The sequence below is a fragment of the Lygodium microphyllum genome, chromosome 28, assembly GCF_053477565.2.
Source record: "Lygodium microphyllum isolate KBCC chromosome 28, Lygodium_microphyllum_v1.1.10, whole genome shotgun sequence".
Taxonomy (NCBI): domain Eukaryota; kingdom Viridiplantae; phylum Streptophyta; class Polypodiopsida; order Schizaeales; family Lygodiaceae; genus Lygodium; species Lygodium microphyllum.
The window spans coordinates 97,451,064-97,523,152 of NC_141162.1; the positions used below are offsets into that span (position 1 = coordinate 97,451,064).

Genomic DNA, 72,089 nt, shown 5'->3' on the forward strand with positions numbered 1-72,089 from the left:
AATAGATATTCGATCCCTAGGGTGGTAGACGATCTCATGGATAAACTACAAGGGTCTGCAATATTTAGCAAGATAGATCTTAAATCTGGATACCATCAAGTACGATTGGACACCTCTAATATTTTCAAAATTGCAATTTAGAACACAATTTGGACACTATGAATTCCTTGTTATGCCTTTTGGTTTAACTAATGCACCAGCCACATTCAGTCGTATGATGAATCACATATTTTTGAAGCATCAGCATTGTGTCATTGTTTTCGTTGATGACATATTGGTTTTCAGTAAGAATGAGAACGAGCATTATGTATATTTATCTTTGGTTTTCAAATTATTGAAAGAGAATCAATTATATACTAATCTTGAAAAGAGTGATTTTTTCCAAACACAAATTGAATACTTAGGACATATTATTTCATCTGAAGGTATTAAAGTAGACCCTAAAAAGATAGAAGCAATTTTGAATTGGCTGATACCTAAAAATGTGCACGAGTTCTTTCTTAGGTCTTGCTAGCTTTTACAGAAAATTTGTGAGACATTTTTCATTGCTTGCATTACCTTTGACAAAATTATTAAAGAAAGGCATTATGTATCATTGGTCCGACAATCAACAAAAGTCATTTGATTTACTGAAACATGCTTTAACTCATGCTCCTGTATTGCAATTGCCTGACTTCAATAGACCATTTTCCGGAGCAGTCCTTATGCAAGATTTCCATCCCATAGCCTACTCTAGCTGCAAACTTAAACCCTCTGAACTTGAGTATTCTACCTATGATAAGGAATTGCTAGTTGTAGTACAAGCTTTACATCAATGGAAACACTATTTAATGGGATCTGAATTCATGATCAAAACTGACCAACAAAGTATTAAACATCTCCTTAGTCAACCACAAATATCTGACCGACACATTAAATAGAATATTTTTATTCAAAATTTTCATCCGCTTATACAATATCAACCCGAAAAAGAGAATATTGTTGCGGATGCCTTGAGTAGAAGCCCAACTATCCATAATATCTCTGTGATATCTTTTGATTCTCTTCTCCCTATGAAAGATACCTATGACCAAGACCCTAGTTTTCAAGATAATTGGACTAAATTAGTTGCAAATAATTGGATTCCAATCGATTCATTGACTTACGTTGATGGATTTACATTTTATGAAAAAAGATTATGTGTAATTGTTCCATTTCGATCATTTGTCTTGCATGAAATTCATTGTCCCCCGTATCAAGGCCATAGAGGAATTATTTCTACTTTGCGTACACTGATTGAAGATTTTTATTGCCCACACATGGAATCTAATGTTTCTAACTTTGTATCTAAATGTTTAATTTGTCAAAGAGTTAAATGACACCATGGTAAACAATATGGTTTATTAATGCCTTTACCAATTCCAAAACGACCATGGAAACAGATTTCAATGGATTTTATTACTGGTTTACCCAACACTAAAGCTAATCATGATATGATTTGGACTATTGTCGATAGGTTTAGCAAACAAGCATATTTCATTCCATGCAAGAAAACGTTAACTGCATCTCAAGCTGCTCAATTGTTTTTGAAAACTGTTTTCACTAACCATGGTTTGCCAAAAGTTATTATTTTTTACCGTGATTCTAGATTCTGCAATAATTTTTGGACTACTTTGTTTGCTAATTTAGAAACAAAGATTGATTTTTCATGTGTATTTCATCCTGAAACAAATGGGCAAACATAAACTACTAACATTACAATTTTAGATCATTTGCATGCATACACAATTTCAAAACTACAAACATGGGATACACATTTACATTTACTTCAGTTTACATACAATAACACACCACATACAGCTACACAGAAAGCACCATTTGAAATCATTTATGGATATAGATCGCCTACACCTGTTACATCATTGTCAAACAAAGTTCAAGCTGCTAATGATATTGCTAACATACATGCTACTATTTTTTATGAAGTTAAAGATATGATTACAAAAGCCCAGCAATCATAACAAAACAAGCTAACAAGAAAAGAGAAGCTATGAGTTTCAAAGTTGATGATTATGTTTGGTTACGCATTGAAAAGAAAAGATTACAAAGTGTTGACAAACACCCTGTTGTAAAGTTAGCTCCTAGATTTTATGAACCTTTCAAGATCATTCACAAAATCAATGATACTGCATTTAAACTAGAATTACCCCAACACTGGAAAATCCACAATACTTTTCATATCAGTTTGTTACGACCTTTTAGAGGCCAATTACATGTACACCCTGCCTATGAAAATCCTCCTTTGTTAGAAGAAGAAACTGAAATCCTTGAACCTAACACTATTTTAGATACTAACTTCATGACCACTAGAACTGGCCGTAGATATTCTAGATATTTGGTTAAGTTCAAAAATCATCCTGTTGAAGAGACCCAATGGATACACGCTCAAGACCTAAGTGCTTACCCCTCACTGTTGGCTCCACATTGAGCTAATAGCAATTGAGGACAATTGCTATCCAACCCCAGGGGTATGATGCCAGGAGGCATATTCCATGGTGGATTCCTCCGTGAGGTTTTGCAGTGGATTCCGTAAGATTATATTTATTGACGGGGCTCATACACAAGGTGGATTCCTTGTGCAAAAAGTCGATGGGGACGCATGTCCTTTTCGGGGGTCTCATTAATTTAATGTGCAAGTGGGTGATTCTGCAAAATACATATTTAAATTAATGGATGTTTATGAGTTTAGAGTGCGCACTCGTAATAAATTAAGGTTAGGATTGAGTTCTAACCAATTTATTTATTTTGTAGCTGAAGATTGCTAGGTATTCACTTTTGGTAGTTTAATTTCATTATTTTTCTAACAATTGTGAATGCTTCAGTTGATGTGTAGAGCAGGCAATGGTGGCGTTGGGAAGCACTGGGCGATAGCGTGTATTCAAGTTATTTAGAAGAAATTATCATTTTTTATGATGCGCATCTTAGGCGTGGCACCAATATTTATTTTGACATGCTTATTTATTAAAGTGCTTGACATATATTGTGGCATTAGAGCCACGTACACACTAACAACCCAGCAGTCTGGAGCGTTCTAACAGCTAGAATCAGTTGTAGCCTTTGGTAAGCCATTCTTGGCGTGATGTATGAAACCTTATATAAAGAATAGAAGAGGGTCCACCAGGGAGAGGATTTTGGGAGTCTTTGATCAGATCTCGGAGTACTTCACATTGGTGGAGATGCGGGGTATTTGAGCCATGTACACACTAACAACCCAGCAGTCTGGAGCGTTCTAACAGCTAGAATCAGTTATAGCCTTTGGTAAGCCATTCTTGGCGTGATGTATGAAATCTTATATAAAGAATAGAAGAGGGTCCACCAAGGAGAGGATTTTGGGAGTCTTTGATCAGATCTTAGAGTACTTCACAATATTTATTATTTTGTATGTGCATGGGTGCATGATTTAAATATTTATTATTAGATGGTATTTGGGTACAGCCTGACTATTTGGGTGCCCAACCACTTTATTCTTTATTTGAACAAAAGCAAACACAAAAGCTAAATCATGCTAATTGTAAATTTGGGCTATTTTTAAGCTTGGAGATGAATAATATATTAAATACATGCTTTGTGGAGTGCTCACACAAGGCATGGGGAGAGATTGTACCCAATTAGTCTTTTGCTTCATGTCGTGCAAGTCTTCTCTCTTATTTTTGGTGCAAAACTAGAGTTCTTTTGTTCTTGGGGACCTTCCGACACTCGCTACGTATGCATATGACATCCAATCTGTGCACCAGGCCTCTACTACTCACCTAAAACCAGCCCATATGGCCTTGCAACTAGGAGCATCTAAGATTGTGTTTGTAGTGTTTTTCATAGTCCAACAAATAACTCTTTCCCTACTCCTCAGAGGGAGTCCCTAAACATATTGGTGTAATACACCATGTAGCACACACAAAAGGTGCACCCCTTGGTTGATCACCATGGCTCCACTGCAGCTCTCCTACACCTCAGGGATTGACCCCAAGATGTGTTGTGAACATAAAACACTTTTGAAACAAATTTCACTCATTTGATAAATTGATCTAGGAGATAAATGACTAATCCTCACAAAATAAATCCCAAAGAATCGAATATCTAGCCCTATGGCTTGGGATACCTCACACTCTCAGCGTCGCGTCATCACTCATACAAACAGGTGCTATATGCATCCAGGATACGATACCATGAGGTGCATCCATGCAAGCGTAAATATGACCATCGTGCTCAAACAAATATTCATTGAAAATCAGCAACATGAGAGTGGAAAGACATGTCTTTTCATGATTTTCCTTTCTACGCGAGTGCTTCGTTGTGGTAAGGGCTACCACCGAGTTTCCTCGTGCTACTAGTCTCTTTAATTTCAAACAATCGCAAACTCTATATGATATGCAATATCAAACATCATAATTTAATGCACTTGAACCGCTCAACAACCCCCCTACTCCCTACCGTTTAGGATTTTGCTTGCGTTGATAGGTGTAGGCACGGTTTTTAATGTATTTTTCTTTATTGGAAGCCATAAAAACTCACTTTGAGAAAGAAATGATCTAAGACTAAGCATCATGCTTCAGCTCCATTATACATCCACACATTAATCTTATTTTTCCTTATTTTTATGATACGAAAAACCTAAATTTTTTCCTTTTTTTCTTAATTTTTTGTATTTATTTATAGAAAATTACAGCAAATTATTGATTTTCAGATGTAGATTGATTATTCTTGTATATAATGATTTTGTGAGCATATTTTATTCCATAGGAATGGCAAATGCACACCAGAAATCCAAGAACTACATATTTTTCCTTAAACCATCTAGTCTCGGGTTTTGCATATTTTGCATACAATTATTATATGACTAATTTTTTATGATTCTTTCAACATGACTGGTCAAAATAGAGGATTGGCAATTAAATACAAGCATTACTAACCATTTCAAACAAGAATCCGTCATAAAACAATGAAATCTATCTTTTTCTCATAAAACTACTCATTATGACACGTGTTTCTCGATGTTGGAGGCCCGCTAATGCTCTTTCATGGCCGTTGACGATCCACCCAATTCCAATTCACATGTCCCTCCACTCCCACTTCATCGTTTGCCCAAAAATGTCCATCTTAGCCCATTCCCCCTCTTTTACATTGATCCATAAGAACAATCCACAAGAGGAGAGAGAAGGGAGGAGAGAGAAAGACTAGAATGAGATCTTGCTGAATAGTGCATCAAATTCAATCATTTCTAGAGCAATGACGGGCGAAAATATGAAGCATCTCACAACCAAGAGCATACCTCTGATGGTTGCAAGCCTGAAAAATGGATTTTTAATGATTGGAGAGGGCACCGAAAAAATGGCACCCCCCCCAAAAAAAACGTTTTTTTCTTCATGCCCCTTTAATCCACAAGCTTAAAGCTTATTTTAAACCAAGCTGGTTCAAGATTTTGGTTTCACACTTCCCGCCAAGTGGATTTTTTTATTTTAAGGGGGCAAACGTGCTCGAAATTGAGATCCTAGCACATTCTTGACGGTTGGCTTCATGACATCGAAATCTGTAAACCTAGGACCCGCCACACACTTTTCAACTCCCGGATCATGTAGCCGCTTTTCATAACGCGAAACCTTATGGGGATTAAATGGGGAGTCAAATGGACTCCAATCGATGAACCGAGACTTGTGTTGGCTTCATGGCATCAAACTCCATGTAGGAAAACTCCAACTCATTGATTTGCAACCATTTCATTTTCTATGAAAATTTGGTCTTTTATGGCCTCCCGGGCTCTTGTTCGCTTCAAAAATTGTCTTTAAAATCCGCTCTCACTTGCCTTTTATACTCTAGTCTCAATTAAGCTAATTCCCCTAATCTAAGGGGTACAAAATTTATTTTATTACAATCCATCCCTACCCAAAAGTTTTGTCCTCAAAAATTGAAGATGGAAAAGGTAAATGAATGGTAGAAATGAATAGGGAAAAATCCAATGTTGAAGTAGTCTTGTAGAAGCATCATCAAGATGACAACTAATAAATTTTGAAATTCTATCATGAACAAGGTAGCTATGGAAAATAGCCCATAACTTTGGGTAGACATGTCGGATTGGCAAGTATGATGTATAGAAATGAGATATACTTTAATAGGTAACCATCCATGTCTTCAAAATGCTAACTTGACATCAATAGGTCAATTATTTTGAATGTAGAAATTTGATACAACAAGATGTCTCTTTTCAATGAGCTAGTATCCTCTTAAAGAAGCCATGGAAATTGCTTCAAATACAAAACATGCTACCATGGATATTCTTTCATAGGCAACCCTTCCAATGTAATAAGATATTCCATGATAATACAACTCCTTAGAACCTTCTCCCGCTTACCAACAATCCTCTCAAATTCATAGATGATTAACCCATCTTCGTTAGGGAAGGTAGTTCTTTAAGAATTTGAATATCAATGCCAATATACTTTTTGAGTTGAGAGACATGAAAAACATTGTGAATACATGTGGCTAAAGGCAGTGACTAAAGGCAAATCAAGTCGGTAGGCAAGATCTCTACCTTTTCTTGAGATTTGATATGGAGCATAATAGTGATGAGAAAGCTTATTATGTCCACCTATAAGAGAAGCATAGAATTACTTAGGTACCTTCAAGAATACCCATTCTCCCTCTTCAAAATCCACATCCCTTCGTTTGTCTCATTAGCATAAGATTTCATAGTCTCTTGTGCCTTTCTAATATTTGCCTTACATTGCTTCATTAAGGCCTCCATATTTTCAAGTTATTTCTTAGCAAGGGGATTTTTACTTCATCATGAAATAATGCTGAAGGTACTTGGACCTTGTAGCCATATAAAGCCTCAAATGGGGACTTGCCTATACTCATGTAGTATGTGTTGTTGTAATAAAACTCCACAAGATGAATCCCATGCATTTTGCGTGTCATGGAAAAAGTGTCTCAAATAGACTTTTAACCACTTATTCACTCTTTTAGTTTGACCATCTGTTTGTGGGTGATAGGCTATACTTGGAGTTAATTTTGTTCCCATGGAAGTAAAAAGGCTTTTCAAAAAATTTCCCATGAATTTTGTATCTCTATTAAAAACAATCTTCATAAGTAAAGCATGAGGTCTAACTCCTTCCATGAACTCATCTTGCACTTATTTGGTTGAATACTAGACTTTAGTGGGTATAAAATGGGTTGATTTAGTAAGACGATCAACCACAACAAAAATACTATTCCAATCCTACTTAGTGGTAGGTAATCCTATGATAAAATCCATATTAATATCAGCATGTTTACCATGTGGAATGGGTAATGTGGCTGAAGTAGACCACTAGGCAACAAATTGGAATCTTTATTCTATTGGCATGGTAAACAGTACATCACAATTTTTTTAACATCTTTCCAAAGTCCTTTCCAATAAAAGCATTTATGGATCTTATCAAAGGTTTTAAAGAATGCAACTCCTTTAAGATCCTTTGCTTAAAAGATGTATGAGGAGACAAATATACTTTGCTTTGAATCAAATAAATCCATTCTACTACTTGAAATTGGGAAATTCACATTCATTGCCTTGCTGTAAATTTTTCATTATGTTGGTTGTGTGCTTATCTAACAAATATTTTTCTTGTGTGTCTTGGATCCAATCTTTGTAAAGAGTAGAAATAGTAGAAATGGAACATGCCCACATCCTAGATAATGCATCTACTACCACCATATTATCCTTCCCTTCCATATAAGAGGTCTCAAAATCATAACCTTGTAATGTAGCTTAGGAGATAGATTAGCCTATGAAAGAAAATACTTCAGCGCGCTTGGTGATCACTCTTGACTTTGAAATAGGTGTTATAAATGTAGTGATGCCACTTCTTAATGGCATGAAGTATGGCTAACATTTGACTTAGGCAAGCTTCACAAGAAAATAGAAGGAAAAGAGATCCCTAAATGAGCAGTCCAATGATACAATTGTCAAACTAGGTGAAGGCATAGAATCTCCTAAATCTACACCTTCATTATCCGAGAGAAAGAAAAGGAAGTTGATAATGAAATCCATGATGTGGAACTGTACAAAGCCCTAGATAGTGAGTAAATTGAACTTGGGTTAAACCAACCTAGGAGGAGTTTTTGAAGAAGCTATTCAAGTAGGTGACCTACTCAAAGACAGAGGTGAATGAAGAGCTCAACTATCAGTATAAACATGGTCTACAAAGGAGAAAGAAATAAGCCCAACCTTCTACAAGAATTGGAAAGATTAAGATAAGAACTTGCAATAGTCAATCGCGACCTAAGGTCTAGCTAGACCTTACAAAACCAATGTCCAATGTGTCCATTGCAGTAGCAATCACTTGCTATTGGGATGTTTTGAATCTAGTGTTAGAGGAGTATGTTCCAATTGTGATGGTATAGTCATGACACACTCATCTATCATGCACTAAAAAGGCTTTTGTAAGTCTAATGCTTACATTAATAATCTTTACTAAGACAATAGAGGACTTCCCTATGAGAGAGTTCTTCTCTTGCCCTACAATCCCTCTAGAACCTAGATTCATTGCTCCAAAGCTAGTATCATCCCATCACAACCAATCCTAATCATAATCAATCTACCTAGCAATGTACCAACAAACTATGTCAAAGAACCATATGAGGATGAAACCTACACAAATCCTTATGTCACTCATAGTAACAAGGGTAGCATAGTCCTTATAAACTATCACAACCAATGTGAATGATTATGTTGGGAGGAAGTTGCAGATGAGGCACATAATAATAGAGAAGACCAAATGGCTATTAGTATTGAGGACAACCAAGTCACATTTTGCAATGTAATGTCCACAAACTCAGGATTCAAATAGATACAAGAAGGCAAAGCAAACGCGCCCTAAATAGGCCATTACTAATCTTTTTGTAGATTTCCCAAAGCAAAAGGCTTCAAATAGCAAGGAGCAACTATACCTTTGTTTTCTTGATTCTATTGGGCATTGAGTACTCGAATTAAGATCCTATTTCAATTTGAGTTGATGTCATGGACAATAGCTTACAAAAAGAAAGTAGGGATTAGCCCTCCAAGTCCATCTACAATGGATGGATCCCAACAAGAAAATAGAAATACTAAAAAAAAGATTAAAAAGAGATCAATCAATGTGAACCTTAAAGCTGAAAGCTTAAGCACTTTATCATCACAATGAGTAGTCTTGCAGATGCAAATGTGCCAACCTCGACCCCGAAAATTAGTCAATTTGAGAGTGTAAAGGCAACTAAGTATCATCAAGATGAGCAATCTTGCATAAGCCAATTTGAGAGTGTAAAGGTAGCTAAGTATCCTAGCCCCAAGTAACAATTAAAATCAATTGAGAACGTAAAAGACAAGATAAAGGATTCCCAAAAGGATTGTGAAGACCATGCAGCGGAGTCAGACCTAAGTGCTCAGTAATAGCTATCAAGCAAAATGCCACAACACAATGCCACAATGTCTCGAATAGGTCCAAATACCTTTGAGAAAATTTTGACCCATGAGTAGTCAAAGAAGAGTAAAATTTGGTTAATTATGAAGAAGGAAACAAATTGGTCATCCTCCTCGATGAGAAAGTTGACAAGAAAACACTCACTTAACGAAGGTTAGACCCTAATTAGACGACGTGAGTTTGTGCCAACCAATGCCAATGTCAACATGTATGGAGGTACAACTTACTCACCATTGGAAAAGTGCACAAGATCGTGATGACCATAGAGACTATGAATATTCTTATCTTATTTTATGTACCATCCAAATCATAAGGATGTTGGAAAAGAAGTGTTGCTTGGAAGACCATTCAAGAAGCAAACAAGATGTAATGTGGATAATAGTGCAGTGATAATACACTTGGCACTAGTTGGCGCATAGATAATGCTAGCTTTTAGTAAAGAAAACTTGCAAAAGCAAGCAAAAACCACAATGACCAACACCTTCTAGCAAAGGACAATTACTGCTAGTAATGCATCAAAACAATACCCAAGAGAAGGATTTAAAAGCATGGTAGAAAAATCCATATCCTTGCTAGTAAAGACAAACTAAATAGTGAGAGAGAATGGAGGTTGATCAAATCCAAGCAACAACCTCCTCAGGGACCTAACAATTCAAGATGATAGAAATGAAGGAGACCAATAAAAAAAGAGTAAGAACTGGTGGAATTGGAGTGTCATGCCAACATGGGCACCACTAAAAGATCAACTCCAATATCAAGGATACTACTAGGGAAATCATATACTTTGGCTAACCAAGCTATGTTAATGATAAAATCCTATCAAATCTCTAGTGGAGCTACCACATATAGAAAGTCAAAGTCAAAGCCTCTATCTAAACCTCAATAATATGCAATAGCTCCCAACTGTTGGGGGTAAAGGCACCTTTGTCTAGCCACTTGTGTATTACTACACTAACAGTACCTGCCACTGCACACTGCAGGTGGCAGGCGCCCCTCACCGTCACTTTATTCTTTATTCTTTTATTGACAGTTTGAAAAAAGAAAGGCCCGGTCACACATTGTGACTGTTGGAGTTCCCATTTGTGTTTCTCTCTCTTCTTGCTCTTGCTCTCCACCATAGCTCACTTCCAAGCAAGCTTCGATCCTTCTCACCTTTCAATTGGTATCGGAGCTTTGGATTAGAGCTTGATCATGGAGCTTGGCTAGGCATTACTTCAGCCTGGATTGAAGACCTAGAGCTTGGAGCTTCAATGCCAGCCATGGCTTCTCCCCCCCGAGATAAGATTTCATCTCCCGCCTCTTCCCAGCCCTCATAGGCTCTTTGCAGGTGTTCCTTGGCTTCATTGGGCACCTTGTATGCCATCGTTTGCCCCCTTATTCTGAGCATAACCAGCAGGTCCCACAATCAGCTCACGTTTTTTTTGCGCCTATTTCAAAATCTGGCTCAAAAATCTCATTTTTCTCATATCTCGGGTATCAAGAACTTGATTTAGGCAAGGTAAGAGTCTAACTTGGGGTTTTGGCATGCTCTGGACGTGATGGCGATGTTGGATCTACCAAATTTTGATCACAGTATTTTTTGCAACAGATCTGAGTTGATTTACAACAAGAAAATGTCATGCTCTTAGCTTATGTGATGCTCTTGAGGCTTGGTATTTGATGCCCATATACTTTGGGGATCTTTGCCCAATGTTTTGAGATGCTTTGGGACTTGGTTTGAGCCTCCATAGCTTGATTGATGCAAGGATTTACTATTGTACATTGTTTGGGCAGCAAGGTTTTATTAGGGATGACTTATGCATAATGCTCTTTGTTGACATTCATGTGTCCTGTTGGATGTATTGATGCTTGGTCATCATGATTTATTCTCGGATATGCTATTTGAGAGCTATTGAGCCCTTAATTTGGATGCAGACACTTCGTTGTTGGTTGGGATTTATGCTATCTTGGTTAATAGGTTATTTTACCTCCAGTTTGGTTATGCCTATTGGTTTCGAGCTATGTCTTTGGGATATGCAATGAAGTATTGACCTTCGGGGTACAACATCGAGCTTGTCTTTAGTTCCAAATCTTCATTTGAGCTTGAGCTCGACTTTGGAATGCATTGGATGCTTCGTCTTGGATGTACATATGGCATGTATGCTACCTATGTCTGACCGGTGTTGACATGCTTGGCCTATGCCACTACTACATGCTACTTACATTGTTTGGAGTTGATTGCTACTAGTGCCTTGTCTTGGCTTGCATCTGGCTTCCGGGAACTTACTTGGTTTGTTTCTTGGCTTGCCAGAGTTGTATTTGGGATATAGTTGATGTCTATGGATGTTCTAATTGGAGGCTATAGAGCCTATATGCTCGTGACGTCTTATTGATGTCTGGTCTTGGATCTTTTGTCATTAGTGCCCTCATATGCCCTTCTTGAGCTTCTTGGCTTGATCCATATGGCTTTTGTGCTAGTGGGAGCATCGTTGGATGTTTGACAAACATTGAACAGGTGGTTTATCTTATTGAGCTTTGAGTCTTCTCAGACTGGGATCTTCTTCACTTGGATGTTGCATGGTTGATATGCCATGGTAAGCATACATGTACTTGGGCTGATTTGGGCTTCGCACTCCCTGAGCGTACACTTCTTTGTGTCAGGTCTTGCCAGTGTTGTGTACACTTTGCTCTACTACTACACAAGGGGTGTGTCAGCTTACTGACGGATTCATTTGACATGCTTGGGTGGTCGCTCGATGTCCGTATGACTGTCATATGCCGATTTATGCCCGCTTAATGTTGGTTATACTTTAACAATCAATGGTTGACTTAGTGCATTGATTTTGCCTACAGTTTACTCTCATTGTACCTGGCTGTAATTTATTACAGCAAACAGTAATGTATGGACTAATGTGGAATCTTCATGCTGAATCATCCTGATTTTATGTACTTTTGATGGTACTTGGTGGGCAACATCATTAGCTATCAGTTCGTGGTCATTTTGCCTTGGTTTTGGTGGTATTTTTGGCTATTTGCAACAAAAAACAGCAAGCAGTTTTGAACTGTTTGCATTGTTTTGGATTGCATTATGGGTTCTTCTTCCACTAACAATGCTATCTTCAACATCACTAAGCTTGATGGTACGAATTATGCCTATTGGAAGAGCCAAGTTTGGCAGATATTGGTGCAAAAATCATAGAGAAGCCATTAAGGATGCATGACAAGCAGCCTGAAACTATGATTGATGACGAATGGGATGAGCTTGATGAGTTATGCAAGTTCACCCTCATCTTTTCTCTCACTGAACAAGTGCATTACAATGTGGTTGAGGAAACACAGAGTGCTTGGTAGCTTTGGGATAAAATTAAGAACCCCAATGACAAGAAAAGTCCAACAAGTCAGATGTATTGGCTAAAGCAGCTTATGGATCTATGCATGAAGAAGAATATGACAATGTATGCTCATTTGAGCCAGTTCCATGCTATTCTCAAGAACTTGACTTTGTAGGGTATTATCTTTAATGATGAGGTTACTCCATTGTTTTTGCTTAGGAATCTAAGTGAGTCATGGGATGTATTCTACAATGCCTTATGTGCTCCTGCTACTATTTTGAACTTGCCTGATGTAGAGAGTGCTCTTCTGCAAGAAGAGATCAACTGTAAGAACTTGGATGCCTCTCATGTGTCACATGCTTTGACTGTTCGAGGCAGAGATGATAATGGCAAGAATGACTGTGGGAATGGCCGTGGCAGAGACTTGCAGAAGTCTAGGTATACACCCACAATGTCATGAGTTGCACAATGAGAAGCGCAAAGAGAAGGGGAAAGACAAAGTACAGGAAAAGTCCTTTGATCGCAGCATTATGCCTGCAAAATCCAGTGTGAAAATCGAGGAGATAAATGTCATGCAGACTGATGACTCTGATGAGGAGTACAATAGTTACAGTTAGTTCTTGTGATGCTACATCATTGACCAATGTTCACTCTATGTATGCGCAGTGCTGGCTTTTGGATTCTGGTGCTTCATTTCATGTTACACGATGCCGTGAGTGGTTCCACTCCTACCGCACTGTCTTTGGTTCAGTTCGCTTGGGTGATGACAGTTCACTTGCCATTGTTGGCATTGGGGATGTACGACTGCAGTTCTCTACTTGCATTACTTTTCTGTTACAGGATGTATGTCATGTACCTGTGCTTACACACAATCTTATGTTTGCAGGGCAGCTTGATGATGCTGGGTTTCATGTTTCATTTGGGGATTCTACTTGGAAGATCACCCGTGGCAGACTTGTGCTTACTAGAGGTGCTAAAGCTGGCAACCTCTATCCTCTTGTAGTTGATGGGCCCTCTGTTGACCATGTTTTGTAAATGGGTTCCATTCCACATGTATCTCTTTGGCATGCCTGTTTGGGCCATATGTCCTTGAAGGGAATGAAAATGCTTTCTGGTTTGCAGTACTTACCACCCCTTGACTACGCATGTTTTGATTCATGTGAGCATTGTCTTTATGGCAAACAGACTAGGAATACACATAAGAAGTCTAGTAGGACACGCATGAGTGAGCCCTTGGCATTGGTACATTCGGATGTCTGTGGGCCCATGCCCTGTCAGTCTATGGGTGGTGCAAAGTATTTTGTGACGTTCATTAACGATTCTTTGCATAAAGTCTAGGCTTACCCCAGTAAAGCTGAAGTTTGATGTCTTGGTTGTATTTCAAAGATGGCTTGCATTTGTTGAAAACCAGACTGGGCATAGGCTAAAATGCATTAGGACTAACAATGGGGGAGAATATGTCACGTGCTTTTGAGCAACTATGTGACAAGAGGGGTATTAAGCGTCAATTGACCGCCCCTTATACCCCGCCCCATAATGGTTTGGTTGAGCGGATGAATAGAACCATCCAGGAGCGTGTACATAGTATGCTTAGCCATGCAGGCTTACCATCGAGCTTTTGGGTTGAGGCAGTTAGTACAGCTATGTATGTAATAAATAGATCATCTTCTAGTGGTTTGGATTTCCAGGTTGCAGAGGAGGTATGGACTAGGAAACCTCCATCTTATGCGCATCTATATGTCTTTGGATGTGAGGCATTCTGCCATGTGCCCAAAGACAAGCATACTAATTTGGATCCTAAGAGTATCAAATGCATTTTCCTTGGCTATGGGGATGCAGGTAAGATGGGTTACCGCCTTTGGGATCCGCAAGTGCGAAAAGTCATCCGTAGCCATGATGTAGTCTTCCATGAAGACAAGATGCATAGGCAGCCTGAGAAGGTGGTAGAGATACGCAGGGTTATATTCTGGGAGGAGCTACATGCTCTTGCACAACCAATTGGATAGCCTGCATCAGTAGTTGGTACACATGGCTAGGGTGTTGGACCAGCCGTAGAGCTTGCCATGAGACGGTCTACTAGAGATAGACGTCCACTTGATAGATTTGAGCCCTCAATGCATTATGTCTTGGTTACATATGCAAGAGAGCCTCTCACCTATGATGAGGCTATGCGCAGGGGTGGCAGTCACTCATGGGAGAGGGCTATGCAGTCTGAGATAGACTCCCTGCATAAGAATATGACTTAGGATTTGGTTACACTACCTCAGAGCAAGAAGGATTTCCCATGCAAATGGGTGTACAAGCTGAAAAGTACCGTTGGAAACCCCAAGCCAGCTTATAAGGCAAGACTTGTCGCTAAGGGTTTTAAACAGGAGCACGGAGTTGAATTTGATGAAGTCTTTTCTCCTGTGGTGAAGATGACTACCCTACGCTTGGTTTTGGCCTTAGTTGCGTAGCATGACTTGGACTTATACCAGATGGATGTCAAGATTGCATTCTTGCATGGGGATTTGCATGATGAGATATACATGGAGCAGCTGAAGGGCTTTGCAGAACCTGGCAAGGAGTACCTACTATGCAAGTTGAAGAAAGGTCTTTATGGCTTGAAGCAGGCACCTAGGGAGTTGGTATCATAAGTTTGATGCCTTTATGCTATCACAGGGCTACAGCACAAGTGCTATGGATCTGTGTCTTTACAGAAGAAAGCCCGTGATGGCTCATTGCTTATTTTGGTACTTTGTGTGGATGATATACTGATAGCAGGGAAAGCTCATGATGAGCTAGATGTTCTTAAATCTCATCTAAAGAAGAAGAGCTTTGAGATGAAGGATTTGGGATAGGCCTCTCACATTCTTGGTATGCGCATTAAGCACGGCAGGCATCAAGGACTACTCTACCTCTCACAAAGGGAGTACATTCATAAAGTCCCTGAGCATTTCCGCATGCAGGACATAAAGCTTATTGGCTGTCCATTACCTTCTTATGTGAAGGTTTCACAGGCCAATTGTCCACAGATGGATGAGTAGAGGGCCGAGATGGTCAAGATCCCTTATGCATCAGCCGTGGGCGGTTTGATGTATGCCATGATAGCCACTCATCTAGATATTGCCTTTGCAATTGGTGTTATGGCACACTATATGGCTACACCTAGCAAAAAGCATTGGGATGTTGTAAAGGGTATCATGAGATACCTGAAGGGCACAACAAATATTTGTATTTGCTATGGTAGCTAGGATACAGGAGTTGTGGGCTACACAGACTCCGATTATGCAAGACATGCAGATAGTAGGAAGTCCACTTCCGACTATGTCTTTACCTATGCTGGAGATGCTGTTTCTTGGATGTCCAGGGTTCAGAAGTGTACGACTCTCTCTACCATTGAGGCCGAGTATGTTGCAACCACTGAGGCTTGCAAGGAGGCCATATGGTTGGGCCGTTTGGTTCATGACCTTGGGATTGATACTATATCTACGCTGCATTCGAATTCTATGAGTGCTATTCAACTAGCCAGAAATCCGGTCTTCCATGCGAAAACGAACCACATTGAGGTGAGGTATCACTTCATATGCCGGGTCATGGTGGAGGACAAGTCTGTTGACCTTGTCAAGATCTCCATTGATTAAAATCTTGAAGATATGCTCAGGAAAAGCCTCACTACTGAGCGCTTTGCCTTCCTCAAGAGATTGATGGGCATTGGATGAGATGACATTTTTCCTCATCACGTTGTACATGTGTATATTGTACTGTCTTTTCTTTTTCTTTTCACTCCTCACTGGGGTAGATTCACCTTTAAGTGGGAGGTTGTTGGGGGGTAAAGGCGCCTCTGCCTAGCCGCCTGTGTATTATTACACTGACAGTACCCACCACTGCACACTGCAGGTGGCAGGCGCCCATCACCTCACTTTATTCTTTATTCTTTTAGTGACAATTTAAATAAAGGAAGGCCCGGTCACACATTGTGGCTGTTGGACTTCCCATTTGTGTCTCTCTCTCTTCTTGCTCTTGCTCTCCACCATAGCTCACCTCCAAGCAAGCTTCAATCCTTCTCACATTTCACCAACCAAGAAGAATGGAACCAAAACAACATCCATTTTCAATACTTATGTTGACCCTTTAATGAAAGAAGAAGCCAAGTGTAAGAAGATGGAGGATATATCTCAACTAAAAATAAGTGGATCCATTGAGGTATCTAACCACAAAATTCATTAGGTAAGTTAACCTCTTGTTTGTTTGAAAGTAAAGTATGAGACGGGATCCATGCTTGAACTACTAGAGAGGTAATGTCAAAGAAGTTAGTTTTATATATAATCAAACACTTCTAATCCCTATATAACTTGTTTGATTTGTTGGCACAACAATGTGCTTTGTTGCTCCTTGGTGCTTTGGATGAAGGGAATGCTAATGGCCAATAATTAGGGATGAATACACGCATATCTTTAGCCACCAGAAAGAAGTAATACATGGACTTAAAGACATAGTACCAAAGGACAAAAATAAAGTCTCAAGGCTTCTTACCTCACATGGAGCTAGGATCCATTCAATCGAGTAATGAAGAGATTCAAAGTTAGATCAAAAGACACAAAATGCCGCATCCCCATTCTTAAAAACATGGTATTGTTGAGATATTTGCAATCACACCTACTTCAGTCTCTTTGTAAGGAGCAGTGAGGGCTTAGGACTAAAATCCCACATGCAGAGTAGGAGAAGTGCTACCATCTAGTTTCCTATAAAGCATTGTACTTGCTCTCTTTTCTAATGCAATGTCATAGTACTTTTGTCCTTTAGTAAAGTCTCTATGTCATTGTCAGTCAATACACAAGATCGTGCTTATGAGTCCAAGCTTCCATCTTGGAACCTAATTCACTTGCGTAATAGTCAATTATATCAGTGTCTTCATGAACTTACTCTTTCTCTTCCAACCTCCATAGCTTTCGCATTAGCCATGCTCTAGATCCCACATATTTAACATGGTATCAAAGCCCAATTGGGCATGGCTCGGCTTGATTTAGCTCTCCTTTGCTCTCTCTCAGCTCATATTAACCTCTGGTTAGCTCAGTTCCAGCCCATGACTTCATCTCTCAACTCTACCTTCACTTGAGCTTCCATGGCAGCCATAGTCTGTAGCACCTTGTCAGCTTGAAGCTCTTATATCTCAGTCCACATGTCAAATCTCCTAGATTTTCCTTCTAGAAAAGTGTTCTCCTACTTCTAGAGCTTCTTCTTAACACATCAATCATTGACATTGGGCAAGCATAGATTTAGCATTGTGAAAATTCTCTGTCACTACCATAGCCTATAACTGTAACCTACAGGAGACGTACCCTGCTTGGAGTCCCTAGATCTCTCTATACAAAGTATATCTTCATGAACTCTCTTCTAGACATCTCTTCATCCACTTATGGCACTCCCTCTTGGCTCATAAATCGTTAACATTAGTGCTCTCTGCCTCCAACATTATTCAAAACGTCGAGATCTATCCAGAATTGCGCCTGTTGTCGTCGTCCACTCTACGTGCCTGAATCTGCAAGTGATCTTGATCATCATTATGGGGCTTTGATAGAGCATCAAGTCAGCTACATTTCCATAAAAAAAAGTTTTGAAAATCATCAAGTATAGCTCCTGCAATGTCAAAAAAACCAGCCCCCCCAGAAACCCTTACTGTGACTCCATAGCCATTTTCACCTAAGCTCAAAAATCTCATCATTTTCTCTCTCCTACCACCTGGAGCAACCCACTGCCACTCAAATCTACTATCCCAGCATCAAATCAAGAAGGGGAAGGACCTGGAAAGATTAAAGAAGTATTGATGACCCCAAACTAAGAAGATTCAAGTTTGATATCAACTTGGACGTAGTCTTTACATAGTGTGTTTTCACACTGCCATTACTTGTGTCTCTTGACAAACTGTAATCTGCTCTTCCACTGATAAAATCTGAGAATTATGAAGTTTATTTGTTTCTATTTCTGCAAATCCAACATGGGAAAAGACTCTCCATCAACTCACTTCAAAGGAGTCTAGTTTCGCACCTGGCAAAATTGCATCAAACTCATCCTGATGAAGAAGGGCCTCTGGGTCATTACCACTGGAAAATAAAAGAAGCCTCATGATGAGGACCTTGCAGTCACTTGGCAAAAGAATGATGATAAGGCTTAGGCCAATATCAAACTAGAGCTAGATGACAGCTATATCCACCATGTGGATAACTGTGATAGTTCACATGATACATGGAAGAGACTTGACACCTTGTTTGGTGCATAGTCTGAGCCATCAAACTATGGTCTCTTGATTAAAAATTTCAAGCTTGAAATGACGTCCAGCACATCACTTGCCACACATCTAAATTACATGGAAGGACTTCTAACCTAGCTTGCATGAATCAACATTGAAATGGAAGAAGATGTTTGCATTGGTGTTCTACTTAAAAGTTTGCCTTCTGAATATAATAATGTATCAACGACTCTAATAAATATGACAAACCTTGAGCTGGTTGATATCCAGGGATCACTATTAGAGGAGGAAAAGAAGCTAAAAACTAAGGAAGAACCAAGCACCTCTAGAGATGAACAAGCATTATATGTTGGCAACAGGTACAAAGGCAAGAAGGATCAGCTCTTTTGTGACTTCTGCAAAGGGACCGGACACACCAAGAAGGATTATATGTTGGCAAGAGGTACGAAGGCAAGAAGGATCAGCTCTTTTGTGACTTCTGCAAAGGGACCGGACACACCAAGAATTTCTGCCATGCTAGAAAGAGGTCCCAAAAGGCTTATTTAGTTGCTATTAAAGAAGAAGAAGAACATGGAGCAAAAGAAGAAGACCACCAGGAGAAGGACAAACCTCATCGGTCCTTCTATTCAGATAGACTCTTTTAGCCTTGTATTGCCTAGCCCTAATGCTTCGGACATAAACTTGTAAACTCCTCATGTAGCCTTGTACTTTTTTTGTGATAGCCTCTGGTGTTTTGCCATGTTTATGGTGTGCCCACACTTTGCAAGTGTTGTTTTCACTAAAGCCTCTATACGCTCTGTACTTCTGGTTGTGATTGGGGAGGGGTGTTGAGATGTTTGCAATCACACCTACTTCAGTCTCTTTGTAAGGAGCAGTGAGGGCTTAGGACTAGAATCCCATATGCACAGTAGGAGAAGTGCTACCATCCAGTTTCCTATAAAGCATTGTACTTGCTCTCTTTTCTAATGCAATGTCATAGTACTTTTGTCCTCTAGTAAAGTCTCCGTGTCATTGTCCGTCAATACACAAGATTGTGTTTATGAGTCCAAGCTTCCATCTTGGAACCTAATTCACTTGTGTTACGGTCAGTCATGTCAATGTCTTCATGAACTCAATCTTTCTCTTCCAACCTCCAGAGCTTCCACATATGCCATGCTCTAGATCCCTCATATTTAATATGTATGAGCTTAGAGATTCATTTGAGTGAAAAGGATTTCAACTCTTGACCAATATTGAAGAGTAGAGGGTCATCAAGACGTTTGAGTGCAATCCAACATATATAATGCCAAATTCTCTTAGAATGATGGCTACTACTAGGAAGTATGAACTATCATGTGATATTAGAAACCATTGTCTATTAGATAAGATTTTGGCCAAGAGATGCATGTGGCTTGTAGGCTAGCACAAGTCCCTTTATCTTAAACATTACATGTTATACCATGTACCTAGTTGTTTGACCACATGAACTAGACATGTATGCTTCTCTTAAGTACAATCCAAAATTTCACCACATTTTCCTTCAATCACATCCCTTTTGTATATGAATTTGAAATTCTATTCTTTATTATAAACAAATACTTGTAAAAAAAACTTAAAAATTAATGTGCACAATAGGAAACACAAATATGAACATTTATAGCTCTTGAGATTATGTCTCTTGATTAATGGCATGTTGTTCTTATAGCTTATTGAATGGTTGCAGGTCAAGAGATAGTAAAAAGTCAAAAAGGCTAATAAGAGGAGGCAATCTTGATTACTTCAATGCATAGACAAGGCCAAGAGGAGGCAAGATCCACTCTAGTTTCTTGACAACTAAAGAAGGAACTCAAGAGCCATGCACTCATCATACCCTACCCTCTTCAAGACAACAAAAATTGACTTATACCTTACTAATAACAATCTTCTACAAAAGAAGTTGCATCCTACTTCAACAATAACTCAGTCAACTTCTTTACCAACACACCCATATGGAGCTCGATCATTCTTCAACAATAACCCAACCAACATTGATGCATTGTATTTCAATCATCTTAACCCTCAAAATTTGTCATGTGTACATGTAATTAATCTAAAGAGTTGTGAAGTTGCCATGCTCAATTAGCCAATGCATTTCAGCCTTATGTATGCAAGGCTAAGAGCCTAATGTATGGTGATTGTACGGAACTACCAGAGAGAGAGAGAGAGAGAGAGAGAGAGAGAGAGAGAGAGAGAGAGAGAGAGAGAGAGAGAGAGAGAGAGAGAGAGAGAGAGAGAGAGAGAGAGAGAGAGAGAACTAAGCACCCACAAACACTATGCAATAAATAGGGGTGATGCCCCTTGGTTGACTAACTCCATTTATGATTCCCTAGCCCTTATTTCCAACTTCCCTCATAGACACTCAAGGCACAATAAGGTTTTTTATTACAAGTACAAAAGTTCATAGAGGATCCCAAACCATCACCTCTAATTGTATAATGAGATTTTCACCTTTGACACCTCGTGATCTATCCTCCCTAATCCTTCAAGTTTCATCCAATAAAGAAAGGCCACTAGTCAATCAAGTCAACACCTACAAGACCTACAATCCTCAATAACCGTAGTAATGAGTCAACCATTTAAATCCAATCTAAGAGCAAGGCCAACCACATTCTTTATCCTTGTTTATATCAATCCTCACCATCAATAATAAGCTTTCCTCCCCATACAACCTCACAATAAACGTCCATGTATTCCACATCTTTAGTGCGAGCTCAAGCAAGCTACCTATGATGTGTTGAGATGGCAAGTTCAACATGTGCAGACATAGATGATGGACCACCTAGTTAGATGGGTCCACACATCTACACTTAGCATGTCAATGGTCATTATGATCCTTACATGGCCACTAACTTATCACTTACTATATTTAGTATGTTGCACCTACCTACAACTGGCATAGTTATAGCACCAATCGATTGGTACAATTAGTTATGCACTGTTTAACCTAATAGGCCACTTTCCTTTATGTTGTATCTTATATATACTTTGTATACATTGTATTATGTGTGAAAGAAGAAGAAGAATAAACCAACAAGAAAACGTTTTGGCCTCCATCTCTAGCTGTGTGCTCTTGAGTGAGCTTCCTCTTGTCATTATGGTGTGTGTTTGGCGCAACAACTTATGCAAGCCCCCCATCACGCGATTCATCACGTAGTATTGAAGCAGCACCAGTGAGAGAGGTTGGTTTTGAAGGCTAAAGTGAAGGAGAAGAAGCAAGGATTCGAGCAAGCAAGCAATGGGTAAGAGGCTTTCCCATTATTCCACTCTTTCTCTTGGATAGTGCCTATGGAGGTACTGGAAGCAAGGCATAGCAAAAATTGCAGATTGTTGTAAGATTTAGTGTGTGAGCAAAGCAATTTATATTCTATAGATTTGTCATTTTTAGGTGCTGGAATTCCTACTATACCATCATCAAATCTAATCACCTCAATACCAAGAAAGTACCTTGGCTCACCCAAATCATTCATCTCAAACTTCTTCTTCAAAATGTCTTTGATTTCAACAATCCCACTATCATTGTCACCTATAATAATCAAGTCATCCACATGGATAATTATGATGACCAACTTGCATCTCCCTTTCTCACATAAAGCGAGTGATTAGCATCATAAACATAAAAGCCAATGTTGATACCTTCACCAGATGTATGCCATCACCCATGCAAGCTATCGCCTTATTGTCTTAAGAGTGATGACTATCCAAGTCTAGCTTTGTAACATGCAAACTATCCTTCTTGATGCACATCTTGTGCAAATGGTGATTTGTAAGCTTCCTTTCAAGTTTGATGATGTGGCTAATGCCATCTAGGCCGCCTTGACGGATCTAGTGAGATTTCTTCACATGATATGTATGTTACTAGAGCATGAGTCTGCGCTTAGGCTATAGGGGAGGCTACTATCTCAAGGTGATGCTTTGCTTGTTTCAGCTTATGAAACTACCTAAAGGGGTGACAAGAAGAAGAAATTCTTCTTCTTTAGGGGCACCTTTAGAAGATTTGTGAGAAACTAGTGGTTCTTTTGAAGAAGAAGGGAAAGAAGAACAAGGATAACTCTAAGTCTTCATCATCCTCAAACTTTGACTCCAACTCTAATCATGTTGTGACAACCCAATAATCCATATTCTAGCTATAAGATGTCATCATCCCTCACTAGTTCCCACTCTAGAGAGGGACAGTGAGAGAGTGGTACCAAAATTAGTGAGAAGTACCAAGATTTGACTCCTAGTTTGTTCTTGTATGATGTGCTTCTATAAGCATTAGTGAGAGAAGTACCAAGATTTAACTATTTTTACTTTTTGTAATCATGGGTTGAGTGTGATTGACATCAACGTCAATGTCCTTTTGAAGCACCTTGGTGGTGACATGATCATCCACTGCTCCGTGGCCTTAGTTGATTGTTAGTGTTTCCATATATTGCAATGCAATATGTTTCTAGTAGACTTTTTGTTGTAGTATGGGGCATTGTGGAGATTGATAGAGGCTCGCATGCCTAGCATCATTGTATATTTAATTATATTGATCACCTATGAAAGATAGCGCATTAATTTACTAGATATCATGGGTTTTAGACACAATGTTAGCCATTAGTGAGGTCCTTATGCAACTAGGTGCCCAATTTAGGATTTATTTACTTTTCTAGTGTCTCAACTTGAGGCTTCTATAGATTCCACTCCACTCCCATTCTTATATCATCACATCATCCTGCATTCTTAAAGAGAGGAAGACTAGAGGCACTATTGTTCATCATCATTGGGCTAGTACCCCTTTGGGACTATTGTATTGTACATCCCATGGTTCATCTTATGGATTTCATTGTCCACACAATCTTGGTTCTTGTACAATATTTTATTTTCATGTGATTTTTTTTCAAGAGCAAGTAGATTTACCTCGCATTATGAAGGACACAATGTTCAAAACATTTGAATGGTAGATGCTTTCATCTCACAAGGAGACATTTTGACACATTATGAAGGACACAATGTTCAACACATTTGAATGGTAGACACTTTCATCTCACAAGGAGACATTCTGACTCTACATTGGTTCTTCTTGTCCTAGATAAGGACATCCAAGTTTCTACATGAGCCATCTTGGTCTTATAGGGGGCCAACCACATTTCATCATGGAACTAAAGGGGGCCTAGCTCCTCCAAGTCCTCAAGAGCAAGCAAGCCAACCTAGTACCACATGGGGCTCTCACATTTTAGACAACATTTCTTACATGTTTCAAACTTCATGGAGGTTGTTTTTGTAGCCATAGTGGAGGTGTGTCTCTCTCTTCCATCATTGTCTCTCACTTTATTTAACAATCAGGGATCTTCCTATGCTCAAGTTAAAGATGATCGAGGATTTTGGTTTTAGGTTTGAGGCCTTATGATGTGTACAAAGATTCTTTAGGAGTTTAAAATTGAGGAAACATTAAGTTGTATTAAAAAGAGAAAAAAGGTACAAAAGTTAGACTTTATAGGTAGTCCATCCTTGAGCTACTAGTCACATATTGGCTTTTAAGCCCTAGACAATACATCAAGAGTAGTAGCTACTTGTAAGCAAAGAGCCTAAATTTGAAAAGATGTGGTGGGTCATCTTGCTGTCTATTTTCTACTGCTTCTTGGCTTGGAGTAATGCATGCTAACACAGACAAAGATCCTAGGACTGCTTCCCATGTTGGTTCAAATAGTTGTTGGAATTTAGCTTCTCATAATTCCATGTTTAGTCTTCTTTTGTGGTGCACAATGGATTTCTTGATCTCTAGCCTAGAGCTGACTCTTTCACTTGTTTATGCTTCTTATGGTAACTTGTTAAAGTCTTTTTCTATTTGTTTATCCATAGTTGACACTTGCAATGATAGCTCAGTACTAAAACCACGAATGGGTTCCATGTATACATATTCGAATACTACTTTATTCCTACAAATCCAAATCTGCCATAAGAAGATGCTTTGTTGCTAGTTCCATTTCACTTGGGGAACTCCATAAAATTCCCCAAGAAGGACTTCTTTCCACGTTAGACCTATGGGATGGAAGGGTGCAATGTGTACTCGCAAGAAATTGACAATGTTAGAGTTAGCCCAATAGTTTAGAAACAAGAATGGGGGATGGTTTCAATTTCCTTGTTGGATATTGGACAGAGGCCATTTCCAATGGCAAATTTTCGGGCTTTGTTGTTGGGCCAAACTGTATTTAACATTCTTAGCCATATCAAACAAGAGGGGCTCTGGGTCGAATACTATTACGCTATATCATCTAGAATCTATAAGACCACTGTCGTATGGGTTCTTAATTGTTGACAATGCAACATGTTATTGAGAGGGTTTTGAGTGTTTTTTGCTGTGTTTGGGGGGGTGTGTTTGATTGTGTTGATGTTGGGGGGGGGGCGGGGGGGGGGGGGGCGCCACGTAGGCGTGGGGCCCGTTCACGCGCGGCCTGGTAATTATTTCTGGGGCGCACGACACAACAAAGGTAAAAGTTCGCGTGTCAGAGACGATTTTCACACCCAAGGCGAAAAAATAAAGAATTGTTTTTACAGTGAGGGAGGCTGGGGCTTTCTTCTTCTAAGTTTTCTTCCCGCGCCTTTTCCCTTCGTATTCTGCCTTCCTCTCCCTTTCTTACAAAACCGATAAACGAGACAAACACACAAAGACAACAAGCCTATTAACTCCGCCTGCAGATCACCTCTCGATCGCCATAGCCGTAAGAAGAAGCTTTGCTCTTTTTGGTCCACGAAAGAACGAACAAACGAGAGAGAGAGAGAGAGTGTGTGTGTGTGTGTGAAGGAGAGAGAGCGCTAGCCAGCCGGCCAGCCTCTCTGACGCTTCGTGTCCTCCAGAGGCTTTCCGCACGGTCTCCCTCCTTCGAATCCCCTGCCTGCATTTTTTCTCCCTCCAGCGGCTTCCCGGTTTCTCCGTTTTTCGAATCCCTTGGGCCGCATTTTGCTCTCCTTCGAGCTCCTCAGGTGTATACCTCCGCTCAAATTTCTTATCGCTTCTTTTCCCTTTGCTAAATTTAACCTTCGTCTTAGTAAAGAGAAACCGACGAAATGTGATTGGTTTGTCCAACAGATGAACCGACTATGGCTCTTCAACCCTAATTGGCAGCTGACAGGACAATGCAGGTCCAGATCTTAAACCCTGGCGGCAGTTAATCGCGATTAAGTAATAGTTGACACAGATCTGATGTGTCTGGATAGAGCAAATGGTCTGGGAACATCGCCTGTGTCATGATCGCAGGATTTGTTGAAGCACATGAGTTAGCTGAAATTTTGTTGGATGAAAGAAGCAATATAGAGATCGGAGGGAACAGTTATGCTGCAGCAAGTCATTTAGGCAGTGCGATTTTAGGATCTCAACCAGATCAGCTCTCTGCCGCTTGACAAGCGTAATTAAACTCATCCCAGTCTGTATAATGGCCAAGATTGACTGTAGCGGTGGTATTTAGCACTTTTGAAAGGCTATGGATTCTCCTGAAAGAACTTCATCATCAATTCCACCTGCTGAAATTGAGGTATTGTTTGCATAAGTCTTCTTAAGTTCCAAGCATGATACAGAGTTGTGCATGCCCTGCCTTACACGCAGCATGTCATAAGTAGTAACCATGCTAGTCTTCTTCGTTGTTGAAATCTGGTGCTGATGGACGATTTGCCAGTCTCATATTCAATAACCCTGCTTTAGGACAGAGATTATTTACAAGGCTGGGGCTTTTGTGTTTATAGGAAGAAAATTTGACAGGAAATGTGGTAGTAGAACTATTTTTAGTGCTTCTGCTAGCTAATTTCTGTAAAGGTATTGATTATGAACTTCTGTTGCAGGGATCTCCCATCTTCAACTTCCTCTGCAGCCTTTCTCCTATCAAGCCAGTGAAGTCCTTGCATGTGGCACAGACATATTCTGAGCTCAGTTTTCCTCCCCCACCTGCTATCTTTGTATCCCCTAGAGTGGATACACAAAAAAAGTCCACCAGTTTCCCGAGGTAAGCACATTTTGCTATTGTAGTGTCAATTTTGCAACCCACTTACAGTGTCAATTTTGCAACCCACCTACAGTGTTATGTGCAACTACTCTAAAGAAACGTAAGTCCTTTGTTGAGTGGAAGTGAGGGTTAAAATATGTCTAAGTGGTTGGAGTGTGCTTTTTTCTTTACCACAAATTTGTGTTTATCAGATCATGGCAGGGGATCCAGAAGTGTTCCCTTCATATTTGCTTTTCTCTGCCTGCAGGAACCAGGCCAGAAGTAGCACTGAGCTTGGGCAATGTGGACCAGGAAGCTGTCAGGTGAGTATGCAGACTGAAAGCAGACACTTACACTCCAGTACAATTCGAAGAGTTCAACAGCTGCAACTTGTCAAAAGAAGCAAGGGCTTACATGAGAAGGAGCTGTCTCTTAGTTCTCCCTGCAGCAGCCCTTCAAAACTTATTGAGGAATATCTTGCTGAGCCAGTCGAGGAGGAAAATGTTGTAGGATCCTCAGAACTGAGTCATGGTGATTTGAAGGACATGATCGGTTCCGATCAAGGTGATTGCAACAAGACCCCTCTAGATAATGTTGTCAGGTCATCTATAATGCTCCACAAGCTTACAGAAATGGATGATGCTGTGACATCATCCACGATATTCTGTGATCCATCAGTCCCTGATGTTAGTAGCAGGGATACGGATGACCAGCAAAGCAACATGGACACTACTGGCTTGGAAAACAATGGATTAGACTCTTCTAAACAAGTGTCTACCATGGCACACCATTTGAGCTCCCAGGGAAGTGGTGATGAGATTGTTCTGGAACTTGATCAAGAGACTGCTGATCTGGAACTGTTTTTGTCAGAAGGTGCTGAAAAAGATGCAGGATCACCATCTGAGCTGCCAATGCAAGAGATGACAGGCTACTTAGCTACTTTGAAGCAAATCATAGATGATGACATGCAGGAGGCTGTGCTTGATAGTCTATCAAGTCAAACATCAACTAGTGCTATGTTGGTTAAGCATGCAGATGGTCTTGAAGGTGCTAAAGTAGAATGTGAGCTGGAAACAAATGGTGGGCAGCAAGGGGAAGCAGTCTGCAGGGTAAGCTTACGAGACTTGTCAGGGCTTGTACTCTTGTTAAATTAGGATGTCATGAAACATAAGTTGATTGAAATGAGCATTTGCCAAGATTATCAAAGGAGCATGTTTTGTAGCTGCCATTCAACATGATCTGTCTCTGAGAATGCCGAGAGCTTCAGTTTTGTATCTGAATACTTATTGTCATGGCTGTTTGAGCTTCAATGATTGTCTCCCTTTTGTTCCTCTCATCTTCACGAGTGACTCGTGATATTAAGGTCCATGCTATGGCCTTGTTAGACAGGCTATTTGATGGCCATTTATTTCTGCCTCAATTTTTGGTCTCACAGGTCCATTGGGCACATCAATGCGACCGTTTTGACTTACTCATCCATTGTTTCTTTTATATTAGACTGGTCTATTATTTTTTCTCTGTGTTTGTTGTGAATTCTTTCAAAGTTTTATGTCCTTAATGTGAAAGACCTAGAAATAATTTGCTCATAATCAATAGCAGGAAAGTTCCATTCTATGTTGGTTGTCTCTGAGAGACCGACTTGCTGCAGTAGTATAGTTTTGATTTAGTCAGCTATTTGTCTACCAACAGAGGCAGTGTTGCTAGGTTGAGTTTATCATGAATACCTATGGTGATGGCCCTTAGATCTTATATGATTTGTTCTTGCACCTTTATTAAGAGTCCTAGGTCCGTGCCATTGTTAGCAGAAGCATTTGTCCCCTTTTTATTATGTGGGCTATTCGATGGCCATCTGGACTTAATGCAATTATTTGTTGAGGAAGCTAATAAGTCACAGCCTGCATTGCAAGTTGACTTTGGTGCAAACAGTTTTCTTAGTGTTTGTTCCTGTTTCTTCTTTAGGTGGGGAGCAAGGCAGCTTTGCAACATTTCTGATAAAAAAAACTTTGTTAATCTACTTTGGGTGGGGAGCAAGGCAGCTTTGCAACATTTCTGATAAAAAAAACTTTGTTAATCTACTTTTTGCAGGCCAACATGGCACCTCAACGAGGAATTCGAAGGCGTTGCTTGGACTTTGAGGTCTCTGGGGGTCACTGGAAAAATAGGAACAGCATGGCCTCTTTAAAATCATTGCATCCCCATCGAATTGGTAGAAGCACAAGTGCACCTCTCTGTGATATGCAGTCGAACGTTGCTCTTTCTGTATTGAAAGAACGAGCCTTAGCCACGTCTGGAGCAACTACTAGTGAATCTCCGGAAGTGTTGGATGCTCATACCGCTGATAAAGTGGTTGCTACCAGATTTTCTCGTGCCACTTCCATGGTAGGGCTTTCCCGTTGCTCCTCACTAAAAGGAAGAGAATACCTGTCTGCAAAGCATGAGAACAAAGTTGTCTCTGGTACACGGACATTTGCAACATCACCTGTGCCTATTGGCATGCCATCTGGCATTGGCTTACATCTCAATAGTCTCACTGGTAGCATGTCATATTCACAAGCAGAAGTGTCAAGTTTTCCTTCATCTGTAAAATGCACAGATAGTCTGCAGATTGGATCAACCTCAAGTGTTAGACAAAGTGGTTGCATTTCTGCTACTGAAAAAACAAGATTGGAAGACTGTGAGGAACAGTCCCAAGGTTCTGACCAGGGTTTCAATGCCCCAGAGTCTACAATCTTGTTTCACTCGGCCACTTTGGGGAACAGACAGGTTGATGATGTAACATCTGTTGGACCAGAAAAGCCGACAAGTCCTACTGTTCAAAAGAGAATGTTGCTGCCAGATGTAGCACATCAAGTTGATCTGGATGTAGCAGAAGATTCAAGTCAAAGCCCTCGTAACTCAAAAAAGAAAAGGTGGTTCTTCCTTATAATACTAGTCTTAGTGACTGCATAAAGTGGACTGCATGGCGTGCTCTTCTAAAGTCCTGGAAAGCTTAAAGATATTGTCTTTACGCAGATACTGTCACTACAAGTCTGTAGTTGGAGTAATAGTTTTCTCTGCTGATTTATGCACTGCAGAAAGTCAACTTCTACCACAGAAAAATCAGGGGATGGTTGCAAACGCTGCAATTGCAAGAAATCAAAGTGTCTCAAGCTGTAAGTTTAGCCTGTCAATGATTTTGTAAGCCTCCGTGAGTATGAGGCTTGTGCCACTATTTGGCAATATTCTTCTTTGAGGTTCATTCTGATAATTGTTTCATTTTCACAGGTACTGTGAATGTTTTGCTGCTGGAGTGTATTGCGTAGACTCGTGTAGTTGCCATGATTGTTTCAACAAGCCTGAGTTTGAAGATACTGTTTTAGGAACAAGGCAGCAGATTGAGTCTCGTAATCCTCTTGCCTTTGCACCCAAGATTGTGAGGGCAGCTGATTCTTCACCTACCAATGGGGTAATGTCCCATTCTGGATCCATAGCACATTTGGGAGTTGCCACAAATGCATTTTTCTGTTATTTAACGGGGCAGCAGTGTTTCACTTATTGTCTGCATCTTATGGTGTGCTTACTAACTATTGCTTTATCCTAAGCAGGAGGACTGTGGTGATACTCCTGCTTCTGCAAGGCATAAGAGAGGCTGCAATTGCAAAAAGTCTCAATGTCTCAAGAAGTACTGTGAATGTTATCAGGTATTTTCCTATCTCTTAAGAATTTAGACTAAGGGAGAGAGGACCTTTGGTACTGATAAATGTAACTTGCTTTTTCCTTCAGGCAGGTGTTGGCTGCTCTGATGGTTGTAGGTGTGAAGGGTGTAAAAACTTATTTGGTAGAAAAGAAGGTGAGTTGTGGTATCTAACACTGCTCAACTTGTCAAATGGTGAATGCCTACTTTCAAACATTGAAAGCATGTTTCTTGTTCAGGTTCTGAGGAATGTGAAGACAAAGACTCTCAGGCCAAGATCCTTGATAAAGATAGCGCTGAGGAGCAGTTTGATGCCTCAGATTTTGGCCATGACCTCAATCAAGTATCTCAACATCGAAATTTTGATCTGTCACCTATTACCCCTTCCTTTCAATGTGCAGGGTACTTTCAATTTCTCTTGAACTTGAATTTGCCAAGACAGGATGCTTGATTTGATAGGTCTGTTTTAGAAAAGCATAATGCCATGGCACACAAGGGAATAAACTCAAATGCTTAATTTAGGTGCAATAGCCACTTCACTACTTCTTTGCCATAATAAGATTGCACTAGAAATGACACCAAAACTGACATATGGATGGATAGACGAGAAAAATGGTGAGTGTGACTTGTGATGCATCCTGCTTTCAATGCATCCGGTGCCTGAAATGGCTCACAATGGGGCGCCTGGAAGCGCCACCAGGAAGTCTTTGTGTATTATGGTGGCCTAAAAGGACAAGCCTTCCATCCACACACATTTGGTAATGCAACATTTTGGCTGCTGGATGTGGCCCTCATGTGCAGCCATGTACAGTCAAAAATGTTGCCGAAGACATAATATGTTGATAGAGGAGACTCGATACTGAAAACTTGAGTTGATGGCCAGAGACATTAGTACTGATCTTGGTGCTGCAAAGCCATCAACCATCAACATGGTAGCAATAGACAGTGTCACAGACTTTGGGGATCTGATTTGGACAGATTCTAGGGTACACATACCTGTGCTATTGTTAGCTGCATGGAGCCCAGACCTATGGTGCACATTCCCCCTGGTTTCCCACCTTTGATGGCCAATAATTTTACCTCTATCTCAAGTTTGTAAGGTGCTTTATAAACTAGTAGAACTTAGTGTGTGGGGAAAGTTTGTACTTCATTCCACTAGTGGGAACTGATGCTAGGTTTCCACATTTTGCTGAGAGATGAAATTGGCCTTTCCTAAAATGTCTGTAAAGGTGTCTAGCAAAACCTGCAACTTAGAGACTGTTATGTTAAAAACGTGCAGGATAGTGAAAGCATGTAGTGTCTGTTTGCCATCCTTCAAAATCTTTGCAAGGCATTCTCAATCTCTTAGTCACCCCACATTTATCATGAACTGAATCTTTAAGGGAGGTCTGTGAATCAAGCTAGGTGGACCCTGAGAATTAACAACATTGAAACAATGTTGTTTTGAATACTGAAAAGTTTTTAATTCCTCAATGTAGATGGACATTGGGAACCTAGTCCTGCAATGAGAATTCATAACATTCAAACAGGGTTTTCTTGCTGGAAGTTCTTATTGCTTTTGCATCTTCTCTCATTTGGGCATGTCTGTTTTGGCTTAAAGTGATCTTTCTATGTAATGCTACCTTCCATGCTGTCTATTCAATGCTGAAATGATTCCTGTTTGTTTGTTTACACAACGTGCTGCAGGCAGAGTAGGTCTACAGCAAAGTCAAGGTCTGCTACCAAAAGGCGCTTTTCTTCAGAAGAGTTGCACTCACCAGCATTCTCACTTTCCTCTGCAAAGCCCCCCAGATCACCTTCTCGGCTTTTAAGATCATCAAAAGGAGAGCAGAACAGTTCAACACTAGCTTCAACAGGGCTGCAGGCATCTAAAATGGCAGGCTCCCCATTGTCAACACCAAAGATCTTAAGAATTGGGCAATTTTCACCTCGTTGGGATGGACTAGGTGACATTTGCACCCTGACTCCTTTACCTCAAGCTCCTCTTCGTCCAACCCCAGCATCGACATCTGTGCTTGATGGAGCTGATTCTTCTCCATCTTTCAATGGCCAGCAGTGTAATGAACTACTCTCTAGCTCTGGTAATATCTCTGCTTTAAATAATTCTAAAATTTTAAGCACGACTTCACCAACCTCTCAACATCGACGGGCTTCTTCTGGTTCTATTAGTAATCCTCCATTTGAAACGCCCAGCAGTATACAGAGTGCCCCAGTGACCCCCAATTTCACATCACTTGGCATGGCTGGCAATAAGCCACAACTTGCAGGAATGGGGGAAGATGATGGCACCCCTGATTTTCTTAGAGATCAGGATCCTGTTTGCTCTCCAGGATGCATTTTAAAGACAAGCTCACCTAAACAAAAGAGGGTTTCACCCCCTCACAATCAGAGTCTAAGAGAGACATCACACAGAGGACTGCGGTCTCCTGGTTTGAGAAGTGGCAGGAAATTCATTCTGCAGTCAATCCCTTCAGTGACATCTCAAGCTCGCTCTATTGCCCATGAGCAAGCAACTGGGCATGATGCTGCTTAGGTTAAAATTTAACAATGAAGTTCCACCTCCTGCAAGTGGATGTTTTGTTGCTCTGTTCCACCTGTCTGATAGCCAAAACGAGCTTGCCAAAGCAAGCAAGCGCTCTAGATGTTCTGATGTTCAAGGTAACAAGGTGATGTAATCACAAGGGATTGATAATGCTCCAGCAAGCATCCTAGATGTTGTGATGTTCAAGCTAACAAGGTGATGCAATCACAAGGGATTGCCAAGATAAGGGTGGACGTACGGTTAAAGGCTTACTAAAAACAAAACCATCACTTGGCTATAGACAAGAGAGTAACTTATAGAAAGATAATGAGCTGACACAGATCAAAGTAGCTATAATATATAATAGGTAGATGAGCCAAGTTGTATAGACGAGCGAGAGTCAAAACAAGAACCAGATAACATTGCATCTAGTATCCAGGCTTCCAAGTCTGAGACTTGGAAATCATAACCACTCAAAAGCATTGCAAGGTGTAGAATAATTACCTGCTATGCCAACTCACTTCCTTATAAAGTGGGAAATGTATACATAGCTGGGTTGACGTACCCCCCAAAACTTGATATTCAGATGAGGTAACTACATTGCTACAAGCAAGTAGTATTCTTGCACATTTCAGCTTTGCAATGTTGCAACCCCATTAGTGTTCACATGAAATAACATTGCCCAAATGAACTAGTTGTACAACTTGAATGTTGTAATGTGGCAACTCCATCAGTGTTCACATAAGATAACATTGCAAAGATGAAGTAGTAGTTGTAGAACTTGAAAGTTCCGAGGTGGCAACATCAGTGTTCACGGAAGAGAACCTTGCAAAAATGAAGTGATAGAACCTAAATGTTTTGATGTGGCAGCTCCACTGCATAAGACATAACTTGTACGTCTTGTGTCTTTTAAACCAACAAGTGGATATTTGCTGGCTATATGATGTTCCAAAATTTCTTTGAAGCCTTTAGAAATAATATCAGAATGCTTCTTTGACAACCTTGAAGTCTAATGGTGATAGTTGTAGACCATAGTATATTGCATGGTTAAAATATCCAATATTAGCCCCTATCTTTGAGTGAAAAAGAAATGGGTAAAATATGTCATAGCTATGTTTGACAATATATATTCTTAGAACTATTAACAAAAGCTCACACACACACACAAACACACACGCACGCACGCACGCACGTGAGAGAGAGAGAGAGAGAGAGAGAGAGAGAGAGAGAGGGGGAAGGGAGTACTCTTATGTATGTGTGACATTCTCTCTCTACATGCACATGCACACACATTCTCTCTCTCTCTCTCTCTCTCTCTCTCTCGGTTCCCATAAATGTAGCCATGATCTATTTCTTTGTGAAGCGAGGATCAATCATTGATTGTAAATATGTAAGCAAGTAGCTTGATGGTTGGCATCCCAAACTATAAGTTTATTACCTTAGATCTAGTGTAAGAAATTCATCTTGAGGTTTCTTATTGATATGTTCATTAAAACCTTAGTTAGTCAGTGCTCATTAAAATATTGGGGCATATGAGTAAGTTTTCGATACCATACTCCCCCTTGCCACCGTGAAATACCGTGAAATAGATTAATTTCCAATGGTTGTGAGTTTAAGTTTTCCATTACATTTGATAAAAGTATTTGCAAACTAACACATACATTTTAAATGCATATCAAGTGTATGTGCATGATCCTTTACTTGTGCACCTACATTTCCATGTAAATATAGGTCTATAAAAAAGGAAACTAAATCTTAATTTAAGTTTTTGAACCTTCGTACATTTAACCTAAATGTATGTGAAGCATTTACCTTTGATAAAAGTATTTTCAAACTAACACTTACATATAAATGCATAGTAAGTGTATGTGCATGATCCTTTAGATGTGCACCTACATTTCTATGTGAACATAGGTCTATAAAAAAGGAAACTAAATCTAAATTTAAAATTTTGAACCTTTGTACATTTAGCCTAAATGTATGTGAAGCATGATGTAGGTGCAAACCTCATCATTTTGGCTAGTAAAGGGAAGAATATATGCTATTCAAAACATGAAGCTACCGAGGCATATCTTCTTGAGCTTCACAACTATGCATCTTTGCACAGCTTAATTGTCAATGAGGGGTCAAAAGAGTGATACTAAAGAATGCATTACTTGAAGATTTTACAAAAATGGTGTTATAAAAAGTGTGAATTATTTTAATAATGTAAGATCTACATTTAGTATTTATGATATTGTGACAGAGCTTCAAGTACTTAAAAAAAATACATCTTTGTGCACCATTGGTTGCATGCAAAGCGTGTTGCTTGTTTCCTTTTAATGAGTAAAGAGAAGTATGGTTGCTATCGTTGTTAACAAAATCGCAAAGTGAGCAATGTGTACACCCATGAGCTTTGCAAAGATTTTACTAAATACTCTTTTATTGGTATGTATGTCTATTCCTTGTACCTTTCATTATCACTACCATAACCTTAGATCTTCCAAAGGTTTGGCATTTTTTCACATGATTTTGACATTTGAATGATAAGATTCTTCATTATCATTTCTCTTCCACAACAAAAAGAAGAAAATCTTTGCCTTTCTATGAATGTAAAACTAGTGCCCCCCCCAAATGGACCTTGTTAATAATGTCTTAAAAGATTGAAGGTTTTACTCAAAAGTAGGCATGTTCAATGCTCTCATCTTCGACAAGTTGTAGCCACTCGGATGGAGGGAATATTGGCCCTCAAAGTACTTTTCACACCAACAAAATGCCATAGAAGTAGACTCTTGTTGAACTGTGCAAAAACCTTGCCAATCACTATATAAGGATATTAAGGAATGCCTTGCGTCTTAAAGCATTTGCAACTACACCATCCTTGCCTAGCCTATATTTTATTTCAAACTCGTATTTTTGTAAGACCTATCAATCTTCATTGTCTCATGTTTAGATCTTGGTGGGGAAAGATCCATTTGAGAATTTTGTGATTTGTTACCATGGTAAATTTCTTGCCAAGTAGATAATGTCTCCATAGCTTGAGTGCATGGATGATGGCTAGCAACTCTAAGTCATGAGTAGCATATTTCCTTTCATGAATTTTTAGCTTCCTTGAGGAATAGGCAATGGGATTCACCTCTTGCATGAGTACACCACCTAATGCAAGAGAACTTGCATCAATCATGACATCAAACTCTTGTTGTAAGTTTGGAAGTTTCAAGATAGGAGCTATTACAAGGCTTCACTTAAGTCTCTCAAAACTAGACTACTCAATTGGAGTCCACACAATAGAAACTTGCTTCTTGAGTAGGTCAGTAAGAGGTGTGGCTATCAAAGAATAGTTCTTGATAAACACCCTGTACAACCTAGTTAAGCCCAGAAAGCTTTGCACTTCCTTAATTGAGTTTAGGGGTAGTCATTCGTGCATGTCTTTGAATTTGGCTAGGGATCTACTTTGATCCCTTTCTCATATACTATAAATTCAAGGTATTCTATATGGCTTTTAAAGAACATGCAAGTACCTTTTTAACATAGAGCTTGTGTGTTCTTAAGGTGTCATACAATTCTGAGCTGAGCCTCGTGGCATTCTTATTTAGAGTATGTTAAGATATCGTCAAAGAAGACTAAAACAAACTCATCGAGGCAAGGTCTGGAAATATCTTGCACCAACCAATTGAAAGTGGTTGGGGCATTAGTCAACCCAAAAGACATTACAATGAATTCATAATGTCCATAGCTTGTATTGAAGGTAGTCTTTGAGATGTCTTCCTCTTTGATCCTAATTTGATCGTAGCCTAACCTTGGGTCAAATTTTGAGAGGATCTTTACCCCTTGAAGCTTGTAAAGAAGCTCATCAATCCTAGGAATGGGATATTTGTTCTTGATTGTCACTTAGTTTAGCTTGCGATAGTCTATGCAAAGACGAAGGATACCATCCTTCTTCTTTTGAAATAAAACTCAAGCTCCACATGATGAATTATTGGGTCTGTTGTAATTTAGGGCATTGCCTGTTGTAGTGAATTATTGTCCCAAGAGATGAAGCAACGTTATCAGATGACAATTTTTGAAGCCATTGAATCAAAGGAACACCTCAAGTAGTTTAGGGCATTGTCTATTGTAGTGGCCCACTTTATTGCAATGCAAACACCTTTGAGAAATGTTGTTTTGATTTGTGGGAACGAAGATACCAATTGTAATGGATTTTGTCTTCTTCTTTGCATCAAACAACAGTGGCCCTTGTTCTCTCTTTATAAATGCATGAGGTCCTAGGTTGTGTGAACCTTAACCCCAATATCTAGTGTTTCTTGATTGCACTTGAAGGTTGAGTAGCTTTGCTCTTATCAAGGCATATTCTAGATTTGTGGGCCACATCGCTTCGAGTTGAGTATCTAAAGGAGGATTGAGGCCTTAGCAAAACTTGGCCACTTGTTGGGTAATATCCATAGTGGAAGTGTATTTTAAAGGGTTAAAAATTGGGAGTAATATGCTTCCAGGTTCAGCCCCAGTTGGCAGAGTTCAAAGAACTCATTCATCATTGAGGTGCAATAGGAAGGTGGAAGATACCTCCCAAGCACATCTCCTTTGATGAGTTCCCATGTGGTAGTGGCTTTCGAGACTCTAGTTTCTTTGAACCATTGTTTCCACCAAAGACATGCTTCCCCTGTTAGCTTTAGCTCGGCCAACATGGCCTGCTTAGGGATGCTCGTCCCTATAACTCAAAAATAGTATTCCATAGATTCTATGTAGACTTCTACATCAATTTCTATGTCTTTTTATTTCCCATCAAAATTCAGAGGTTTGATCTACTTAAGAAGGGATTTCTTCTCTTGTTGTTCAATATGATCAATGTGAGAGGAATGTCTTGGGACTGAAAATGTGTAAGAAATTGTTTAATATGTGTGTGTAAAATCTGTCCATATGTCAATTTGAGATTTCTATTTTAAAACTATAATTTTTGCATAGATTGAAGATAAATGTACATCTTTCATTTAATATATTTACAAATAGCAAGAGGCATTATATCATAGATAGGGTTCTATAATAAGCTTTACCCCATGAAACTTAGATACATCAATGGTATTGTAAGATGGGGGTTTGGCAACAAATACATGTAGGATTCTCTATGTGGAGGGAAGGCTGGGATATCCTTCTTTAGAATTATTATTTCGACAAGAGTGGCCTAAAACAACTCTATCAATTGGAATTACTTTGGTCACTTCCTGATAGATGTAACAATTTAGACAAACTTGTTGTCCTCCTATAAAAAGAGTTGGAATAACCCTAGACTCCTCAAAAATAAATATCTTAATGACCTTTAAATTTTCCATCCATTGCAATCTTTTGAGGTTGGTTTGGATATATGGAAGTTGATCATTGTCAATGAAGCAATATACTCTATCTAGAGGTTCTAGCTTTTCTTAATGCTACATGTTCAATCGACTGCGCTTCAATGCTAAATACTAGATTGAGAAAACTCTATCCAACTTGAATTGAAGAAGCAAGCTATATTTAGATTTACTTCAAGATGGAATTAACTTCATTGTATATGCAGGAGAATACTCAAGGTGAATTTATGTTATTGCAGCAAGGTCAAGTATTGCAGATTTGAATTGAATGTACAATCTCAATTCTTGTTTGTGTGGCAGGGTCCAAGTATGCATCTACTATGAAATTCAAGATGATGATGATGATGATTCACATCTACTCTCAGCCCTTTTTAGTTGCAGCAATGATGCCAGGAGGCATATTTCACAGTGGATTCCGTGCCACGGTGGATTTCGTGAGGTTTTACGGTGGATTCCGTAAACTTTGATGACCGGGGCTCATACACAAAGTGGATTCTTTGTGCGAGAAGTTGATGGGGACGCCTGTCCTTTTCGGGCATTTCATTAATTTAGTGTGTACTTGGGTGATTCCATAGCGGGTGATTTCGCAAAATGCATATTAAATTAATAAACGTTTATGAGTTTAGAGTGCGCACTCGTAATAAATTAAGGTTAGGATTTATTTCTAACCAGTTGATTTATTTATGTAGCTGAAGACTGCTAGGTATTCACTTTTGTCGGTTTAATTGTATTATTTTACTAACGATTGTGAATGCTTCAGTTGATGTGTAGAGATAGCAGCAGTGGCGGAGGAAAGCATTGGAGGATAGCGAGTATTCGATTTATGGATTATATTTTGACGGGCGCATACCTTAGACATGGCGCCTATATTTTGTCACGCCTATTTATTGAGGCGTCAGTTATTTATTATTATTTTGTATGCGCATGGGCGCAGGATTATGTTATTTCTACTTGGACATTGTATTGGGCATGCCAGACTCTTTGGGCACCGTCCATTAGCTTTATTCCTATTTTGTGTTAAAGCAAACTCAAAAGCTAAAAGCTTGCTATTTTGTAATTTGGGCTATTATTTGAGCTTGAAGATGAATATTACAAAAAAATACATGCTTTGTGGAGCGCTCACACAAGGCATGGGGGGAGATTGCACCCAATTGGTCTCTTGCTCTTGTCGTTCATGCTTTTTACCTTGTAATTTGTGCAAAAAGTAGAGTTCTATTGTTCTTGGGGACCTTCCGGCATCCACTACGCGAGCATACAGCATCCAATTTGTGCACCAATGGTATCAGAGCGAAGCTGAGATCAAGAGCTTCCAACCGCTACCCATCTTGTGTGAAGGCGGAGCTCCTGGAACGATCGGGCTCTACGGTCAATCTCGTCGCGAACGGTCGATACAGGCAGATTTTTGGCGATCAAGAACCCCTGTTTCCATCATCGGATCGCGAAGGACCGGTCTGCAGAGGCGGAGGACCACTCCTAACTCTCCTACATCAAGTCGTCAAAAACAGAGATAAGCTCTCTCTTAATCCCAAAAGTTTATAAGTTAATCAAGCTTTAAAAGCTTGAGAAGCTTAACTTAAGCTTTAAAGAGCTTAAAAATTTCGAATTTTCGTGGCGCCTCTGAGGATGTCAGCGCAAATCTCGCCGATTGGGTGAAAAACACCCCCCCCCCCCCCCCCCCCCCCCCCCCCCCCCCCCGACGATTTCACGTTTTGATTAAGCAAGCTAAAGCTTACTTACCAAAGCTCCAAGTTACATAAGTCTTACAATTCAGCAAGTACTGCAAGTCTGCAAAGTTCAGATTCAGCAAGTTCAGCAAGTTCTTTCAAGTCAAGTTCTGCAAGTTCCATAAAGCAACCAAGTTCTGCAAGTCAACAAACTCTGCAAGTCACATTAGTCTGGTACTCTGGAAGCTAGACAAGTCAACTGGAGTCACAACTGACTTCTGTCCAAAACTCATAGAAGGGCTGTTCCTGCGCAGAAACTCCAAACTGCAAAGTTGTTCATTGGAAGGTACTCTACGTATACGCAGGTTTGCTGAAGCATTTTCAGCATACGAAGAAGGAAAAAACACAGATTTTTTGAAGATTATGAAAGCCACACCCAAAAATACATGAGCCTTGTATTCCCGAACTTGAGCTACGCTCATCCCGCTAACTTGATTTTGAGTGAGAAAGGTCTTTTGAGTTTTGCAGGATGACATAACCATATATGGATGATCTTATGGGGCTGAAGGCGACCTACCTGAACCTACGATGGAGCAAAAGCTGGACTTAATAATGATGCAATTGGATGAAGAACGAAGGGCTAGGCAAGCATTGCAAGTTCAACTGGCAAATTTACAAAGATCGTCTACCGACAAAGAAGAACCTCAATCTAAAGATCTTATCCGACGTACCATCGACGCAACTCTCGAAGCTCAAACCATCTGCAAGGAATCAAAGATAAGTAAAAGAAGTTTCAAATTCCGTACTTTCAATGGCATCCAAGAAGGAAAAACTGTTCTTGCATTCATTACTCAGTTTGACGACTACTTTCATGAGGAAACCTATGCAGAAAAAGATAAAATCAAGTGTGTCACTAATCATTTAGTGGACAGAGCATCTCTTTGGTGGACTGTAGTACGCAAGAATATAGATTGTCCCACTACCTGGGAGAATTTCAGGAAGAAGTTCATGCAGAATTTCCTTCCTCCACAATTTCATGAGAAAGCTATAAAGCAATGGGATCTTCTTCAGCAACGGGATCGTGAGCCTATTCCTCAGTATACAGAGCATTTTTGGAATGCACTACTCCAGTTACGCATGCTTGAAGACGTACCTGAAACGACACACAAGGGCAAGTATATGTCTGGACTCCTTGGGCATTACTACGCTGAAGTTAACATGTTCAAGCCTGCTACTCTTGAAGACGCCATTTTAGTAGCTCACGACATTGAAGACAAGCTGCGAGGTAGAGACAGACGTCCACAGTAATTCCAAGCCAATGGTAACTATGGATCTAAACAATTCAACTCAAACTTTAAAGAATAGGTATCCCATTCCTAGAGTTGATGACCTTATGGACAAACTGGAAGGATATGCTATATTTAGTAAAATAGACCTTAAGTCTGGTTATCATCAGGTGAGACTAGATAAGTCAGACATATTCAAGATTGCATTTAGGACACAGTTTGGTCATTATGAATTTTTAGTGATGCCTTTCGGATTGACTAATGCACCTGCTACGTTTAGTAGAATGATGAATCGTATATTTTTAAAATATCAGTATTGTGTAATTGTCTTCTTTGATGATATTTTGGTGTTTAGTCAAAATGAGAAAGAACATTATGAGCATTTGTCATTGGTTTTCCATTTACTAAAAGATAATCAACTGTATGCAAATCTTGAAAAGAGTGAATTCTTTAAAACAAAAATTGAGTATTTAGGTCATATTGTATCATCTGATGGAATTAAAGTTGATCTTTCCGTAAAAATTGGGCAAAACCACATGCTTTACCATCCAATGTTAATCAAAACCCCAAGCCTATTCCACAGCCAAATCCTAATGTCCCTAGACTTCCTGCCATTGCAAACAATGTAACCAAAGCCAAACCAATAGTATGCTATAAATGCCACCAGCCTGGACATCTAGCAGCAAATTGCCATTCAAAAAAGCCACCTGCCCATATCAACTACCTTGGAGCAATGGACGATGAAGAACATGAAGATATGTCTGATTTCACGGAAGATGAGGATGACATCACTACTCCTTCGGATACTTTACCAGGTATGCCAACTCCACATTCTTTATTGACTATGAAATGTTTGGTGCATGGAAAGGAAAAGATTATTTTGCATGATGACGGTAGTACTCATGATTTTATTTCAGCAAAGCTAGTAAAAGAATTGAAATTGCAGACTGTACCTACGCATTATCGTATCAAAGCAGCATTCTTAGGCACTAGGTATAATGGTACACAGGAAGTGCATGACTTAGAGATTCAAATTGGTCAATACATTGAAAGAAGAAATTTTCTACTTGTTCCATTACAGTCCAGTGACATTATTTTAGATATGCCTTGGCGTCATCAATATAACCCAGATATAGATTATTCCACACATTCAATGAATATTAATTTTCAAGGAAAACATATTACAATGTATGGTATGCATGCATCTAATGTTTTTCCACTGCTTTCGCATACTCAAGCTAAACGTGCATTACGTAAAAGTAGTAAATCTTATCTCATTTGGGTGAATGAACTGGAAGTTAAAGAAAATCATATGCACCCTAGGCATAAAGAATTTCTTACACATTTTAAAGACTGTTTTGCCGAAGACCTACCACTTGGTTTACCTCCTTCACGTCCAGAAGACCATAAGATAGATTTGATTCCTAGCACACAACCACCTTGCAAAGCACCATATAGGCATAACCAGATAGAGCAAAAAGAAATTCAGAGTCAAGTTGAGGAATTACTAAATAGAGGATTGATTAGACCTAGTAGTTCTCCATTTGGTGCACTTGTTCTGTTAGTCAAGAAAAAGAATAATACCTATCGTATGTGCATTGACTATCGAGCTTTAAATAAGATGGCTAGTTTCTATAGGAAATTTGTACGTAATTTTTCATTACTTGCTTTACCATTAACCAAACTTCTCAAGAAAGGTATTGTCTATCATTGGTCCGAAAATCAACAGAAATCCATTGACTTATTGAAACATGCATTAACCCATGCCCTTGTCCTACAGTTGCTTGATTTTAATAGACCATTCTTCTTAGTAGTGACTGATGCTAGTGGATCAGGAATAAGAGCTGTACTTATGCAGGATAATCATCCTATAGCCTATTTTAGTTGTAGCTAAAACCCTCTGAACTGAAATATTCCACATATGACAAAGAATTATTAGCTGTTGTACAAGCATTAAGACAGTGGAAACACTACTTAATGGGTTCAAAATTTATGATAAAGACTGATCAGCAAAGTATTAGACATTTACTTAGTCAACCCCAAATATTTGACCGACATATCAAATGGGCATCTTTTATCCAGAGTTTTCATCTTATCATTCAATATCAACCCGGTAAAGAAAATGTAGTGGCTGATGCATTAAGTAGAAGACCTGCCATTCATAATATTTCTGTTATATCTTTTGATTCTTTGATTGCTATGAAAGATACTTATCATCAGGATATTACTTTTCATGCTGATTGGAATAAATTAGTTCAAAATAACTTGACTCCTATTGATTCACTGTCATATAATGATGGATTTATATTTTATGAAAAGAGATTGTGTGTTACAATTCCATTCCGATCTTTTGTTTTGAATGAAATTCATTGTCCCCCATATCAAGGTCATAGAGGTATCATATCTACTTTACGTACATTAACTGAAGATTTTTATTGGCCGCATATGGACACTGATGTATCTAACTTTGTTTCTGAATGTTTGATTTGTCAAAGAGTTAAGAGACATCATGGTAAACAGTATGGATTACTTATGCCTTTGTCTATTCCATCTAGACCATGGGAACAAATTTCTATGGATTTTATTACTGGTTTACCTAATACTAAATCTAATCATGATATGATTTGGACAGTAGTAGATAGATTTAGTAAACAAGCATATTTCATTCCATGCAAGAAAACTTTAACAGCATCACAAGCGGCACAATTGTTTTTGAAAACTGTTTTTACTAACCATGGATTGCCAAAAGTTATTATCTCAGATCGTGATTCTAGATTTTGTAACAACTTTTGGATTACTCTGTTTGCTAACCTAGGCACAAAGATTGATTTCTCATCTGCATTTCATCCTGAAACTAATGGACAAACAGAAGCCACTAATAGCACTATTCTAGATCTTTTACGTGCATATACTATTTTTAAACCTCAGACATGGGACACACATTTGCATTTATTACAGTTTGCATATAACAATACACCACACAGATCTACAAAGAAAGCACCGTTTAAAGTGATTTATGGATATAGATTATCTACACCTGTTGCATCTTTGTCAAATAGAATTCAGAGTGCTAACAATATTGCTAGTATGCATAATACTATTTTTGATGAGGTAAAAGACATGATTGCCAAAGCCCAGCAATCATATACCAAACAAGCCAATAAGAAAAGACAAGCAATGAATTTCAAAATTGATGACTATGTTTGGTTGAGAATAGAAAAATGTAGACTACAAAGTGTAGATAGACACCCAGTTGTCAAATTAGCCCCTAGATTCTATGGACCATTTAGGATCATTCATAAAATTAATGACAATGCATTCAAGTTAGAATTACCATCTCATTGGAAAATTCACAACACATTTCATATTAGTTTATTACGACCATTTAGAGGCCAATTACCTGTACACCATGTTTATGAAAACCCACCTTTATTAGAGGAAGAGACTGAAATACTTGAACCAGAAGCTATCATAGATACTGACTTTATGACCACTAGAACTGGCCGAAGATATTCTAGATATCTAGTTAAATTTAAGAACCATCCTGTAGAGGAAGCACAATGGATGCACGCTAGAGACTTAAATGCTTTTCCCACTCTGTTAGCTCCACATTGAGCTAATAGCAATTGAGGTCAATTGCTATCCCACCCCGGGGGTATGATGCCAGGAGGCATATTTCACGGTGGATTCCGTGAGGTTTTACGGTGGATTCCGTAAACTTTGATGACCAGGGCTCATACACAGAGTGGATTCTTTGTGTGAGAAGTTGATGGGGACGCCTGTCCTTTTCGGGCGTTTCATTAATTTAGTGTGTACATGGGTGATTCCATAGCGGTTGATTCCGCAAAATGTATATTAAATTAATAAACGTTTATGAGTTAAGAGTGCGCACTCGTAATAAATTAAGGTTAGGATTTATTTCTAACCAGTTGATTTATTTATGTAGTTGAAGACTACTAGGTATTCACTTTTGGTGTTTAATTGTATTATTTTACAAACGATTGTGAATGCTTCAGTTGATGTGTAGAGATAGCAGCAGTGGCGGAGGAAAGCATTGGATGATAGCGAGTATTCGATTTATGGATTATATTTTGATGGGCGCATACCTTAGACATGGCGCCTATATTTTGTCACGTCTATTTATTGAGGCGTCGGTTATTTATTGTTATTTTGTATGCGCATGGGCACACGATTATGTTATTTCTACTTGGACATTGTATTGGGTATGCCAGACTCTTTGGGCACCGTCCATTAGCTTTAACAAGGCATGGGGGGGAGATTGCACCCAATTGGTCTCTTGCTCTTGTCGTTCATGCTTTTTACCTTGTAATTTGTGCAAAAAGTAGAGTTCTATTGTTCTTGGGAACCTTCCGGCATCCACTACGCGAGCGTACAACATCCGATCTGCGCACCAAGCAAGTCCTCTAATGTAGGTTCATATAGTCTAGTTTTAAGCATTTCATCCTTAAACGACTACTGTAACTTATTGATTTCTCAGAGTCCTTCGATAAAGGCGGATTTCTACTTGCTTGGATCAAGTAGCATCATTTCTTCTAGACTAGTTCCAAATGTTCAGATAGTGCTACACTCCTAACTATGGGTTGTGTTTCATTGTGATAACATCCATTGAAGAAGCCCTTACCTTGAGCTTTGATAGAAAAGCTTTACATAATCCAAGTGTTAGCTCAAAAACTATGCATTGAATGTGAGAACATTTGACTCAAGAAGGTTTTCCTTGAGTCAAGACCTAACAATCCTACATAGTCCAAGCACCCTCACTAGGGAAAATTCCTCCTCCATAACTTGTTAATAGTGCGGTTTCTTGTTGAATCCTCTTGAGAATCACACCAAAACAACAATACTCATTCAAGAGTCATGCTAGGCAACAATGCGCTAGGTTTATTATTCCTAATAAGGATATTTGATTCAACCATAGTCTCAATTTTAGACTGTAATAAGTAGCTCATTGAAGCTTCTATAATCTTGTTTGGATGTAGTTAGGTCTTGAATGAATGAGCTTATGAGCTAAAAATACATGGCCTTAATCATGTTGTCTTTCCATGTGTCATAGTAGTGAGATAAAAACATGTTTTTTTACCTACTGCATTGAAATATGTTGGTGAAAATACTTGATGTCATGCCATAATACTTATGCCTGTAATGGAAAAATACTTATTCTTTAGACATTGGAGGAAGAAGCAATTGAGCATAGTGTTGTTATTACACCCTTAGTATAATATGGTATATCTAGTATTTTAGTATCTTAGGAAAATCCAAGGGCTTTATTTATCTACTAGATTGATCACTCTCCAAGCACTCCTATTGGCACAAAGATGAGTGCCAAAGAAAGGAAACCTTATTGAAGCTATGAAACATGTTAGAATATTAGAATGTACTTATATGAACACGTACTTAGAGAATATCTAGGAGGACAATATCTAGATATTTAGGAGAACTAGATAAGATGGATCTAGAACATGTGGATGATACTTTACTAAGATAAGCTACCATATCCATACCTTTATTGTATATATATGTGCACTCTCACCTATTCCAATGCAAGTGTGTAAGCATGTGAGACATACAAGTGTGTGGTTCATTCTCCATCTCATTGTCTCATTGTCTCTCTCTCTCTTTCTCTCATTATCACTTTCACTACATGGTATCAGAACACACCAAGCTCCTGAGGGCCTAGGTTATTAGCTTTTGGTTTTTTTCTACTCAAGTTAATCCTTAGATTCATTTCTTGCATGCAATCCCAAATCAATTGATTTATGTGTAGATTAGTAGAATTTAAGTCTATGTCAAGGTAAACTAACCTTACCCACGTGCACCTTATCCTCATTATCTTGAACTCATTTTATCCTATCCAGCTACTTCTTATCTATTCTTATCATCTTCACATACTCTTATCTTCTTCATTATCACCTCTCCTTAAGAGAGAGAAAGATATTTGTCCTCTTTATCATTATTATCATCTTTGAAATCTTATCTACTTCTTCACCAACTCTCTTTCTTTTCATCTCACCTACAACCTCTCTATTATTCATGTCCTTTTCTATATTCTCTCCCTTCCACCTACCTTCTTAATTCTACATTGCCTCATTCCTTATTAAGAAGAGATTATGTGTTCATCACCTCTTTATTATCCTTGGGATCCTCTTGGCTTCTAACTACCCATATTGAATATTATCCTCTCACCTACTCACTTAATTGAGAGAGAGATTCCTTGCTGTATTAAGGTTTTCTTAAACCTTAATGGTTTGATTTAAAGAGGGAGATCAAATATCCTATCCAACACGGAGGGCTCGACTATTCTAGCTCTACCCAACAACACAAGTGGCGCTATTATTGGCAATCACACAGATGCAACAGAGTAGTAGTTTACGACCATCAGCATGAAAAGAATGGCTTGTGCTCCAAAGCGTAGTATCCAGTGAGCTTCAAACTTTAGCCAGGTGCAACATCAACATCAGTTTTGGATGGTTGTTTTGAGCCCAAAAATTGCCTAAAAATTTGAGTTTTTCTTTTTTTTGGTTTGAGCCTATCTTGGAGTTCATCCTTGACACAATGCAAAAAAAAGCAATGAAAATTGTCATTTTTTGGCCAGTAATTTGATGCATTTTGGACTGTACACACACTGTTTGAGCTCCAAATTCAGTGTTTCTTGTTGGACAACACTTGTATGACATGTTGGCATGATGTATCAAATGTATGACATGTGGGCATGATTTATCAATGTACTTGATAGTCGTTGGATAACAACCATATCATTAGAATCCATTTTGTATTTTTCAAGGTATTTTTAATGCTTTTTAGTCTTGCAAATTGAGTGGTTGATGGTTAGGACTGATTCATGCACTTGAATATTGGTTTGGAACATTGCATATTACTGTAATTGTGTACAAGTTCTAGATGTGGTTGCCATGTGCAAATTGGTTGCACCAACTCTACGAAATAGTAGAGCCTTATCATACCCAGACCCAACGTAGGGGTAGGCTAGCATCACACTTAACAAGAGAGCATACCAATAGAGTTAACTACCATTATGTGCTATTGAGACAAATAGTTAATCAAGAAAAGATAATGCTAATATATTCCATAAATTGTGTGTAGATGGTTTGATAATAGACATGGAAACATAGAGTACATCTCAAAAGTAATCTACTCAGAAGAAATACATGACAATAGACTGGATTGACTTAACTCCTCTTGTAGTGTTACATTGAATTGAAGGATTATACAAAGATCATTAGGGTTTAGGAAAGTTTGAGACCCAAACAACATGTTAAAGTAGGAATCAAAGAGGAAGAAGGACAGATGCAAAGTTAAGAGGAGAGGGACGGGCAAGGGATAACTGAGGAAGAGTCCATGTGGAGATGACTGAAGGAGGAGAAGACCACAGCACTTCTTCCTTGATCTTGTGCTGTCATGAAGCCCTTCTACCATAATCTTTGGCTAATCCACCACCTTATATTATTGTGCAGTTGTCATCAAAATTGATGGCCTCTTTTAGTTGCCTTCCCATGAATACTATTTCAAGTTGTATACATGGCATGCATAGAGGACTCAAACCCACATGAGCCATCTTCAATGGCACATTTGTCTTATGGAGTAGGCACATCTTGTGTGGGGTTTGGTAGTGTAGGCATTGGGTTGGGACTAAGATTTGATGGAGCCAATAGTGGTGGACCAGGTAGGATAGGCATGTCTAGATGGGGCAAGGCGGTAAAGTCAGGCATGGAGGAGTTGGAGGTAAGGCTAGGAGTGGGAAATAGTGGGGGCTATTATGCTAAAGCCGCCATAGGTCCATGTGGGCCTAGTATGGAGTCTGCGAGATTTGGTGAGGGTAGAGTTTGGTTGCTAGGATTTTTAAAATAGTAGGCATCGAGCTGTATAGCCTCTTGGAGGCAATCATACTCCACCCTTTCCATTGTGAGTTGCTGTGAAAAAAGCTCAATTCATTCATTTTGTTGGCTAGTACCATCTTGGAGAGAGTACTTACTCCTTTAGCATGTAGCTTGATGTCAAACTCCACCTCTTCTGTCTTTGTGCACTAAATGGTTGTTTTTTCCTATGTTCATTAGTCTTTAGCCTTGTCCTTGGACGTCTTTAGCAAGGTGTGCTTCCTTTGGACTATACAAGTAGCAATGGACATTTGGGCATGGGTGTGAGTTGCTATTGAGTGGGGATTGACCTCCACGTCTGCATCAGCTATAGCAATTGGCAATGATAATTTTGGAGCACTTGCACTCACTCCAAAGCCTTGTCATGTTATTTCTCAATAGTTTGCACTTGCTTCATGACCATGAACCATTTGGGATCGTGAGAGAAAGTGCTAGTGGTAAAGTCAAAGAAGTCCTTAGCAGGGCTTCCTTGGGGAGCTTCATCATTGCTATGGGGAATGGCTTCCTCTTTGATGATGATCTTCCCTACATGTGGGACCGGGGTGGTTCCAGGTTGTGCAAGGGGTGTTTGTAGGGCATACTTGTCAAAAACATGGATCTAGAGCATGGCAAGAGCTATGGAGAATAGAAAATAACTACACTACTCATGATGACATAGACTTAGATAGATTAATTGTTACACAAGTGAATTCGGTTCCAAGATGGAAGCTTGGACTCATAAATACATTCTTGTGTAAGATGGACAATGACACTAACAATGACTCAAACTGATAGTACCATTACCTTAAAATGAGTGTCAACAAGTACATGCCTTTATAGCTTTTGGATAGTACCACTGTACCTCACTGTGCTTATGGGATTCTATCATCTCTTCCTAGAGCATACATCATATGTCTATCTTCCATACAAAGACACTTATGGGCAAGCCTCTTTTGGGCACACATATGGTCATACATCATTTGTTTTTCTCAACAATACTCCCTCCCTCTTTGTGGTTGTATTCTGAGGACAAGAAGGGTTTTGAGACCAGCATTGGGTCACACACTTGCAATTGATACAAAGGCACTCAAGAAAAATTCCTACCCATGTGATGTTTGAGGTGTTGGTCATGAAGAAGAGGGAGGAGACCTTGCACGAGATATTGAAGGCTTTGGCTTGTAGATACATAGCTTCAAGAAAAAAATTTCTCCACCTTGGATTTGTGACAATTGGCAACAGAGCTAAGGTGATAACCTACCTTTGTACACCAAGCCAAAGATTGCATCCATCTCCCTATTTGGAGGCAAGCTGAGGGCCTCTACTGTACTATCCAAAGGGAGATGAAGCTGCCCCTATACACATTGAGGGGTAAGCTCATAGTCATGGCTATGGATATAAGCACGGGGCCCTTCGTGCAACTAAAGAAGGATGGACTCTACATCAGGGTGCATAGGGGTTGTCTCCCATGGGAGGGAAAATTTGTTGAGATGGCAAGCTCAACACGTGCAAACATTGATGATGGACCGCCTGATTAGATGGGTCCGCACATCTATACTTAGCATATTGGTGGTCATTATGATACTCACATGACCATTGACTTATTACTTATTATATTTAGTTTGTTAAAAAAAGAAATCAGCAAGAAAACTTTTTGGCCTCCATTTCTCTTCTTGTGTTCTTGAGTGAGATTCCTCTAGTGTATACGGTGTGTGTTTGGTGTAGCAACTCAAGTAAGTCCCCCCACCACATGATTCTTGACATGGTATCAGAGCTTGTGGGAGCTCTCACTCAACCGGCAAGACCCACAGACCGCTTATTATTTCAAGCGTTCCAAGCCGAGCACTAATGGCTACCTCTCACATAGCCGACGCGCCTTCCATCTCTATGGGTGTAGTGAGCTTACCTCCATGCTCGATCAAGTTACCTCCTCTCCCGAGCACTCCGGTAGCTCCATGATCTAAATGCAAGCTTCAAGCGAGCTCCCTCCTCAAGCTCCCCGCTCCAAGCTCCATTGCCGCAATCAAGAGAAGAGAAGAAAAGAAGAGAGGAGAAGATGGAGAGCTTCTCCTCCCCGGTCCCTCACGCTCACACACACACTCCCTTACACTCTCACACTCCCTCTCTCAAGCACAAGCTCAAGCGAGCAAGAACAAGAAGAGGAAGAAGAAGAGGAGAGCCACTTTTGGCCACATACAAGAATGAGCTTCTCATTCACTTTTCAACTTTATATACAAAACCCTAAATCCCTTTTGGGTGATCATCCCCTTATCCCCTTTTTTACATGGTCGGCCGTGGCCTAGGCCCTTTTTCCCATTGTCTTCCTATCTTCCTATCTTTCTTTCCACCGCCCGTCTACATTTACAAATTGCACGGGTGAGAGCCCGACACTCTTAAAATAAATCATAGTGCGTCTTGTGCTTTTTTACAATAGTATAGACTCACATTTTTTCTCATGCACATTTTTCCTTGATTTAGGAAGTTTCTGCACTTCTTGTGTTTCCAGATTCTTCTTGGTGCGCCTTCGTCTTCTGTTTCAAGTTTGCCTTGGCCTTGTCTTCTCCTTTAGAGTTTCCAGCTTTTCCACCTTGTTCGTTTGAGGGTTAACAGAGCTGCACCACTGAGAGCGGCTGATTTTGAAGGTTGAAGTGAAGGAAAAGAAGCAAGGTTCAAGCAAGCAAGCAGTAGGTAAGAAGCTCTCCCATTCTTCCACTCTTTCTCTTGGATAGTGCCTATGGAGGCACTAGAAGCAAGGTAGAGTGAAAATCTTAGATGGTTGTGAGGTTTGGTGTGCGAGTAGAGTATTGTATATTCACGCAGTTTTTTTGGGCATTTGAGGGCATTTCAGGCCCCATTTTAGAGCCGCAAGGTTGCAAAAAATAGTTTCAGGGTACACTGTGATTTCGATTGTATTGACAGAAAGTGGTACACAGGTTACAGATTTCAAATTTGTAATTTTTGAGATGTTTGCTAGGAACCAAACATAAGGTTATCTACAAACAAGTTGCAGATTACATGTAGTATTGAGCAATCAGTGAAAAAGGTTGCTTGGTGTATTGCAGTGCACTTGTTGTGAAAGGTTGCAAAAGACTAGTTTGCTATGTTGTATCCTTTTTGGTGATAATGGCAGAGAGCAGTGAAATCTTATTATTGAGAAGCTCGATAAGAACAACTACCCTTCATGGAAGTTTCGTGTGACAAACTTCCCCATTGGAAAGGGCCTTTATGAGTTTGTTTTAGGTGAAGAAAAGGAGCCAGAGCTGGGTATCCCTCCAATTGCAGATGAATTAAAGGCATGGAAAGAATGGAATGCAAAAGACAAAAAGGTGATGTACTAGCTATTTGTAGTCATTGGTAATACTATGCTGGGACATATCAGGAATGTAGAAGCTTCACATGTAGCTTAGACAATTTTTGAGAACATGTTTTCAGTAAATACAAAGGCACGAAAGATTCAACTCAAGCACGAGTTGAATACCTTGAAGAAAGGGAAAATGTCTATCAATGAGTATGTTTTGAAGGTGAGGAGCATTGCAGATGCTTTAGTAGTGATTGATGCAATGCCTAATGATGATGATTTGGTTTCATCCACTTTGAGTGGCCTTAACAATGAGAAGGCATGGAAATCATTTATTACTTTAGTATACGTACGGAAGCCATTTTCAGATTTTGATGAGTTAGTCTCTCTCATGATTACCGAAGAGATCAATATTTAAGGTGACTCATTTGAAAGAAATGGTGAATAGGTCCAAGCATTTTACTCAAGTTCAAGAAGGGGACGTGGTAGATCCTCTTCGAGAGGCCGTGGTATTAGATGTGCTAGCGATAACCAGCAAAACAAGTTCATTCAACGATTTGGTGAAATGCACGTTTTAGGAGACCGAGGAAACTTTAGAGGCAAGGGGAGCTCTAGAGAAAGAGCTGGATGACAGAATAGAGGTTTTGGAAATTCTGCTATTGTTTGCCATAATTTTGCAAAACAGGTCATATTGCAGCCCATTTTATGCTAAGAAGGATGATATTTGCAATGGTACATTGCAGCAAGGAAATTATGCATCATCTTCATGACATAATGAAGACAAAAATGAGCGTATCTTTGTTATTCAACATATGATGAATGCAGTTACAGGAAAGGGAACACATGATGATGTATGGTATGTCAATTCAGGTACGTCTAATCATGTGACTAGTCATATTGAATTGTTTGGAGAGATGCAAGACTTACAAAATCCACATTATGTGTAGACAGTTTCATGCCACCCAATTTCACACATTGGAAAGGTTCCCTTATCCTTGCATGATGGCTAGACAAATAGTTTGATAGATGTATTACATGTGCAATCAATCACAAAGAATCTAGTGTCTGTTGGCCAAATGGTAGAACAAGGGTTGCATGTTCAATTTAATGCAAAATGTTGTTTTGTAGAAGACTTTAATTATAAGTGCATGTTAATCACAAAAGGAAGTAGAGTTGGCCGCATGTTCACTTTAGATACTAGAATTCTTGCAATGGATGCTCCTATGCATACTAAAGGAAAAGGAGTGGTTGCAGACATTGAAATATGGCATAAACATATTGGACATGAAAATGTGCAAAGGCTGAAATTAGTGCAGTCCAGAGGATTGGTTACAGGGTTGCCTTCTTTTAGAGTTACAGAATTTCATAAAGTCTATGAAGCATGATAGTTTGGTAACGAAGTGAGATAACCCTTCTCACATGATAGAGAAGTGAGCAGAAATATACTTGATGTAGTGCATATAAATGTTTGGGGGCCTACACAGAATGTATCTCTTGGCGGCAACAAATACTTTGTCACATTTATTGATGACTGTTCTAGGAAGCTATGGGTATATTTCATGAAGGAAAAGAGTGATGTATTTGAGCACTTAAAATATTTCAAGACAGCTGTTGAAACAGAAACAGGCTTGAAAGTGAAGTGCTTGAGATCAGATAGAGGGGAAGAGTACCTCTCTAATGAGTTTAGTGGCTTCTTGAGGACTCATGGAATAAAGAGGCAATTTACTTGCAGGTATACCCCATAGCAAAACGGGGTTGCAGAAAGAAAAAACATGCATATTGCAGAAGTTGCACGAGCATTAATGGCTGAAAAGAATATGCCAAAACATTTTTGGTCTGAAGCTGTCCATACTACTATCTATATTATGAATAGAACCCCCACAGTTGCAGTGCATGGGATGACTCCCGAAGAATGCTTTACTAGCCAAGAAGCCCGATGTATCACACTTGAAGGTATTTGGCTGCGTTGCATATGTTCATGTGCTAGATAAGCTATATAAGAAGCTTGATCCAAAGGCTGAAAAATGTATTTTTACTGGATACTGTTTAGAGCAGAAAGGGTATCGTTGTTATAACCCTGTCACATGTAAGTTCAAAGTGAGTAGGGATGTTATTTTTGATGAGATGAGTAGTTAGTATGCACCTGTTGGTGATGTATTAGATGATGATAATGATCATGATAGTTATGTGCAGAAAGAAAAGAAAGAACCGCGGAGTCTTAGTGGATCAGAAACATCATTTGGTATTACTACACCTATAGTGAGCCCTTGGTCTGGGGAGATAAGGAGTAGCACCACATCTTCAGGTGGATCTATAAGTGTTGCATGCAAAGACAAAGGAAATAAGAAAGTGCTGGATGGTAATGATGCATCTACTAGTCATTTGGGATTTGATGAAGATTCTAGTGGTTCAGAGAGTTTGGATGATGAGCTTGGTATTCCTTTAGTTAGGACACCAAGTGTATAGAGAGCTCATCGTAATGTAAAGGCTCCATTGAGTGATCCAGTGGGTACGTAGGACTAGCAGGGTCGAATACCCTATTAAAAGATTTGGTTTTGAAGGTTATGCAACTCACCATTATGCTTATATGGTGAGCCTAGTTGAGGATGTTGAGTCCACTTGTTTTGAGGATGCTGGTGGTCATGCTCATTGGGATGTAGCAATGGATGAGGAGATGGTTGCATTAGAAGCAAATAAGACTTGGGATTTGGTACCCTTGCCTAAGGGTAAGAAAGCTATTGGTTGTAAGTGGGTAGGCTATGCTAAAACATATGGCATAGATTATGAAGAGACATTTAGTCCAGTTGCTAGGATGTCAGCTGTTAGATGTGTGATTGCCTTGACAACAGCCAAAGGTTGGAGTTTGCAGCAAATGGATGTTAATAATGCCTTCTTGCATGGTGAATTGCAAGAAGAAGTGTATATGGAGCAGCCAACAGGTTATGAGGATTTAGAGCATCCCACATATATGTGCAAGTTTAAGAAGGCGCTCTATGGGTTGAAGCAAGCATCTAGAGCATGGTTTGACAAGATTGGAGAGTATCTTGTCAATATTGGATTTTGTATTTCCAATGCTGATCACTTACTTTATGTGAGAAAGGGAGATGCAAGTTTGGTCATCATAGTCATCTATGTGGATGACTTGATTATTATGGGTGACAATGACAATGGAATTGCTGAAGTTAAGGACTTCTTGAAGAAGTTTGAAATGAAGGAATTGGGTGAGCTGAGATACTTTCTTGGTATTGAGGTGATAAGATGTGATGATAGTATATGGCTATCACAAAGGCAGTATGGCTTGGATATGTTATCCGAGTATGGTATGATAGCATGTAAGCCTCTTTCAGTACCATTGGAGCAAAATGTGAAGTTGAGTGTTGACGTTGGAGATGAGATAGAAGACCCTACTATGTTCAGGAGGATAGTAGGGAGTTTGATTTACATGACTATCACAAGGTTAGACTTGAGCTATGCTATTGGCCTTGTTAGTAAATTTATGTAGATGCTTGTAAAGCCTCATTTGGATGTAGTTAGACGTATATTGAGGTATGTGAGGTCCACTTTACATTATGGAATTTTTAATGAGGCAAGTAAGGATGTACATGTCTTTGGATACACAGATGCAGATTGGGGTGGTAGCATGTCAGACAGAAGATCTACTGGTGGATTCATGTTTTTCCTTAGTAGTGCAACAGTTACATGGAGCAGCAAAAAGCAACCTACAGTTGCTTTATCAAGTACAGGGGATGAGTATAGAGATGCTGCTATGGCATCATGTGAGGTGGTATGATTGCAAAAGTTATTAGGTGGTATGGATGTGCATGGAGATGGTCCAGTTCTCATTCATTGTGACAACATGAGCAACATATAGCTAGCTAGGAATCCAGTGTTCCATGCTAGGACAAAACACATTGAGGTGCACTACCACTTTGCGAGAGAGAATGTACTTGCAAGAGAGATTGACTTGGTATATGTCAGCACACATGATCAGATAGTTGACATTTTCACAAAGGCATTGGGTGTAGAGAAGCTTTGAAAGTTCAGAAGCTTACTTGGAGTTGCAAAGATAGAGTTGAGCTTCAGGGGGAGTATTGAGATGGCAAGCTCAACACGTGCAGACATTGATGATGGACCGCCTGACTAGATAGGTCCGCACGTCTACACTTAGCACGTTGGTGGTCATTATGATACTCACATGGCCATTGACTTATCACTTATTATATTTAGTTTGTTACACCTACCTATAGCTGACAAAGATATAGCACCAGTCGATTAGTGTAGTATGTTATGCACTGTTTGACTTAGTAGGCCACTTTCCTTTATGTTGTATCTTATCTATACTTTGTGTACATTGTATAATGTGTGGAAGAAGAAGAAGAAATCAACAAGAAAACGTTTTGGCCTCCATCTCTTTTCTTGTGTTTTTGAGTGAGTTTCCTTTGGTGTATACAGTGTATGTTTAGCACATCAGCTCAAGCAAGTTCCCCCCACCATGCGATTCTTGACAAAATATGGCATCAAGGTGTAGGCTATGCACCCATGGGCTGACAATATCCTTGCTCTGTGGGTTGACAGTGGGAACTTTGTCGAGGTGAAGGATTGATAAGAGCAATGCCATTGGTGGTGAGAGGTGAGGAATGGTAGGGAAAACAACAACTGTGAGAGGGTGTTGAGAGCATAGAGTATTGAAATCACAATGAAGAGAAATGTGAAGAAAATTTTACTTTTTAGGGGGTTGGATACATGGTGGGTGGGTGGTTTGAATGTGGCCAATGCATGTTTGCTATGTCAGCAGAGATAGGGCCATAATGAATAATGAGTATTGCACCATTTTTGATGCACTGTACCACCATCTATAATAAGGATCATCTGATGGTATGATGAGGGGTGATCAATAAAGGCAATGCCATTGTAAGTGGTGGTATCAAAATTTCTTTTAATCCAAATTCTTGCAATTATTGGAGATTCAAAACCTAGGTGGAGAACTCTCAAAGGCTCATGTAGAATTTAGGGCTATTGGGTCAATAAGGCACTTTGGAACGAGTGGGAAGGGGCACACTTGTTTTGTCTGCATAGTACTGCCACAAGTGGAATCCATTTGATAGGTTGCAAAAGAAGATTTCCTTGTAAATAAAAAATAAGATAGAAAGAATTAGTAGCAATTGTATGAAGATCCAAAAGGGGCCGCTCACCTCATATTCAATTTTTTGAGAAGCTTGCCTATCCAAGTGTGGAAGATCAGGACTCCTTGTCTATGCTCAAAGAGTTGTTTCTTGGAGAGGTGATCCACTTGGTGCTTCTACTCAGGATGTGTACTTTGTATAGGAGGTAGGAACTCAAAATTCAGTCCTTGTCTAGCTTCACTAGATTTTCTAATCAAAATGGGAGGGATTCTTGAGGAAGAAGGTGATCTTTGATAGCAATCTGGAGACTAGGGACTACAAATTCCAAAGGCATAATTGCCTCAATGTCAAAGATAAGCTTGTACGAAGTGAGGCCTATGGACACTTTGAAGAAGGTTTGGTAAGCCCAACATGTTGTTAGGAGCTTGGTATCCCTATCTTTTCGATGATGCTTTACCAGCTTTGTAAGTATTTTTCATAGGGTCTTGCATTCTGTGTAAGGATATATTTGTTTCTTATGTAGGATGCTATAGGTTTGATAGGGCTGGCAAAGTCTAGTCCCCATTTTTGAAAGGGATCCAATAGCAAGATTGAGTGAAGAGATAGTTGAAAGGTTGAGCAAGCCATTGGTGGCAACATATAGCACACTTTTTGGAAAAATCTATGGACATCTCCATGTATGGTAGGCCACCATAGTCCGACTTCTTGGATTTTCCAAATTGTGACATTTGTTACAAAGTGATATCTATCTAGCTCTAGATTCATGTTTCTTGACATGATATCAGAGCCATTCCGAGCTAGTTCTAACATCACTAGTGAGTCGTACTCTAGTGTAAATTGATAGTAGGAGTTGAACCCACCTTAAGGCCCTCTGCCATATCCATACCTTAAGCCCATCCTTCTCTACTTAGCATCTCGAGCCCATTCTTGTCTACTTACCCTTACCTGGATCGACGCCGATTACCCACAAACTTCTCCTTTAATTGTTTTCGTCGTTCTCTCTTTGGATTTTACAGGAAAGAAAGGGAGGGAGAGAGAGAGAGACACACAACACACACGCTTGTATGTGCAGACATAAGGGACATCACAGGCATGGTACTTGTCAGCCCATCTACTCTCATCGATGTGTTGCTAGCGTTCTAAAGGTGCCACCTTTGAAGCAGTTGTGGCTCCGCTAGCGTACACCACCCTGCTCATCGAAGGTGATGGAAATCTCTCCTTCCTCCTTCTTGTGCTTGTACACCTCCAGGGGAAATAGTCGACTGTGATCTCCCACAGCCTGTGCATCTACAGGAGCACATGCGCAAAGGAAGCTGCTAAAGAGGCTGGCGTAGGAGCGGACGCCATACCCTCTCTCTTTCTCTCTCGATACTTGCCTTCAGGCTAATACTAAGGTTAAAGCCCTAGCCCCTAAAGGCCATTCAAACCAGCCCATTCACACCTTCTCTTTCACACTTGAAGTTATAAATCTCATTCACATTGCAACATTTTATGTTCCATTCTTGACATCCAAGTGATTAATCATTTCGCCATCAAGTGTCTATAGACACTAGCATTGTGTGCCTTTCTCAATACCTGGCAAAGCACTTGCAAAAAGGGATTAGACACTAGTCGAGTATACTCGCGGTAAGACCTTCCCACATTCAAAATGAGTTGTCTGCACCACGCTCAAACAATCAATACCAATGTAATGATGAGCCATGAGCCGAAGCCAAATAAATCCAACAAATCACGTGTCCCAAAATCTATGTCATGCATGTAAAAAGAAAGCTTGTCAAGTCAAAGCAATCATAAAAGCATGAAGCAAAAAGACTATGTCAAGAAGACTAAAACAAAAGTACCATGCATCAACAAAAGGGACGAGGGCATGAAAACCAAGAAGGAGCCAAAGAAGATCAAAGAGACCAAGAAGATTGTAATCGCCAAAGGTTGCCAAAGAAGCAAGAAGAAGATACAGAAATTTCGGCTACTAACAAACAAAGAATTTTCCATAATGGATCTTCCTTAGTAGATCTTGTTTCCCAAAGTGGATTTTATAAAAACCCTCACCAAAAAATAAAGTTTCAAGCCTTAACTTGACTAGGTTGCCAAAGATCTAGTCTCCTAGGCCATATCATCATGTAGGGCGGCAAAAGCTAGCAAGGGTAGAGACTCATCATTCAAGGGGGGTGTTAAGAATAGCAAATGATGCTTGATGTGTATGCCCATAGAGGTTGGATGTGTGCCTAGAAGAGGCCTGCCCATAAGTGGCTTTATATGCTCTAAGAAAAGATGTCTAGAATCCCATAAGCAAGGTGAGGAACAGTGGTACTACCCAAAAGCTATATAAGCATGTACTTGACACTCATTTCAATGAAATTGTACTATTAGGTTGAGTCACTCAAGAATGTGTTTATGAGTCCAAGCTAATCTATCTCGGAACCTAATTCACTTGAGTTACAATTCCTCATTCTAATAATGTATCGTGTGTTTGACTTGCGTTAACTTGCATCCACCATAGCTGATCTAGCTCTAGATCTGTGTTTCTTGACACACACTACCTATTGCCATATCTAAGGCTTCAAAAAAGACATAAAAAGGCTTTGTCTAATTTGGCAAAATTAGTATTGGGACCTTGGATAGGAGTAGTAAGAGACATGATATGTGAGGTCTGCTGCCTCATTGTAATTGAGGGTTGCCTTTGGGAGTGTGGGCAAGATGATTGAGATGGATAACTACATGCATTAGAAGGTTCAAATGCCATCCATGCCATCAGACTTACCCTAGGAACTGTAGCACTATAGTTGGGGAATTGAGAATGGGGGCCTACATGATGGCAACTATCTTTTTTTGGGATCCACAACAATGCCATCACTAGAGATCATGTGGCCCAATAGGACTCCATCTTTCACTGCAAAGATACATTTCATGGGATTCACACTTAGAATGACTTTGACATTTCCCATCTGACTGTGAGCATTATACTGACAAACATTGGTATTGTGGGTATATGGTAGATGCCACACCACTGCTGATTTAGATCATATTCGGTAGCAAAGTGACTTGGATTACTACACTTGGTACATCAGAGGGTTTTAATAGTAGTTTTTCAATTGCTTAATACCATTATTCATTCTACCTTGTGGTACTTGGTTTGCGGGCCTTGTCCTTTCTCTTGGACTTAGTTGGCTTTTGGTATTCCTCTTCCTTAGAGTCCTCCTCTTCACTGCTACTTTCTTCCTCTATGTTCAAATTTGTATCATAGTCACTTGGTTCTATTTGATGGGGTTTGGCCAATTTCCTCCCTTTTTTTAGATTTGTCCATGGCTAGAAACATCTCAATGCAAAGTGTGTGCTAGTAAAAATAATCCAAGTCCTTAATATAACAGATAGGTCTTCCATAGTTAAGGCTTTACAGATTTTCCTATTTAGGCCTTGTAGATATAGATAATGCAACGCTTTGCCATTGGGTGGTGGGTGTTTTGGAACATACGTCCTCTCAAGACTTTGAACCGAGTTGTATAGCTCTAGATTGTAGCACTATCTTATTTTAGCATATGCAGTCTTTGTAATTTCTAGGCATCAGTCCAATTGGACTAGAAGTGTGAACAAAATGCCATATGGGCATTGTTAAATGTTGGCAAGTTGTTTTCCACTACAAGCCAAGCTCTTATCTCTTTCTGCATCAATGACTTGAATACGGCCACCTTATGGTTGGGATTTACTTGAGTGGGAAAATTATATGTATATGCCACCTTGAATTACCTAAGGAAGGCATTTGAGTCCTTGTTTGATGAGCCATCAAACTTTGGAAATGAAACTTGTGCATGATGAGCCATCCTAGTATTAATTGGGATACCACAAGAGGTAGAATGAATGAACCACTAAGGGTTGAGCTGACACAAATAGTCACCCCACTAGCTTTAACAGTGTGACATGGGTGATCGGTAGATTGGGATGCACATTCCAAGGTTTAGGGATGGAGCTCAACGCTATTTCTTGGGATATATTTTGGACTATTCCACTCAGAAATCATCATCTGAGGAGTGGAGTTCCCTTAGGAGATAGAATCTAACACCGTTGCTCATGGCTAGACTATTGTAAGAATATAGATTGGATGCTCTCTAATGGACCTTGCAAGCATGTGCATATGCATATGCATACCAATGTGTGTGGGAAATATTAGTGTGGTCACCAAGTGTAATTGGGTCCAAGTTTTGAATGTGATTGCCATGTGCAAACTAATTACACTAGCTCTATGGAATAGCATAGCCTTATCATAACTGGACCCCGACATGGGCCTATGCTAGCATCGTTGACTTTCTAAGAGAGCACATTGATAGAGTTAACCACCACTATGAACTATTGAGATAAATAATTAATCAAGAAAAGAGAATGCTCATATATTCCATCAAATGTGTACAAGATCTCATAATAGACATCAAAACACAGAGTACATCCCATAAGTTATCACTTAGAAAACATACATGATAATGGACTAGACTAACTAGACTATCCTCATAGTGTTACATTGTATTGAATGATTATATGGAGATCCTTAGGATTTAGAAAAGTTTATGGCCCAAACAATGGGTCAAAGGAGAAAGTAAAGAGAAAGAAGGATAGATGCAAAGTCAAGAGGAGAGGGACAAGCAAGGGATAGTTAATGAAGAGTCCATGTAGAGATGAGTGAAGGATGAGAACACCATAACACTTCTTCCTTGATCCTTTTATGGCTTGTGTAAAAAATGATACAAATTACTCAAATTGTTGGTGATAAGTTGACAAAAGACAAGTATAGTGCGTGGTCATATCACATGGAAAATTTTATGGTGGGAAGAGATCTATGAGACCTTCTAACAAGTGAGGATGCATGTCTTGAGCTTCCTTAGGAGCCCAAAGGATTACAAATACCAGATAGGTAAAAGTAGGAAGATTTAACATTGGATATCCATATGCATTTCAGAGATCTTAATCCTGCCTATCAAGAGAGCTAGCACAAGTAGGGATGCACTGATATTATCATCAAAAATCAAACTTGGGACTTGGTTGATTAGCCATAACATGGAAAAGTAATTGGTAAAAAATGGGTTTGGAAGACCAAGTACAAATAAGATTGGGTCATTGGAAAAGTACAAAGCTTGACATGTAGCTGAAGGCTACTCATAGATAGAAGGCTTTGATTTTTCATGCGATATTTGCATCTACAGTTACGATGACCACTATTTGTATGGTACTAGTCTTGGCTACTCATAAGAACCATCCAATCTTTCAAATGGATGTGAAATCTATAGTTTACAATGGAGAACTCAAGGAGGCGGTATATGTGACCTAGCCACTAGGATTTGAGGTTTCCGATCTCAAGAAGATAAGGTTTGTAGGCTTAGAAAGGCATTGCCATGGGTTGAAATAGGTCCCAAGGGTATGTTATCAAAGGATAGATGGATTTCTCAAAAGCATTGAGTTTATCAAAAGTACTTCTGATGCTAGCAAAAAAAGGGGGAACATAAGATGGAAACTATGTAATCATTGTTTTGTATGTAGATGACTTGATCATCATAGAATACTATGAGCATATGCTTTAGAAGACTAGGGAGATGCTAAGTTCTAAATTTGAAATGGTAGACTTGGGGTTCATGAATTTTTTCTTAGGTATTGAGGAATCTCAAGAGCCTAGAAAAATCTTTATTTCTCAACAAAAGGTATGTTCGGGAAATTTTGAAGGCATTCGGGAGATGATTGAGTGCATGAAAGAGGTTTCACCAATGGAAGTAAATGCAAAACTCTTAGATAGGCTACATCTTAGTGATACAATTGGAGTCCTAAGTAGGTTCTTTAATGAACCTCAAGAGAACCATTGTAGGGACGGGATATGGCTGCTAAAGTAGAGAAAGGGTAAATAGATTATAGTGTCACCTAAAAATTAAGCAAGATCTTAGTTGGACACTGTAATTCAGATTGGACATGAGATATGGATTCCAAGAAATCAGTGGATTGGATATTGCTTCTCATTTACATTGGGATTTTTCCTTTGGATTAATAACAAGTGAGCTACATTGGCATGATCTTCAACACTAGATGAATACAAGGCAACATGCTTTTGTTCATATGAACAAATTTGGCTAACGAGGATTTTTGGAGACATGGGAATTCCAGTCAAAGAAGCATAAATCATGAAGTGTGAGAAATGGTGTTGCATGGCATGCAAGGAATCCTATGTTTCATCCCTACACAAAGCATATAGAGATTTAGTATCACTATGTGTGGGAGCTCATTGAGGATGGAGAAGTGGAGATGGAATATTATTGTATAGAAAAAAATTGTAATGATATGCTTACTAAGGCTCTTAGGAGTGATAAGTTAGCCAAGCATCTTCATCAACTTGGTGTTGGACCAAACAAGTAATTTACTTTTTGGTGGACATTGAGGGGGAGTGTTGGAAGTGGGTCTAATGTCCATTTCTCAAGTCATGTGACTACGATCCAAGTGCCAAATGTTGTAAGGCCCCCAAATGAGGAGAAACCATGATGAGCATTGGGAATTGGCAGGACTCCCAGTTTAGACATCGGAAGGGGTCCAATCTTGAAGACTAGATGGCTATGAGATGGCTAATGTAGACTCAACCATTGGGTCAAGTGAAAACAAGTTAATGGTATACTCTGAGTGATGAGTTGTGGGGATTTGAAGAATATTCCTAGGAATATTCATGGGTGGTGGCTACTGAGTTGGATGGACCAATATTGATATCCTCCAATATGGCACATCTCACATGTTTCTACTTAACTCTCCATCAACATGGTCCATCTGACTCACTAGCCACCACCCAAGAATATTCTTAGGAATATACTCCAAATCCACATAACTCATCACTCAGTGTATATCTCTTTATGTATCCACAGTTTCCTCACCTAGCATCCACTTGATGGATCCACCTAGCATCCACTTGATGGATCCACCTTTCTCTCACCTACCATGTTGACTTCTTTCTGGGATAGTTGTGTATATAGATACAACATAATTGTTGAAAATCTTGAGAGAGTTGTCACATACCTTCTACACACTAACATCCCTCCAACATTTGTTTTAGATCACTGTCAAAGCTTGTACTAGAACATGGCTTCACTAGACCAAGTTTGAGAAAGAGTATATAGGGTGACACAAGATTATGTGGCTTGTGGAAAAGCTATTTTCATGGGGAGGAGAGGTAGCTAGCTATCATATACTAACACACTTGCAATTCATGTTTCATTCTAGAATTCTTACGATCCATGTTTCTTTCTTCTTGTAATGTTGGGCTAATGAGGGATTGCATAATGAGATCTCTAATTAGGGATTGCTTTTATTGCCCTTGTTGTCACTAAAAGCATCGGTATAAGCATCTCTACAAATTCATTGCCAAATAGTGTCACTATTGGTGTCACTTTTTGTGATACTAATAGTGATGTAAATAATGATGCTTTGTGACGTAGATAGAGATGCTAATAGCGACACATGTGCAGTAAATTAGCGATGCTAATAGCAACGGTTACAAAGGATAAAAAATTTGTGGCATGGCAACAAGTTGCCTTAAGCAATTACATATTGGATATGCAATTGTTGTCAAGATGGGTGCAAAAAATACTTAAAATCATAAGACTGATAACTCATAAAATAAGTACAAGACTAGTGATGACAACTCATGAAGTTACATGGAACCATGGAGAAGAGAGCCAAAACAAACATGAAAATCTATATGTAAATATCGCAAAGTGCGATTTTATACAAAACATGATAAGTCTATCGCTACATGGAGAGGCTTGCACAAATCACGACCAAAAAAGAAGATAATGTGCACTCCACGAATCCAAGCGCATGGTACAGATTCTCACCATCTAAAAGCTCATCCCGACGTAAAGGAGCGTCGAACGGACTCTGCAAAATGAACAAATGGACATTAGTCCATTATACATAATGCATCATAAAAAAAAACTACTGACTACCAATAAGAAAGAGGATTGACTTATTGGTCCACCATGCACGTACAATCTATTGATAAGTGTAATGAGACCGTGTCTTTGTGCATTTCGAAACCTATGGAATCACGGTTTGTGATGGAGTGCTGCAAAGAAAATAGAATAGCATTGTTAGAAACATGATTTTTAGTACAAGTGATATTACAAATAAGAAAACGAGAAGAACCAAAGAAAACTTACAAAGTCCTCCAAATAAGTAATGTGGTTGTCACTCTCAAAATGATGCGCGACCTCCTGCCTCTCCAATCGTGCCCTTGTTGCCCCCCTGCTTCTCCCATCATCCTAGAGGATATGTGGCCTTCTCCCTGAGTCTCCACCAATCCTCTACGTCTAGCCACTCGGGCTTTGAGGTGCAACTCTTGATTGCCTTACATGCATCTAATCGTTTATGTGATATGTATGCATGCATACACTCCATCATCCACCCAGTGGAAAATCTCTTTGTTGCCATACATTTTTGTCATTAAGAGCTCCTCTTAGATGTAGATACCGTGCTGTCCACTACAGACCTTATTGTACTAAGTTTGTAATAACTTGGGATTGGCTTATTTGAATCGGGGATGCTATGGCTCCAAAAGAAGCTCTCTTTAACTACTCTCAATCCATATGACTCACACATATCTAACATTAATTTAGCATTAAATCTGGCCCAAAATAGAGAGTTCTTCTGTAGCGAAACAAAGCCCACTAGTTGGTATGATATTATCATAAAGTTCTTGAAGTTAAGTACATTGTTTCCAAAGTAATTTTGGTCCACGAAGAGAGTTAAGTCCAACATCCCTTAGCCTCCTGGGTCAAAAGGAAAAGTGTCATCCTATCCATGCAAATTTTCCTTAGCATGAGTATCTTCATCCTCTTCATCCAAATATTCAATTACCAAGAATGTGCTTAGATTATTTGCTCTACATATGTCTTTATGATTGGAGTACATTAGTTTAGCACATCTATAACATAACCCTTGAGCATGCAATTCTTTGATCTGGTCACTATATAATCTAGCTCGAATAGCTTTAGACAAAATTTTGTCCATATTGTCATTGCCAAGCTTAACAATTGCTTTGTTTAGAGAGTTGAGAATAAAATGGTTGTTGCTCATTGTCATGTCTTTGTTATCCATAAGAAACTGATGCAAACAGATGATGCCCACAAGCATTAGCATGTTTTTCATATATATCTCCATACTACTCATCTATATTTACATGTTGCAGTCCATGTGCATATTGCTGCTCATAGATATGAGGATCAACCATCTCACTCTTTGAAGCATGATATGCTCTACCACTTCCTCCATATTATTCTCTCATATCTTGAAACATCTCTTCCTCAACATTAAGGCTTTTTGAAGATTTAGAGCTGCTAACTCTATCATATTCATTATAACTCCTTGTGCCATCATTATATATTGTATGACTCAATTCTGCTAAATCATCATACACTATATTACTCAATTCTATTGAATATCAAACATGAGTAGTATCATAAGCTAAATCTCCCTTATCATGAAGGGACTTGATAGGAGAGAGAAAAAGGAGAGATAAGACTATAGAAAGAGAAAAAAAGAGTATAGAGATGAGAGAAAGTCTCATTAGGGGAGATTTGAGGTCTTGAAAATGCCTTGTAAGCGATCCTAGAGAGAGAAAATATTTTAGAAAATAAAAGTATTTTAAAGATTTTTTTAAAATTTTATATTTTGGTAAGTAAATATATAAATTTTTTAAAATAAGTCATTGTCGTGACATTCTCATGGTCACATCAAACCTAGAAATCTAGGCCGCCATAAAGGTGACAAAGATTGTCATAATGAAGATTTTACTCATTCTCATTTGAGCAGTGGATTTTGGGCCCAATAAAGTGCTAAAAATTGCCAAAAAATCCAAATTTCAAGGGAAAACTAAACTTCGTCGAAGGTGGCATAGGCAATTGGGTCGATTTTAAGCAGTAAGTAGCTGATGGGTTCTAAAAGTGCTTTAAAGACCCATTGAGCGACAATTTGGTAATTTTCATGATTTCTTGGGATGTTAGATGAAAATTCTATAAGTGCTTGGCAGTGGAGGACACCCAGACGGACATGCAAGATTTTCTAGATTGTGAATTAGAGGCCAAACATGGAAATGGGAGTACCCGAGGTGGAGGGCCAAAAGAGAAGTAATGTGAATGAGCTTGAAGGGAAGGGGGGTTGACCCTTGGGGTCTCCCACCCCTAATTTCTCATGTGACCGGGGGGGGGGGGGGTGGTTTTTTTTTCAATGGGCGAAAAAAATGGAGGCGCCATGGCAGCACAACAATTGATGGAGAGAGAGGGGGTTATGTCACCTCAATGTAGCCATATAGATTGATTATAGCAGCAAGATGCATGTTCTTTCCACTCTCCATCGCCACTCTCGGCTTCAGAAATGGCTGCTCAGATAGCCTAATCCAAACTCAGTATTTCTCTCTCCTCTCTCTCTCTCTTCCAAATGGTAGTTCATGTGGGAGAAATCAAGTAGAAGAGGGGTTGAAAAATGCTTGTTTGGCGATGACTGGATTGCTCCAAGATCAAGAGGAGCAGAGGAAAGGTGTTCAACACTGAAGAATCATTGCCGGTGGTCCATTGGTAGTCCATATTAATTATCAAAAACCCACAACATGGGCATAAACGGTATGCCTCATTTTTACAAAGGAAATTTGCTTCTTTTTGATGTTTGATGGTTGAAATGAGATTCATATGGAATAAAAATTTGTTTGGATATTGTGTGGATCATTATTGAGGGCTGTGCATAAAAGAAATGTAGAAGTGAAATGATAAATAGTCACGATAATTAAATTACAACCTGAAAAGTGTATTTTTAGAGTAAAAATGAAGATTTTGTTGGTTTCGGGTGGGAAAAAGAGATGCAAATGAAATAAAATTTTGATAAAAAGCCATTTCTTAGTTGTCATAATCAGTCACTAATCATAGATTAGAAAATGCTCTTTTTTCTTGATAAATAAATAGTGAAAAATAGTAAAAAATAAAAAAAAAGGTTTTTTGACAACAAATAAATAAGAAAAATATAATGTCCATGCATGTTTAGCAAGGTTGAGGTATGAGGCATAGCCTCAATTAACCCTTGTTTGTATGTTTTAGTGCATTTTTAATTGCTTTATACATAAAAAATGACAAAAAAATAAAACCCTACACTTATGCAATGATGCACCACATAAACGGTAGGGGGAAAAGAGGGGTTGTGGAAGCGTTTAAGTGCTGAGAATGAAGTAAAGTCTAATCTTTTGGTTGTGCACATCATATAGGGTGATGAATCATTTAAGTCTAAAGAGGCTAGTAGCACGAGGTAACTTGGTGCTAGTCTCTAGCAATGCAACAACAACGAGTAGCTTGAAAATCATTGAAGGGATGATTTTACACTCCACTTTGTTGATTTGTTTTAGAATAAAATGTTTGTGCACGATAAGCATACACTTTTGCATTTTGCATGCCACATGGTATAATCTCGTGGATGCATAGCACTTGTATGCCGAACATTGACCAATGTTGAGAGTGTGAGGGAGTACTTTGCTATAGGCTAGATGAGCGGTTCCTTGGGATAAGTTTAGCAAGGAAATATCAACTCCTAGCTCATTCGATAAATCAAAGAGTGGACTATGTATCATGCATCTTATATGTTGAGGCATCACAAGAAGGGGCCCAAAATCTCGTTGATGTAGGAGAATTGTAGTGGGGCCGCAGTGTTTCAGCCGAGAGGTTGCCTCCTGTGTATGTGATACGAGGTATTGTACCTATATATTATGGGATCTCCTCTTGAGGAGAAGGGAAGGTAAATGTTGGATTGTGTCCTATTACAAATGCAAAATCAATATTAGAGTTTAGTGTAGTATGAGCCTTAGACGCTCTTAGTCGCGAGGCCATGCGGGGTGTCTTGTGTGTCTTAGAGGTTCGGCTAGTGCTAGAGAGCTAGTGTTGGGCCCATTTTAGGTCCTGATAAGTGGTGTGTTTGCCGGGTGCTGCCTATAAGTGGCGGTTTCCGAATCTTGGTCGTATAAGGGATCTTTTAGCATTATTCTATAGTCGAGAGCCACCTTGAAGCAGTGGATGTTAAACTAGACTGGTTGGCCATGAGTATGACAATGAAACCAAGGAACCCCCGTAACCCTAAAGATACTTTGTCCATTTTAAAAGGTTTAGTGGAATCTTTGGCTAGAAATGTGGCCAATTACTTTACTCTTTGCCCTAAAAGTGACACCATGTTGGAGTTTGGGTCACTATGGGGAAATACCCATGGAGTGATCATGAGAAATAGTCCATGGGAGCTAGATGAAATATTAGGGAGCAAAAGTGATGTTAGAATGGCACAGTTGTTTGTGATCCTTAAAAGTGATAAGTTTTTGAAGTAAAAGACTGTGATGCCATTAGTTGGAGTAATATATGCCTATGAGCGAGATATACATTTGATGCTAGGGCTTGATGCAGTTGGGTACCGAAGTGAAAATTCACAAATCCATAAAGCATTGGATGATATCTATATATGTGGGAAATCCTTGTTAGAGAGGAAGGTTCTATTGGGACCTACCTCCGATTCTAGGGAAACAATAGTAAATGAGGATAGAATTATTAAAACATCATCAGTAGGTGATGGAGTAGACTCCCTATTGCATAGCATAGGACTCCCTAGACCACTATGTGAGTTGGTAGAAAGGGATGGCAAGGATGATATTAACCTTCCTACACTAATAAAGGCGGAAACAGAAGAAGTTAGGGACCCTAAGACACTAGAGTTAGGTCATGATTATGAAGATTTTAATGACCCCATTCTGATCCCAAGAAAGAGGACTAAATGCCCTCCTCCTTATAAGGATCTCCTAGTATTTCATGGGCTGGTAAATGAGAAACCAATATTGCACTTAAAAGAAAATGCCCTAAATTTCCTTGCAAGTGGGTATGATGATATACATCGGATGCTCGTATTCTCAAGTACCTCGAAGGGAGAGGCTAGAAAATGGTATTGGAGCCTCCTAAGAGGGTCGATTAAATCCTTTGAGGAGCTGCACGATAAATTTTTAGATGAATATGAAAAGAAGGTGCCTATGACCCAGGTCTTAGGGAAGCTTATGCAGGTTAGCCAAGAGTCCTATCCTTCTCTGCTAAAGAATTGCTAAAGAATACGCTAAAGCCTTTGATGATATTCTTAGGCTTTGGCCAAGAAGGGCTATTGTGTTGCTAGGTGATGTGCTATGTGAGCTCTTTATGAGTGGCTTAGAGATTAGTACACAAATCCAAGTGAGGATGCGAGATCCTAAGTCATTAAATGAGGCCAAGTGGCATGCAATTGACTATGAGTAGTATATTCGAAGATGTTGGGAAAAATTTTGGATTTTTTCCCGCTCGTTGCAAGTGCATCCAAATATCCGGCCAATTTTGCAAAGAGAGAATCCTTTCGTTAATACAAAGACAACCTTAGTAGGAGATCTTGATGGTCGAAATCTCCAAGTAGAAAGTGGTAATCCTATGAGTAGTGATAAGAAGCCTCTTGGGGATAAAAAGATTCCACACCTAGCAAGTCCCATTAAGGCTTGCAACAATTCCACGAGAGGTAGTTGTGATGGCAACATCGATAGGAACATCGGGTCTATGAGTATGGATAAGCATGCTATGAATGGTTCTAGTTGTGCTCCTAGTAAGGCTATTTAGAGACCTTTCCAATTTATAGATGAATCATACTTTCAAGTAGATGCCATTCCTTTTAGTAAAAGCATGGTTCCTATGGCTAAGCAGTCTGGACAAAGGAAAGGGAAGACATCTCATATGAAGAAGATGTACCATGCCCAAGGTCCACCTATGCTGAGTAGAAGCCCTAAGGATGTGAGGCCATCTGGCTATAGCAATAAGTCCACATTGAGTCCATTAGACCAATGTCGCAAATAAGAATGTATAAGCATATAACGAGAAATGTAAGATGGGTTTGGAGGCCCAAATCCCCTAAAAATATCCTAAAAATACTATTGGTGTGTTAGACGAAGGGCCATGAATTGCATGTGGACATGCTTTGATGGATTCCCAAGAGGATGCGACTAAAGAACATAATGCTACATCTGACAATAAGGATCACCCTGAGATGCATCTATGTGATGTGTCTAGGCTTGAAGCTCTGTCTAGTTTGGATCGTATCATTGACATAGGTAATGATACAATTAGAGAACAGTTGAATGATCATAAATCCATGATTCTCCCTATAGTAGGAGTTTTTGGAAAGTTGGGACAAGTGATCCGTTTGAATGATGACCAAGAAGATGAAATATATCAACCTAATGATGTCATTTATTTAGCCCATAGTACCCAAAAAGAGATGGACCTTATTACTGAGATATCAGTAGAAAGGCTTGGGCTA

The 72,089-nt window shown here is 39.4% G+C and overlaps 1 protein-coding gene across 1 annotated transcript; it reads left to right on the forward strand.

Moving 5' to 3' along the window:
* Positions 1 to 25,625: 25,625 nt before the first annotated feature.
* Positions 25,626 to 34,090, forward strand: LOC148011784 (uncharacterized). Its single transcript, XM_087670633.1, has 11 exons — positions 25,626 to 25,973; positions 26,080 to 26,521; positions 26,826 to 26,986; positions 27,234 to 28,074; positions 29,051 to 29,874; positions 30,040 to 30,117; positions 30,230 to 30,410; positions 30,550 to 30,645; positions 30,728 to 30,794; positions 30,878 to 31,040; positions 32,325 to 34,090. Exons 2-11 carry the CDS (start codon positions 26,471 to 26,473, stop codon positions 33,169 to 33,171), a joined length of 3,309 nt encoding a protein of 1,102 aa, XP_087526759.1. The 5' UTR covers positions 25,626 to 25,973; positions 26,080 to 26,470; the 3' UTR covers positions 33,172 to 34,090.
* Positions 34,091 to 72,089: the final 37,999 nt, after the last annotated feature.

Excerpts from the sequence above, each read along its gene's own strand:
- LOC148011784 (XM_087670633.1), top strand. The coding sequence starts at position 26,471 with ATGGATTCTCCTGAAAGAACTTCATCATCAATTCCACCTGCTGAAATT. Across the intron at positions 26,522-26,825 it reads TTCCACCTGCTGAAATTGAG|GGATCTCCCATCTTCAACTT; the intron begins GTATTGTTTGCA and ends CTTCTGTTGCAG. Across the intron at positions 30,411-30,549 it reads ATTCTTCACCTACCAATGGG|GAGGACTGTGGTGATACTCC; the intron begins GTAATGTCCCAT and ends TATCCTAAGCAG.